We start from the raw sequence: 72,089 nt of genomic DNA, 5'->3' as shown, positions 1-72,089 counted from the left end.
CTTAGTAGAAGTATGCTCTTTAGGTGGGGATGGAGTTGAGCAACGTATGTTTGAGCAGGAGAAATTTGCCTCATTCATGTGATGGAAATAGCGGGACAAGAAACATGGCAAGCAAAGGGGTAGAAGTATGTGATCAATGAAGGTTTAGTGGGTTATTCATGAGCTCTATGATGCATTACAGAAGCATAACTAGAAAACATAAAATTACATCGTGTGTGTGACTTGTCCATAAAAAAGAAAGAGAAGAGGCATAAAATTGTTGTAGAATTATTATGACATTCAATGATGAAATGAGGAATAAATATCATGTTTTGTTTGACTTTTGTATCATGACATCCATATGTAATTACACAGGATTGTTTTAATGCTCCAATCTAAAAGCTTTGCTTTAAATTCAATAGCTACCGAAGCTGACACTGCATTTTTCTCAATGATGTGTGAACGTGAATAGTACCAAGAACTCACATCGATGATGAGTATGCCAATGCATCAGAGAAGGATCCAAAAATTTTATTAACCACATCTCGTAATCCAAGTGCTCCTCTTACTCAATTTGTCAAGGTAATTACTACTCCCTGTACTGCTGGGACAACTTCATCATGGATCAATTGAAGTACCAAAGCTTTATATTCAATTTTAATGTGGTATTATTGTTGTTTCAGGAACTAAAGTTTGTCTTTCCTAATTCAACAAGAATGAATCGTGGTGGTCAGGTACAATTGCTCTTCTTTATAATATGTATTTTAGCCTTTGTTGCTGGTTGCAAGCATCTCATGACATTTGCTTTCCAGAAAAATGATTTTTTTGCATTCCCATCTTTGAAAGTATTTTGCTGACGGGTGCATATTTAAATGGAAATAGCTTGTAATGTTCATGAGGCCATTAACTTCTCTAATATATCCAATTACTGAATTCTGCTTTATAATTTACAGTTTACTATAACACCTGAAAGACTAATATACAGGTCTAACTTGGCATATCTAAATGCTTAAGTTAATGTACCATGCAAATCATCAAGTTCTAGCTGTGCATAATATAGTAGAAACGGTTATTTTTCAAAAGGTATGGTAGATCCTGCTAGTGTTGTTAGGGGCTGCCAAGCTTGCATGGTAGATGGACTTAATTAAGCCATTATTTGGCATGAACTAGCAGGCAAGGGCGTGCAACATTGTTGAAATATTTGCAAATGCCATGCTTACTCTTATGTCCAGAAAATCTTCTATTAGAATCTCAGCTGCCATTTATTTCTTTAGTGTCAAATTTATTGATTTGAACACCCTTCTCCATGGCTTCTTATGTGTAACTTTATAGAGGATTAAACATTTTAAACAAAATTAGGCAGCTTATCAAATGCATTGAAGTGGGAATTTAATCAACTTGGTGGGTGCCACTCCGTGTTGGCACCAACTGATACAGGCTACACACACCCTTGTGTTATGTTCACAACCAAATGGCAAGATGTATCAAACAACATTGAGCAAAATGGATTGCTGCTTTGACTTGATTGCAAGTTCTTCAATACTGTGATGTCAGTGTTGCACATGTAGATGTGTGTATATTCATACGTACATATATGGACATGCGATGAGCGTGTATTGAATATTAGTTCTACCTAAATTTTGACTTGATCTGATTCTTTAGTCTCAACTTGATAACTTCTGTGTAGGTGATCTCAGAAATTATTGAATCTTGTCGTGCACGTGAATTTACTGATGTCATTTTGGTGCATGAACATCGAGGTGAACCAGATGGTTTGATTGTTTGTCATCTTCCATTTGGTCCAACAGCTTATTTTGGATTGCTTAATGTGGTATGTGGAATACCTAAGCTATTTCTTTTTTAAATGACAATATATAATTACTTGGGATGTAGCTTGTATATGGTTTATCCTTTGCAGGTCACAAGACACGATATTAAAGATAAGAAGGCTATTGGAACAATGTCTGAGGCTTATCCCCATCTAATTCTTGACAAATTTTCAACTAAGGTACTTTTCAATTTGGACTAGCTTGAACAATATGCTTATGTATATGTGTTGATATTGAGAGCTTCTTGGTGCCATTTGATTTTAGTTTCTTAATCGTAAAAGAGCACCCTTTGTTGCTAAAAGCTACTCTTGACCTCATTCCTACATATGTAACCATAACTACAACCATCCGCCTTTTTACCAATTATTTGGCATCAACTTATTAGCTACATGACTTATTAGCTACATGATAAGTTGTCACAGTCCAATATGTTGCTATTTTTTAACAAGCATTAGGTAAAGGGGAAAGAGCTTGTTGAAACTCATTGAATATTTTATGGTTTTCTGATAATGGGAACTTTTGTCAAGGCTTGCTTTATTGAAAGGCTATTACAGGGTGTTTTTATCCTAAACTGTTCATTTCTTAAAGCAAGCATTATTATTAGCATATTATGGTTTGTGACATAGGTTTTGAAAGAAGCTAGAGAAGGATGGATGAGGTTATCATTGCATTCAGTTGTACATTAGTTGTTATTGGCATATTATGGGATAAAAAGTCAGCTTGATATGGTTTGCCAAATCATTTAATGAGCTTTTGAAATAATGGAATTACCAAATGATAGTTAGAAAAATTGTTGTGCCAATTTGTACAACAAATGTGTTATGTAGACTGCAGCAATCATTGGCAGTTTACTGATGATTGAAACTGTGAAGATACAGGAGAGCGTTCATGCAAGTTGCAATAATTCATAAAGGAACTGATGTAGCTAATACATTTCTTCGTTGAGAAAGCGTGCTGTCTTGTTAAGCCCGGAATACATGGTTGACCCTTTCCCTGTTAGCTTAAGCTTTTGGTGTCAATTGGTTGGTTAACAGTCCTTTTGTCATATGCTTCATGAATATCCTGTTTTTCTCAGCTGGCCATTTCTTAGTACGAATATTCACTGGCTGGCTTTAATATGGATATCATTGTTGTGGTTGATAGTGCAGGTCTACAAAGAACTAGAAAGGGATGCTAGATGTTGCGACTGAGTCTAGTTATATATCAACAGATGTGGCATATTATGAAAGTAGATTGACATGGTTTAGTAAATTGATGAACTTTTGAAATAATGGAACAACCAAATGATATTTAGAAAATATTGTTTAGCAATATGTACAAATAAAAATGTTATGTAGATTGGCAGTGTTTAATTTACTCATGATTTAAATTGTAAAGATACAATATGGCTTTCATGGCAAGTTACAATATCAATAAAGTAACCAATCTAGCTAATACATCCTTTAGATCAAGAAAGTTTGTTGTCTTATATCATGTTCCTTAATAAACATTCAGATCACATGTTACTGGGTTTCTTGCAAATCACAGTAGTAAGATTCTTTACCTTTTTAATATTTGCTTATGACACGTGCTCTTTTCCTTCACATTCACAGTGGATATTATCATTTCACCAGGATATTATTTTCTTCTCTTTCTTGCTAAATTCATCTCAATGTGCTTGATTTGGTGACTTATTGCAGCTTGGTCAAAGGACAGCAAACATTCTAAAACATCTCTTTCCAGTACCCAAGCCAGATTCCAAACGCATAATCACTTTTGCTAATCGGACTGATTACATCTCATTCAGGTTGGTGCTTCTGTCCTTCTACAGTTATTTCATATTATATTAATCCTAAAGGAAAAGAAAAGTTACCACACCTTAAGGAAATATGCGAGCATGTTGAAGTTACCTGGCAATATATTGGAAGTGTTGGCACTTGGACTGGTGTATACTTTAGAAGTACATTCCAAGATTTTGTGCTTGCTGGTTTCTTGACTGTTGTCCCATATTATGTTGTATCCTCGTGCTTAAAGGAGTTGGTGCTTTGGAGAGTCTAAAATTTGAATTTTTGGCTAACTGTGGAAGTTAAAATATTCCCCATGTACTGGACAATTTGGTTACTCAGCCTACTTCAACTACCTCTAGAAGGTCATCACTTATGACACTGAATAGATTTACTGCCAATACGAGGTGGTAATTACTCATGCTTCCTGCTTGTAAGAAAACACATTTAGTTTCATCTATTTTAGACATTAGGTGAGATGTATGCTTTTTATGTGTTCTTTAACTCATTCTGTCTCTTTATTCTGGTTTGGTCAACTGTAACTCAGGTTAAATAAAGGTCAGTCTTGTCACTTTTTTCCTGAGTGAAAGAAAGGATGTCTAAGTTCGGATATCTAGGTTCTGTGAGTTCAGACAAATTTTACTTTATTATATATGATGTAGTTGTGCACTTCAAATGGTTTGGCTGCAAAATCTAGTGGTTACTTCCTCTTACCTCTCTCTCTCTCTCTCTCTCTCTCTCTCTCGCCCCTCCTCCTGTCCCCTCACTCATAGCGTCCCTTCTTATCTTATTGTCTTCACCTTCCTATATCTTCTTTTTTGGGACTGGACCTCATTCTTTAACTATATTTCTATCTTCATGTTGTTATCTTACTGTTGCATCCTTAAATTTTTCATCTGAAACTTATTTTAACATAGATCTTTGTCCTCATTATTTGATATAATGTTCCTTCGATAATGATTATGTATGCAACAATGCTACAATTATTTTAAAAGCGTCTGTCAAATTTAGATCTGATTAGAATACATAGCTGAGGGGCAGATCTGCCACCGGAGAGGCTATGGGTCTTTTTGATGTTCCACAAGTGCAATTTTTTAAATGATTAATTGTGGACAATTTTACAAGGAGACGCTATTTATTGTTAGATGCTGGTATAAGCCAATATCATTGAACAATATATATTTTGTGAACTTGTTCTTGATTTACTGTAATTCTAGATGTCTGCTCTTTAGTGGTTACAGCTGTTTGATGTTGAAATGATACTTTGCTTGGGCCCGGATATATTTTCTGTTCTATTTTAAGGTCTAAAAACTAATTTAAGGTGTTTTCTTTTTTTCCCCTTCTGTTTGTTGGTTTTCTTCTGCCTATTTAAGTACACATGATGTGGCATTTCTTTTGCAGTGGCCGCATGTCATGTCTAGCTTTCAACAACCTGTAGTGCACCCTCCATAGGCCACAACTCCCTTTTTTGTTCCTGCATAGGATTATTCAATTGAGGCCTTCCAAGCCCCGCTGACCCCTTCTTTTATACGTGGTCCTCATTAGGTTTGAAATTATTCGCCTTTGGCTGAGCTTTAGACCAAATAATAGAAACCCATCGAGCCTCCTAAAGATGAGCAATCAAGCTACTGCTTGTAATTTTCATGAATTCATTCTCGTTTTCATTGCAAACCTCCTCCCTTATCACATCATATAGGTTCTTTATTGATATCATTATACTAAGGCAATCATAGTTTAAGTATGTTATTTATTGAATACATGTAGTTTGCCATTTTTGACCAACAGTTCCAATTTACTTCCAGAAAAGTTGAGAAACCATCAAACTTGTATATTTTAATTGCTTTCTAGTATCAAATTTTTTCATATACAAATTCTTAGTGCCTATAATGCAGTTTGTTATTAACAGGTAGGATGATCTGTGGCAATCTTGGTGATCCAATATGTTGTTATTATGTCTTATGCTGTACTGATCTGACATTTATTATTCTCTCTTTTTTTTTCTGAACAAAAAAGGCATCATGTCTATGAAAAACATGGTGGTCCCAAATCAATTGAACTGAAGGAGGTCGGTCCTCGGTTTGAGTTGCGACTTTATCAGGTGATCACTAGCAGATCTGACCTAAACTTTAAGCTGCTTATTGATATTTTTATAGTTTTTGATTTAGATATTAGGCTCCTTATGAACAAAAGGGTTATATGTTACATTTGATAATTATCAGATCAAACTTATTTGTGCTTTTCTTCCCCCTTGCTGGCAGATCAAGCTAGGGACTGTTGATCAGAGTGAAGCCCAGAATGAGTGGGTAATGAGACCATACGTGAACACTGCTAAGAAGCGGAATGTTCTTGGAGATTGATGACCGACCATGCGAAATATTTTTGCTCTGTATGAATTTTTTATACATTTTTTAGAAAAAAATGAGGATTTGTAATAGTTCCGATGTTCATCTTGAGAAAAATTGACTACCTAAATTTGGCCTACCGTTATCTCACCATTATATTGAAAATGGCAGAAGAAGAGGTTTAAATATTGTGTTCCAAGCCTGTCAAATATTTAATCACCCATACGTCCTTTCCTGAAAAAAGCTAGGGTTTTGCTAGAGAGAGTTACCAATGGTTTCATAAGTACTGAAACACCTACTGGGGCGCTGAGGGGTCTGGATCTGTCGGTCATTCTCCATTTTTTTTTTCCTTGTAATGTTTTCTTTTTCTTGCGGCATGTAATGGGCAGTGTGTGTATGTGTGTGTGTCTATATATATATATATAATATTTAATATCCAAACCCTCTCTCTGTCTCTCACTTTTCCTCTCTTCCATTCTTCCTCTCTTCTTCTCGGTCTCCCTCTTTTTCTGTCTCTCGGTCTTCCTCTCTCCCTCAATCTCTTGGTCTCCCTCTCTCTGTCTCTTAGTCTCTCGGGCTCTCTCTCTCAATTTTCTCTCTTCTTCTCGGTCTCCCTCTCTTTCTGTCCCTCGGTCTTCCTCTCTCCCTCAATCTCTTGGTCTCCCTCTCTCTATCTCTTAGTCTCTCGGGCTGTCTCTCTCAATTTCCTCGATGGTGCCTCTCCCTCTCCTCTTCTTCTATTTTAGGCATCCGCCGTCAGGTTAAAAGTCCATCATCGAAAACTTCTCCCTTTTCCTTCGCATCGGAGACCGCTGCCTTCTTATCGGATCTAATGGAGCAGATCGATAGTGACTCTTCCTCGGTCGAATGATCAATCGATTTGTTTTAATTTTGATTGGAAATAGTGAGAGGATTTTTTTGGGTTGTGGTATTGGATCTAATCTTTGTTTTGTCTTGGATTTTAGGAAAAATGATGATACTGAAGATATTAGGGGTGAAGCACATGGTTTGGGTATTGGGATGGTCAGCCTTTCATGACACTGTTCTAAGTCTTCTTGATGGTGCCTCTCTCTCTCTCTCTTTTTTTCCTATTTTGGACGTCCTGTTTCTCTCTCTTCGTCGTGAGATCTGCTCGTCGGTGGTTAGATCTTAACACCAAGGTCAGGAATGGAGAAGATTTGCTCCAATAGGAAATTCTCTCCTTCTCTCTGTCTCTCAATCTCCCGCTCTCCCTCTCTATCGAGATCAATCCGTCGAGATTCAATCTGTCTAACGACATCGAGTCCTCCCTCTTCTTCTGCTTCCAGCTTTCTCTCTCTCATCAAGGTCCAGATCCAATCTCTTCTCTGCCTCTTCTCTTTTGCCACTGCCTTCTGTGGCTCTGTCACTTCACGTCTCACTCTTTGCCTCGCATCGTTTCTACTGTCATTCGGACCGTCTCTCCCTCTCCACCATTGTCCTCTTTCGAGAATCGGATCTGAATATTTGGGATTCACTAGGGTCTGGGATTTCAAGATCAGATCCATTGGGTATTCGGATCCGGATCCTGTATTAGTAATTAAAATCGAGTCCAGATCTAAAATCGAGTCCAGATCTGAATATTCAGGTTCCGATCCGAAGCTGATCCGTTGACTGGTCTAAAATGGACTATGTACAAATTTGGTTCATATTGGATTTACAGGTTTCAAACCTACACCGGCTTTAGCAACTATGGCATGAAGTAGCCAGTCTTACCTGCCACGGGACTGTTTTCGTTATGTTGGAAGCTGGTAATAAAATGATTTTTCCCAAGATCGGTAGGAAATGATTTTGGAGAATCGGGCGTCAGGGCAATGGACCTCTTTAGCTCTGGTTTAAAATCTTGCCGGGCTTGGAAAAGTTTTCACGTCTTTTCCAGGGGGCAACTGAAACTTTCAATTGAAACCAAATGCAACCTTCATAGATGGACTTGATGGCTAATTTAAGATAGGCTTAAAGTACAATAACTTGCAATCAAAATGTCCAATTGGATGGTTTTCAATGGAGAAAGATGTTACACCAGGGTCTACTCAAATAACTAGCTGGTGAAGATCATCCAGTTTGGTTGGCAGAAAATAACAAAGGAGAACCAGCTATCCAATAGGTTCTTTGTTCTGCTTCCCACCAAAATAAGTCATGAAGTAGACGAATCGCATGGGTGTACCTTCTGTTCGTAACCTTGAGGCTGCATTCAAATGCAGCTTCCTCGGGTTACACTGCATATGTGAAAGGTAAAAAAACAAAAAGTACATACATACACCAAAGCATTTAAGATTGTCGCATCACTCGTTAAGCCAATACTTTGATAAGACCATACAGAGATAGCAATCAAATAGTAGTAGACACATGCAAACAAAAAAAAAAAAAAAAAAAACAGCCTAGTGCATGAGTTTTCCACCGTTGCAGGATCTCGAGAGCATCAAATGTGCAAAGATAGCTATAAAAATAGTAGGCACATGCAAGAAAAAAAAAAAAAAAAAAAAATAAGGCCAAATACATAAAATTTTTGTTAGATATATATTTTAGAAATTAATATAACTGGTACATTGTAATAATTTTAGGATATAATTTTATATTTAATATATTGATATGATCAATAAAAAGATAATTTTTTTCATTCAAGTGTGATGTGTCCTTGAATCGTTCATGAAATTAATTTCGATACATATTCTCAAAGTGTTGAAAATTAGATACGTATATTTAATTCCTAAATACTTCCGATCATAGGATCATTATGAGAACGGTGATAGATTTGAATAAACTGGCGCACAAATCGCTTCCTTCGGGATAGATGAGTCTCTGGTCTACTGTATACAGACACAGGACGACGAGTGCGGATGGTTGTTAGAGAACAATTAGTACTGAGTGTGATCATATGAGAGATTACTTGGATTTCTATTCGATCGTCAGTAATTATCTCGATGCTGTAGTTATGTGACTGGTCCTTTGACTTGAGATAGTACTACTGCTCGTAGTGAGGCTGCTGAAGTTTGACTGACACATAAATATGAGTCTCAATGAGCCCTTGTAGTGGATGTTGGTGACAGTTGGTCCACTGTAAGAGTGGGATGCACATCAATATAGGATCTATCGATCTTGATAGAGAGGAGTAATCCTATGGAATTTGAAAGGCTAAGTCCAAAAATCTATGACTATAGTAGTGTGATTGATGGAAAGGAGTTTTCATAGAAGTCATAACTAGACTTGAGCTAATCGAATCTATTATATGACTGATGTTGAGGTTTGAAGATTTATCTATAATCTGTCATCTAGTCGGGACTCACGATAGAAGGACTGAATCACACGTTAATTATATCTAGAGGTTCATTTTAGTTCTATTGGGTTACCACTACATACTGTTAGGTATCATTGATGGATTGTAAGAGCTTACTAGGATTGTTCTGGATCGACCATCCTTGCTGAGTTAGAGTGAAATTGTTTCGACCCATTGAAAAGAGTTTCAATGATATAATGATAGAGATCATTGTATATCTCACTATCAGATAGAATTGAACCTATAGGGTCACACAACAAAGAAATTAGGCTTGGAATAAATAATTGAGCTTATGAAGTATCAATTGCGTTTAGAGAAATCCATTGGGTTCATGATAACCTTGCTAGCACATGATTGGACCCAATTCCTCTTTCTGTTGGGATTACTTATTTGATAAGATAATTCTAACTTAATTACTTGCTAATAACCTACATGAATAGGATTCATAAGATTTTAATTTTTGGATATCTAAAGTTATGGATCATATTAATTAAGGGTGCAAGTCCCTAATTAATTCTCTTGATAGTTATTTTTGGACGCCACTTTTATTTGATCAAGTTGGACGTGTCCATTGATTAGAGGACTTTTAATTCTCTTATGGAATGTCTTTTGGGTGTGTTTTGGGGTGTCTAATTATGGATGGAAGGGCTCCAATTGTTGGCGCCTAAAGGGTCTCCTAAAGTTAGTTGGATAACTTAAGTTAATAGAAAATCCAATGCAAGTAGGACTTGTATTATGTGATTGAATAGGATTCAATCCTTTTGCTTATTTAAAAGGACCCCCTTAAGGTCCGTAGAGCATCCAAGCCAACAACCTATTACACCCAAAGGCTCTCCCCACACCCTCTCTTCCTCTCCCTTTCTCTTCTCTTGAGCGTTCTACATGACCATCCCTTGGGATGCGAGTCCCAAAGAGTTCTATGCCCAAAGTGTTGGATGTCCCATAATTTGCTGGTTGCTGGTATTTTGTAGCAACACAAAGCAAGGAGAAACTCTAGAGAAGAGGAGAAGAAGAAGATCAAGGAGAAAGATCAAGCGTTGATCGTGATCCAGACTTCGTTCAGATTCAGCAAGCTGAATTTTGAAGAACCAAAATTCAGATTAAAAAAGGCTGCTCTAGGTTGATCTCGAGTGGATACTCATAGAGACCGAATATTTGTGCGGCTAAGAGAGAATCTCTTCTCTTTTAGATTCAGATTCGAAGAAAAAGATTGAGAAACAGGTATGTGATTTGATCACAATATAAATTTCAGTATATAAGATAGATCCATGTGGTTTTATATTTTCATACATGCATAATTCAGATTAAAAATATTTTAATCTTATTCTTCACTATGGTATTTAAAAAATAAAATTTTTGAAATACATATGCATGCACCAAACCTCGAGTTTCAACAGTGATATCAGAGCAATGGATTTTCATATGCTGAATTTTAATATACATATTTTTGAAAAAAATTTAAAATCAGATTTTTTCTTAATACATGAGATGTATAGATAGATCTTCTAATCTAAAATTTGATTTTGAGTTTAATTTTAGAACATATAGATCATATGTAATTTCATGCATAGATCTGAATTTTGATCTAGAAAGAGTTCTAGTTCATGTTTATGTGATACATAGATGTATGCATAAAATCTAAAACTTTTATATGATCTGAATTTTGATTCATATATGTGATATATGATTGCATATTTAGATCATAAATTTATTTTTAATCTGATCCATGATTAGTATATGAAATATATGATATCATGCTAAGATCTGAAATTTTGTTTAGATCTGATTTTACATGCATATATGTGATATATATTTGTATGCTAAAATCTAAAAATTATTTTTATATTTTAAAATTTATTTTCATACAATAAATTTAGATCTGAAATATGATTTTAGAATCTGAAATTTATGTTTGTGCATGAGGATTTTTGTCATGGAAAAACTATAAATTAGGTCATATAATATAATTGCATTTGAGATTTTTGATTTGAGTCATATGGGTCTAACCCGATTAAGTAATTGATCAAACCAAGTCAAGTGTTGATAAAGATCAGATCAATTAAGTTAATGATCATACAATTATTGTTGATCAAATCGATTGAATCCCATATGTAGAATCGATTAACCTAGAGACCTAATTCGGCTCGCTGGTTTGAGCTCGATTCGCTAGAGCCAACCAATTTTGATCAATCGACCTATTGATGTCTAAAGTAAGTTAATGAGATGTGGTTATTTAATTGATTTCGTTAGCCGACCTGATCAAGTTATTGGTGTCTTAGGAAGGCAACGGGGGACCCACATCGATCTCCACTTATTTGATCAATTTAAAAGATTGGATCTTGAATTAGGTTGCTTAGCGATCTGATTTAGCATATACTAATTAGATCGGTCATATGATGACTGATTAGATCAGACATAAATCTAAATCTCTCCATAAATATTAAATCCATGGGTCTTCCACCGTTGTAGATGTGTGGGCGTACTACCGGCGTTGATTATTCTCAGCTGGTTACAGTGGTTTAGTTGCATCGAAAACATACAACCTATCTATTAGCAAAAAGTTGCTCCAAGGTAAGGATGGAGTTGGACCCAATAACTATTAGATGAGGGATCCAATGACAGCCTTGCACCTGCTTATGAACGATGGATCGGGCTTAACTAAGAAGTGTAGGTGATAACTATTAGGTGAGCCCACATGACTTAGAGATCAAGTCGCTGCAACATACTTAGTGAAGCATATGGACAAAGAGTTGCCTATGCATCGGTGTGATATTACCAATAACTGTTAAGTGAGGTGCATGTCATCGATGGGACCGCGGGATCCACTAGAAATCTTTTGTCGCGTTAGGGTTTTTGTTTCTTTTCCGAGGAGTGGAGAGATCTGATAAATTAGTGAGAGCTACTGTTTGCATCTTAAAGTTTCTAGACGCAAATTAAATATTAAGTATAAAAGTCTAACTTGAATATCTACTCTCGCAGTTTAACCACAATGTCAGCCTCAAACCCTCTAGCATGCATCTTTGAAACCAATCGTTTAATTGGTACTAATTACAAAGACTGACTCAAAAATCTCAGGATTGTTCTGACCTCAGAAAAGTTAAGTCATGTTCTCAATCAGGATCCCATAGTGCTACCAAACCGTCTTATTGCTGAGCAAAGAGCTACTTTTGAGAAGTGGACAGATGAAGACAGTAGGGTCAAGTGTTATGTGTTGGCATCTATGTCAAACGAGTTGCAAAGCCAGCACGAGCATATGCCTACTGTCCAGGCCATGATCACTTATCTACAAGAGTTGTATGGTGAGCAGAACCATACTGCGTGCTTTGAAGTGTCCAAAAGACTCTTCAATCTGAAGATGCGCGAAGGGCAGTTTGTCCATGAGCACTGTATGATAGTGATCAAAGACATTGAGGAGCTTGAGAAGCTCGGGCTAGAAATGTAAAAAGAATTGCAGATAGATCTAATCCTTCAATCCCTTACCAGTTCATATAGTCAATTTATTATGAATTTTTATATGAACAAATTTGACTGCACTATTCTCGAACTCATCAACATGTTGGTCACCACGGAGGGTACCTTAAAGAGTTCAAGGGACACTATTCTCGCTGTGGAGCGGACTTCTTCTTCTAAGAGAAAGTCTACTGGAAGAAAGAAGGTTAAATCCGTGAAGAAGCAGAAGAAAGAGAGTCAGCCAAAGAAGGATGGTCCAAAGGTGGCTGAGGTAAGGGGAAAATGTTTCCACTGCTATGCTGAAAGCCATTGGAGAAAGAACTGTCCTAAATACCTGGAGAGCCTAAAGACCAAAAAGGATGATAAGCCTTCTGAAGGTATGCTCATAATTGAATCTAACCTTATGATTTTTTCTACTTTTAGTTGGATATTGGACTCTAGCTCGAGTGCTCATATATGTACCTAAAAACAGGGTCTGATAGAAAGTAGGAGGTTGAGAGAAAGTGACATGATCCTTCGAGTCGGCAATAGAGCAAAGGTTGCTGCAAAGGTCGTTGGCACTTATGCTCTTCGATTACCGTCTGGTGTTAGATTAGATTTGAAAAACTATTATTATGTTTCTGTAGCTAATCAGAATTTAATTTTCGTGTCTGTACTAGCACGGAAAGATTTTGAAATTTATTTCAATAAAGATTTTTATTCTATTTATTTATGAAATAAATTAGTTGCATGAGATCTTTTAATTGACAGTCTTTATCACTTGCATGTTGATGCAAATGTGAACCTAAACGAGCAAATAGTGAGTGCCATAGGTCAAAAGAGATCCAGAGATGAAATTAACCAGAAGTACTTATGGCACCATGGACTAGGCCATATTGGAGAGGACATGATAAATAAATTGGAGAAGAATGAGATCTTTAGCTCTCTTAATCTAGAGTGGTATCCAGCTTACGAATCTTGCTTTCGAGGAAAGATGGTCAAGTTGCCCTTTGTAGGACATAGAAAAAGGGCCATAGAGCTACTTGCCCTGGTACACACCGATGTGTGTGGATTATTTGATGTGCAGGTCAGAGATGGTTATACCTACTTTATTATCTTTATTGATGATTTGTCTAGGTACGGATATGTGCATCTGATGAAACACAAGACTGAGGCCTTTAAAAGGTTCAAAGAATTCAGGAATGAAGTAAAAAAATAAGCAGGCAAACCAATTAAGGTTCTTCGATCTGATCGAGGAGGTGAATATCTTAGTCAAAAATTTCTGAAATATCTTAAGGATAACGACATAGTCTCTCAATGGACCCCTTCTGGAACGCCTCAGCTCAACGGAATATCCGAAAGGAGAAACATGACCCTATTGAATATAGTCCGATCCATGATGAACTTCACCGATCTACCCTTATTTCTTTAGAGACATGCCTTATTAACTGCCATTCACTTGTTGAATAAGGTTCTATCAAAGTCCGTTCCTACCACACCGTATGAGATATGGTTCGGTAAGAAACCGAGTCTGGGTTATCTCAAGACTTGGGGATGTCCAGCCTATGTCAAGAGACAGATGGCGGATAAGTAGTATCCAAAAAAATTCATAGGATACTACTTTTACTTTCCACAAGATCACAATGTGATTGTGAGTCAAAATATCGTATTCTTAGAAAAATAGTTTATCCAGGATGGCGATGTTGGGAATAGTCTTCCAAAGCCAATCGTCAGCCTGTTGACGGTTGTGCTCCTTTTTGTATTAGTACATAAATTATAAATAAATAAAAGTTATTTTGATATTTTTTCATCACAAATATTTCATCTTCTAATGAACTCCTGTGTTGTGGTGAAGTCCTTAGGATAATTTAGACTCGACAAAGGAGGATTTGTCGCTTAGTCCTTAAACATGTTCGCGACCAAATGATACGTTGTTACCAAGGACGACAATGTTTATCGAGCATAGGTCGTTGTATGCCATATGGGTTGGTTGTCCTCATAACCAAAGAGTGTGGAGACACTGGTATGGCATACAGGTGAGATGTAATAGTACATCTGCACTGAACGTGACCAACTCCGGAGCTATTTCTGCTGTCAAGATTTGCTCCGATGGGATATGGGTATAAATGTCCCTCCGACCTGAGACCGCCACGGTGACTTGCAAGCAACTCACTGCACTTAGGCACTGGACTGCCTGAATTTCTAATTCAGTGACGGAAGGTTGCTGGGTGTAGTCAAGTACTTGACTTGTCGGTGCGTGTGTCAAGATGGGATTGACCACTCCAGTTTAGGAGCTGTGTACAGTCGTGTTTCAATTTAGCAAAATCTTGGCCAGGGTAGTCCTAGTGAGGAGTCACAGGACTAATTGAGTTGAGCACGATTCGGATGATATCATCAGGGTTGACAGTTTAACCCTGAGTCGTCCTAAACACAGGGGTCAAAAGAGATGAATTATATGGTAACCATATTCACGTAGGTTTTGAATGTTGCGATTGTGATTATTCGACCTATCCGATCGTCGGGTACCATTGCTAGATGGTCACTTCGATTAGTACAGAAATTGGTTCCTGTGCTACCGATTTAGGTTCGAACCTGCGGGTTCACACACATTAGAGGTTCCTTTCTGATTTGATGGCTGATTATGAGTCTTATCTATTTGGGACTCTATAATTGAGAATTAGGATTCTCTAATCATGAGTTCCACACATTTTGGGTACCGGGGTCAAAATTTTGAATTTCAAATTTTGAATTTGAAATTTGAACTCTTTGATCAGGGTTTCATATCGATGGTCTCTGATGCCTGATTGCCCATCGGATTTGGACTCAATATTTATGAGAGGTTTAATTAATAATTTAATCACTAATTAACTCAATTTGATTGAGTAATTATTTTTGGATCAAGTCTAATTGAATTGGATTCAGTTTGGATTGACCCGATTAGGTTAAATGTTAACCTAATCGCTAAGGTGGTTTAGTCCCTGATTTGATCAGGGGTTAGGTTTAGTTAATTCCTGATTTGATTAGGATTTTATTGAGCCTAATTAAGCTTAATTATGTTGGATTTAATCTGGTCTAATTGTGCTTAACCTATTTTAAACTAGGTTGGCTCAATTTGAATCAAACCACCTTGTTTTAAATTCCCTGCGACACCCAACTTCCTTGCACCCATTTGAATTCACGAGAAGAAACTTCTCGTGAAATTTTTCTCATGCAAAACCCTTCCCCACGCCCTCATTTGTGCGCCATATGGATGGATAAAATAATTAGTTAGCCATTCAAATTCAAAGCATGTTTGAATTTGAATGGATAACTTATCACTTGCCCTTTCATCCTTATCCATTTTGTGCGCCACATTACTTACACGAGAAAAGGTTTCTCGTGAAATATTTTCCACGCACAAAGATATCCCTATCCCAAAAGGATAGGGATAAGTTGGTTTTCGTTTGAATTCAAATTTGATTTGAATTCAAATGTGTAACCTCTTGTCTTTATCCTCTCACGCGGATAAGACATGTTCGACGTTGTTTTAAAAAGAGGAGAAAGGTGGGACGTGCGTAGAAATTTTAGGAGAGAAACTTTGGGGCGTGAGGAAGGCTTCTGTGCAAGGTGAAGGTCCAAAACCTTCCGAGAGAAAAAGAAAGAAAAGAGAGAAAATTGGGCGCAGGGTTTTTGGTGTGTACCCTAGGGTTTCTACCTAGGGTTCGGGAAGTGAGATTGGTGTGCCACGAGTGTCATGAGTCCACCAAATTTTAGAGAGAGATCCATCAGCCTCTCAAGCAACTGTGCAGATGATCCAGAGCATCCGAGAAGTCGGCACACATCGATCGAAGGAGTTCGATCAATATCTGCCATCAAAATGGTGAAATCACGAACTAGCATTCGTGAGGAGCTGATCAGACGGGAGCTTCGTGTGGACGATCCGCAGAGGTCAGATATTTATGTGACTGCGATGTGATGATCAGAACCCCCCGACGGTGATCAGATTGCGGTGATCGACTACCCGCAAAAGGTGATGTGTTCTGAACACAGTACTGTAAAACGTTTACTGATTCAAATTTGAATTTCAAATTTAAATGCATGCTGTTGTATCATATTTAGATCCTAGTGTAGGGTTAATTAGTATTAATTAATAAGATTAATTAATAATTCTGCTGTAAAATAGTAATTTTGAAAAAGTTTTAAAATTACCATTTTGCCCCTGCACTAAATTTTTCGCTTCAAATGGTATCAGAGCATGGTTCTAGAATATGATATACATATGCATGCATAGATTAAAGTGTAATCTATAAGTTTAAATTTAAAATTCAAAATTTAAAATTCAAAATTCAAAAAGATTTGAAATTTGAAATTTGAAATTTGTTAGAAGTTTCAAATTTGAAATTTAAAATTTGGTTGAAATCTCAAATTTGAAATTTGAAATTTGAAATTCGAAATTTAAAATTTGAAATTCAAAATTCAAAATTCAAAATTCAAAATTCAAAATTTGAAATTTAAAATTTGGTTGAAATCTCAAATTTAAAATTTGAAATTTGAAATTCAAAATTTGAAATTTGAAATTTGAAATTCAAAATTCAAAATTCAAAATTTAAAATTCAAAGATTGAAAATTCGAAATTTGAAATTTGGTTGAAATCTCAAATTTAAAATTTAAAATTTAAAATTTAAAATTTAAAATTTAAAATTTAAAATTCAAAATTTAAATTTTGAAATTGGTATATTTAGATATACTTGATCCAAGTAGCAAGTAATCTAATTGGGTTGGTTGCCATGGCCGTCCGGTCATAGGAGAAAAGTAGGGTTTAAAGGTCCTCTCTTCCCATTCGATGGGGTCTCCTATGGCGGTAGGGGTGCCGATGCAATTATATCCCATGCCGATGAAGCAGCGAAAGGACTTAATTAAGAAATTTATCATGAATGTGTTAAATTAGATTTAAAAAAAAAATTTATGATTTATTTTGAGTTATTTTCTGTTATGAAATGAGCAATAGAATTGCTGTTTATGAAATGTGCTGACCCGTTTGTGAAATGAGTTAACATATTTGGTGAACAGAAAATAAAATCTTTCAAATTTAAAAATTATTTTCAAAATGCCAAACCCTGACCCATCAGCCCAAGTACTTAATTAAAAGAATTAAGTATTGTCTAGTAGGTCTAGAATTGTGAATTAAGACCTAAGACAATTGCATAAACTTGTGGGTCAATGGGTTAGATGAATTAGGTCCATAATTGGGTTAGACCTAAGGTTAGTTTAAAAAATAGACTAAATGGAGTAATTGGTCAAATCTAATCAAAAGTTGAATTAGATTAGGTCAAGGATACTCTAGACTCAACTTCAATAGTTGTAGTTGAATGGGTCCATGTCTTTAACTAGACCAAGATGGACTTAATTCATGGCTACGCGGTGGAGCCCTATTTACTAAGTTGATCAAAATTAAAACTAATGAACCGGTTGGTGTCTAAGGTAAGTTCGGCAGTTTTGACCAGTGGTTCTTAAGCGGGAGCTACTCGCATTGATTCGATCATTGACGAGTTAATGGCAAATCCCCACCACTGATCTCACTTACCTGGCTATCTGGTAAGTTAGATTTTGATTAGATCACTTGGTGATTAGAGCTCACCCATGTCATTAGATAAATCAGTGTGACTGATTTAGGTGCTCCTAATGCCAGCTTTAATTAAATCCTTTTTAATCTGACTTGGTGAAGTCAGTGGGAGGGTTGAAATTGGCTGGATGATTTCTTCTCTACTATTCTTTAATAAAATCCTCAAAATTATTAGGTCCCTAAAATGATTAAGTTATAATGATAACTAAGTCATAGCCTCCCATTAAGTGAGTGATAATGAGTCCATTAGTTCAATGATCATTGGAGGCCCAAAGGCCTGGTGCTCATTGGCTAATGGAATTATTATTCATAATATGATAATTTGATTGAGTCTTTCTGATGGTGGTTAGGTTGGCCGGCCAAAGTCGGGCCTGATCATTTATTGGTCCGATTCACTAAATTAAGTCATGTTAATGGTTGGACCTAACCAGATCTTTTCAGTGGAGGCCAAAGCCTACTGATTAGGTTCTGGGGCAAAATCAATTACTAGAAATTGTTTAGAGAAACAACTGGTTAAGAACCTACCCATAGATGCACATGGGTTGACCAACCAAAGTTGGACTCGTGTGTAGTCTGTGTGGATTCTAGTACCCATTAAGGAATTAAAGTAATTTCTCGAATTGAAGGATGAGGCTACCAGTTCGTAAAAATATTGGGAAAAATTTTAGACTAAAATCCAAGTCTTTAGTATTAATTTATGTACTAATAGAGGTCTCGTTTTTCTTTAAGCAGCTATGGCCACTACCCTGTCGCTCCGGTCATTATTAGATAATGACAAGCTCATGGGACCCAATTTCGATAGCTGGTATCGAAAATTGAAAATCGTCCTTGAGCATGAGCGGATCCTTTATGTAGTAACGGATCCAGCACCTGAGGAGCCAGCTCCGAACGCTAGTAAGGCGATCCGAGATACTTACTTGAAGTGGCTCAATGACCGCACCACCGTTCGATGTATTATGCTGGCAGCAATGAATGACGAGTTCAGCCGAAGGTTTGAGAACGCCCAGCCACAGGAGATGCTTCAAATGTTGAACGACTCCTTTGGCACGTCTGACGACGTTGAAAGGCACAAAACTAGTTGTGCCATTTTCAATGCTCGAATAAGGGATGGGGCCTCAGTCACTGATCATGTACTGTACATGATCGAGATGATTGAGCGCCTAAGCAAATTGGGCTTTCCTCTGCACGAGCAGCTTGGTAAGGATGCGATCCTTAATTCCTTGCCCAAGTCCTTCCTCCCATTCCTTATTTTCGAATGACAAAGCCTGCAGTAAACTACCACGGATTGTTGGGATTGCTGCAGAACTTTGAGAAGGATCACCAACTCCATAAGGAGTCGGTGAATGTAGTGGGAGGATCTTCTTCTCGTCGTCAACCCATTGGGAAGGGGAAGAAGAACAAGAAGAAGAAAAATAAGAAGGTGCAATCTCATGCTGGGACAGTAGCACGGGGTCAGACCAAGAAGCGCAAGCACGACCAGAGCCAGGCGGAGTGCTTCTTTTGCAAGAAGCACGGGCATTGGAAGAGGAATTGTCCTCAATACATTGCCTCCCTGGACCCGAACAGGCCAAAGAAGAAGCAAGATAATTATATGATAACTCCTTGCAACTTTTTGATTTGTGATACTACTGCCTGGGTATTGGATACCGGAAGCCCTTATCATATTTGTAATTCGATGCAGGGTCTGCAGGTCAGTAGGAGATTTGATGAAGGCGAGAGGTTCCTGAATGTTGGAGATGGAAGCAAAGTTTCAGTTCTAGCTTTAGGAATCATGAGTCTTGTAATCAATTCTCGTAATGTAATTCTGAGTGAATGTCACTATTGTCCAAGTTTTTTATTAAATATTATTTCTGTAGGTCTTTTGGCCATGTACGGTTATGATTTTTTAATAAAAAGAAATATTTGCAATATCATTTTGCATGGTGTTACAATATTTGTTGGACAATTAAATAATAGAATTTACTTACTATCACAGCCTGTTAATGTGGTTCAAAAATTTGGTAAACGCTCTAGAATAGATAATGTGTCAGAAGTCTACCTTTGGCACTGTAGGCTAGGTCATATCAATAAGAACAGGATAAACAGGTTGGCTCAAGAAGGAATTCTTAAAGTTAGTGATTGTGAATCACTTCCAACCTGTGAGTCCTGTCTTCTTGGAAAGATGACCAAGTCACCTTTTACTAGAAAAGGTGAGCGAGCCAGTGAACTCTTAGGTCTGGTACATTCTGATGTATGTGGACCCATGAGCTCAAGTGCAAGAGGTGGATTTTTCTACTTCATAACCTTCACAGACGACCTATTAAGGTATAGGTATGTCTATTTAATGAAGCATAAGTCGGAATCATTTGAAATGTTCAAACTATTCCGAAATGAGGTAGAAAAACAAACTGGGAAGTGTATTAAAACTCTTCGATCTGATCGAGGAGGTGAATACCTTTCCAATGAGTTTCTGACGTATCTAGGGGAGAATGGGATTCTCTCTCAGTGGACTCCTCCTGGAACACCACAGCATAATGGTGTGTCTGAAAGGAGGAATCGGACCCTGTTAGACATGGTTCGATCCATGATGGGGTTTGCTGGTCTGCCGATCTTCCTCTGGGGATATGCGCTCGAATCGGCTTGTTACCTTCTAAATAGAGTTCCGAGTAAGTCTGTAGCCAAAACGCCATATGAGATATGGATAGGACGTAAGCCAGTACTCTCGCACCTTAGGATTTGGGGGTGTCCGGCTTATGTTAGACGTTTAATTACAGACAAGCTTGGACCTAGGTCTGACAAGTGTAATTTTATAGGGTACCCAAAAGAGACCAAAGGGTATTATTTCTACCTTGCTGATGAGCAAAAGGTGTTTGTCAGCCTTAAGGCAATCTTTTTAGAAAAGGAGTTCCTTAGTGAAGGAACTGTTGCCTCTAAAGTCGAACTTGACGAAGTTCGACAGGTGAAAAAACCGACACATGTTACTGAACCTGAACCGGATTTGATTAGATCAGATCCGGAGCCCATTGATTATGCACCCTTAAGGCGGTCTGGTAGAGTACCACATCAACCGGACAGATACTATGATTTCTTGGTCCGGGATGGTGATCCTGTCGAACTTAATGAAAACGATGAGGATCCGATCACCTACATGGATGCAATGCAGAGACCTGACTCTGAGAAATGGCTAGAGGCCATGAAATCCAAAATGGAGTCCATGAAGGTCAACGATGTGTGGACATTGGTTGACCCACCCGAAGGAGTAAAACCCATAGGGTGTAAGTGGGTCTTCAAAAGGAAGAGGGGCGCAGACGGAAAGGTGGAGACCTATAAAGCCAGTCTGGTTGCCAAGGGATATCGTCAACGTTATGGTATAGACTATGACGAGACGTTTTCTCCTGTGGCAATGCTCAAATTCATTCGGATTATGCTTGCGATAGCTGCCCATCTGGACTATGAAATCTGGCAGATGGATGTGAAGACAGTTTTCCTAAACAGAGAGCTGGACGAAGAAGTGTATATGATACAACCTGAAGAGTTCACATCCACAGATGAGTCTAAGGTGTGCAAGCTACAGAGGTCCATTTATGGACTTAAGCAGGCATCTCGAAGTTGGAACATACGTTTTGATAGGACGATCAAAACGTATGGCTTCGTTAAGAACGGAGAAGAGCCCTGCATTTATAAGTGGGCTAATGGTCCAGTAGTAGTATTTCTTGTATTGTATGTGGATGACATTCTCTTAATCGGGAATGATGTCCCTGCATTACAGGGAATAAAGATTTGGCTATCGTCACAGTTCTCCATGAAGGATCTGGGAGAAGCTTCCTACATCCTAGGGATGAGGATCTATAGGGATAGATCCAAAAAGTTGCTTGGCTTATCCCAGTCCACGTACATTGATACTATGCTGAAAAGGTTCAGCATGGAAAATTTCAAGAAAGGCTATCTACCGATAGGCCATGAAATTTCTCTCTCGAAGAGGGATTGTCCGACAACACCTCAAGAGAGAGAGCGTATGGGTAGGATTCCATATGCTTCGGCAGTGGGATCTATCATGTACGCCATGATATGTACACGACCAGATGTGGCATACTCACTAGGGGTAGTGAGTAGATACCAATCTGATCCAGGAGAGAATCACTGGAAGGTTGTTAAAACCATCCTGAAGTATTTAAGAAATACTAAGGACCAGTGGCTTATATATGGTGAATCGGACTTGAGACTTATAGGGTTTACAGACTCTAGTTTCCAGTCTGATCGCGATGATAGCAAGAGTGTGTCAGGATTTATTTTTACCCTTAATGGTGGGGCTGTCTGCTGGAAGAGTTCCAAGCAGCACACTGTGGCTGATTCAGTATGCGAGGCGGAGTATATTGCTGCATCAGATGCTACCAAAGAAGCGGTGTGGCTGAGAAAATTCATCACCGAGCTCGGAGTAGCACCCTCCCTTGTTGGTCCAGTTCTGCTCTACTGCGACAGCTCTGGAGCCATTGCTGAGGCGAAAGAACCAAAGGCACACCAGCGGACGAAGCATATTCTGCGTCGCTACCATCTCATCCGGAAGATCGTGGATCGAGGTGACGTCGACCTTCAGAAGATCGACGGGAAGGAGAACCTGGCCGACCCATTCACTAAAGCCATTGCGGTGAAGGAGTTCAACGACTACAAGTCGAAGATGGGTATTAGATACTGCACCGATAGGCTTTAGGCCAAGTGGGAGATTGTTGGGAATAGTGTCTCAAAGCCAATCGTCAGCCTGTTGACGGTTGTGCTCCTTTTTGTATTAGTACATAAATTATAAATAAATAAAAAGTTATTTTGATATTTTTTCATCACAAATATTTCATCTTCTAATGAACTCCTGTGTTGTGGTGAAGTCCTTAGGACTATTTAGACTCGACAAAGGAGGATTTGTCGCTTAGTCCTTAAACATGTTCGCGACCAAATGATACGTTGTTACCAAGGACGACAACGTTTATCGAGCATAGGTCGTTGTGTGCCATATGGGTTGGTTGTCCTTATAACCAAAGAGTGTGGAGACACTGGTATGGCATACAGGTGAGATGTAATAGTACATCTGCACTGAACGTGACCAACTCCGGAGCTATTTCTGCTGTCAAGATTTGCTCCGATGGGATATGGGTATAAATGTCCCTCCGACCTGAGACCGCCACGGTGACTTGCAAGCAACTCACTGCACTTAGGCACTGGACTACCTGAATTTCTAATTCAGTGACGGAAGGTTGCTGGGTGTAGTCAAGTACTTGACTTGTCGGTGCGTGTGTCAAGATGGGATTGACCACTCCAGTTTAGGAGCTGTGTACAGTCGTGTTTCAATTTAGCAAAACCTTGGCCAGGGTAGTCCTAGTGAGGAGTCACAGGACTAATTGAGTTGAGCACGATTCGGATGATATCATCAGGGTTGACAGTTTAACCCTGAGTCGTCCTAAACACAGGGGTCAAAAGGGATGAATTATACGGTAACCATATTCACGTAGGTTCTGAATGTTGCGATTGTGATTATTCGACCTATCCGATCGTCGGATACCATTGCTAGATGGTCACTTCGATTAGTACAGAAATTGGTTCCTGTGCTACCGGTTTAGGTTCGAACCTGCGGGGTCACACACATTAGAAGTTCTTTTCTGATCTGATGGCTGATTATGAGTCTTATCTATCTGGGACTCTATGATTGAGAATTAGGATTCTCTAATCATGAGTTCCACACATTTTGGGTACCGGGGTCAAAATTTTGAATTTTAAATTTTGAATTTGAAATTTGAACTCTTTGATCAGGGTTTCATATCGATGGTCTCTGATGCATGATTGCCCATCGGATTTGGACTCAATATTTATGAGAGGTTTAATTAGTGATTTAATCACTAATTAACTCAATTTGATTGAGTAATTATTTTTGGATCAAGTCCAATTGAATTGGATTCAGTTTGGATTGACCCGATTAGGTTAAATGTTGACCTAATCGCTAAGGTGGTTTAGTCCCTGATTTGATCAGGGGTTAGGTTTAGTTAATTCCTGATTTGATTAAGATTTTATTGAGCCTAATTAAGCCTAATTATGTTGGATTTAATCTGGTCTAATTGTGCTTAACCTATTTTAAACTAGGTTGGCTCAATTTGAATCAAACCACCTTGTTTTAAATTCCCTGCGACACCCAACTTCCTTGCACCCATTTGAATTCACGAGAAGAAACTTCTCGTGAAATTTTTCTCACGCAAAACCCTTCCCCACGCCCTCATTTGTGCGCCATATGGATGGATAAAATAATTAGTTAGCCATTCAAATTCAAAGCATGTTTGAATTTGAATGGATAACTTATCACTTGCCCTTTCATCCTTATCCATTTTGTGCGCCACATTACTTACACGAGAAAAGGTTTCTCGTAAAACATTTTTCACGCACAAAGAGCCACGCCCCTTCTCTTCTCACGCCCAAAAGGATAGGGATAAGTTGATTTTCGTTTGAATTCAAATTTGATTTGAATTCAAATGTGTAACCTCTTGTCTTTATCCTCTCACGCGGATAAGACACGTTCGACGTTGTTTTAAAAAGAGGAGAAAGGTGGGATGTGCGTAGAAATTTTAGGAGAGAAACTTTGGGGCGTGAGGAAGGCTTCTGCGCAAGGTGAAGGTCCAAAACCTTCCGAGAAAAAAAGAAAGAAAAGAGAGAAAATTGGGCGCAGGGTTTTTGGTGTGTACCCTAGGGTTTCTACCTAGGGTTCGGAAAGTGAGATTGGTATGCCACGAGTGTCGTGAGTCCACCAAATTTTAGGGAGAGATCCATCAGCCTCTCAAGCAACTGTGCAGACGATCCGAAGCGTCCGAGAAGTCGGCACACATCGATCGAAGGAGTTTGATCAATATCTGCCATCAAAAGGGTGAAATCACAAACTAGCATTCGTGAGGAGCTGATCAGACGGGAGCTTCGTGTGGACGATCCACAGAGGTCAGATATTTGTGTGGCTGCGACGTGACGATCAGAGCCCCCCGACGGTAATCAGATTGTGGTGATCGACTACCCGCAAAAGGTGATGTGTTCTGAACACAGTACTGTAAAATGTTTACTGATTCAAATTTAAATTTCAAATTTAAATGCATGCTGTTGTATCATATTTAGATCCTAGTGTAGGGTTAATTAGTATTAATTAATGAGATTAATTAATAATTTCGCTGTAAAATAGTAATTTTGAAAAAATTTTAAAATTATCATTTTGCCCCTGCACTAAATTTTTCGCTTCAGACGACAGTGGAAAGTTAGTGGAGCTCGAAGAGAAAGTCTCTGAAGAGCCCAGAGCTATAGATCCTTAGGAACCCATAGTCCATGAGCCAGTGGTTGATGTTTCTCTACCGCCTCGTAGATCTGGCAAGGTCTTCCGACCTTCTAAAAGGTATATGGGTATGCTTACAGAGGAAGTAAAGAAAATATTCTTTATGGGAGATAGGGGTCATAGTGATGATCCTAATACCTTTGACGAGGCGATGTCTGACATCGATTTCGAGAAATGGTTAGATGCTATGAAGTCAGAAATTGACTTGATGTACTCGAACCAAGTCTAGATTTTAGTGGATCCACCTGAGAGTATCATACCCATTGGGTGTAAATGGATCTACAAAAGAAAAATAAGTGCCGATGGTAAGGTAGAGACCCATAAAGCTAGGCTTGTGGTAAAAGGTTATAGTCAACACGAGGGCATTGACTATCAAAAAACTTTCTCGCCCATAGCCATACTGAGATCCATCCGTACTTTGCTTGCTGTTGTGGCTTACTATAATTATGAAATCTGATAGATGGATGTGAAAACTGCTTTCCTGAATGGATACCTTGAGGAAGATATCTATATGAAGCAGTTTATGGATTTCACATCCAATGATGGTGATCACAGAGTCTGCAAGCTGTAAAGATCCATATACGGATTAAAACAAGCTTCTCGGAGTTGGAACCATCGTTTTGATGAGGCAATCAAATCGTTTGATTCCATCAAAAACGAAAAGGAACCTTGTGTGTACAAGAGGGTCAGTAGGAGTACGATCACCTTCCTCATATTGTACGTGGATGATATTCTCCTTATTGGAAATGATATTCCGATGTTGACCATGGTCAAAAGATGGTTATCTGAGGAATTCTCCATGAAAGATCTAGGAGAAGCGTCCTATATTCTCAAAATAAAGATCTATAGGGATAGATCTAAATGGATGCTTGGCCTGTCACAGAAGCTGTACATAGAGAAGGTGCTGAAGAGATTCAACATGAAAAACTCCAAAAAAAATCTCTTACCTCTTAGGCATGGTATTAGTCTCTTCAAGACGATGTGTCCAATCACATCTGAGGAGGTGCAGCGCATGAGTAGGATTCCTTATGCTTCGATGATAGGAAGTCTCATGTACGTCATGCTATATACTCGACTTGATATTGCTCTTGCCGTGAGTGTCACAAGCAGGTATCAGTCAAATCCAGACGAAGAGTACTGGATAGCTGTAAAAAACATCCTTAGGTACTTAAGAAGGACTGAGGATTTGTTCTTGGTCTTTGGAGGTGATTCTGCGTTACGAGTTGAGGGATATACTGACTCAGACTTCATATCTGATCCTGATGATAGAAAGTCTACGTCATGGTACGTGTTCGTTTGCAATGATGACGCAGTTAGCTGAAAGAGTTCCAAACAACCCATCATAGCGGATTCGACCACAAAGGCTGACTATGTCGCTGCTTCGGATGCTGCAAAGGAAGATTTCTGGTTCAAAAAATTTGTTGTGGAACTTGGGGTTATGACATTGGATGTCATACCGCTGTACTGCGACAATAATAGAGCCATAGCACTTGCTAAGGAGCCGAGGTCTCATCAAAAGTCTAAGCATATCAAGCGACGTTTTCATATTATACGCGACTACCTTAAAAAGAAACATATCGAAGTGCGAAGAGTAGGCTCCGCGGACAACGTAGCAGATTCGCTAACTAAACAGTTGAGCCAACTGAAAATGAAAGTCCACCTTAAGAAGATGGGACTTAGATTTGTGGCCAATTGACTTTAGTCCAAATAAGAGATTGTTAGATGTATGTCTTAGAAGCCAATATGACTGACACATTATAATAATTTTAGGACATAATTTTGTACTTAATATATTGATATGATCAATAAAAGGATAATTTCTTTTTCATTCAAATATGATGTGTCTTTGAACCATCCATAAAATTAGTTTCGATACATATTCTCAAAATATTGAGAACTAGAGACATGTATTTAATTCTTAAATACTCCCGATCATAGGATCATCATAAGGATAGTGATAGATCCGGATAGACTAGCGCACAAATCGCTTCTTTCGGGATAGATGAGTATTTGATCTACTGTGTAGAGACATAGAGCGACGAGTACGGATGGTTGTTAGAGAATAACTAGTACTGAGAGTGACCATACGAGAGATCACTTGGATTTCTATTCGATCGTCAGGGATTATCTCGATGCTGTAGTTGTGTGACTAGTCCTTTGACTTAAGATAGTACTGCTGCTCGCAGTGAAGCTACTGAAGTTTGACTGACACATAAACATGGATCTCAATGAGCCCTTGTAGTGGATGTTGGTGATAGTTGGTCCACTATAGGAATGGGGTATGCATCAAGATAGGATCTATCGACCTTGATAGAAAAAAGTAATCCTATAGGATTTGAAAGGTCAAGTCCAAAAATCTATGGCCATAGTTGTATGATTGATGGAAAGAAGTTTTCGTAAAAATCACAACTTGACTTGAGCTAATCGAATCTATCATATGACTGATGTTGAGGTTTGACGATTTATCCATGACCTGTCATCTAGTCAGAACTCACGATAGAGGGACTGAATCATACGTTAACTACATCTAGAGATTCATTTCAGTTCTACTGGATTACCACTACATACTGATAGGTGTTACTGATGGATTATTAGAGCTCACTAGGATCATTCTGGATCGACAATCCTTGCTGAGTTAAAGTAGAATTGTTCTGACCCATTGAAAAAAGTTTCAATAATACAATGATAGAGATCATTGTATATCTCACTATCAGATAGAATTGAATCTATAGGGTCACACAACAAAAGAATTAGATCTGAAATAAGTAATTGAGCTTATGAAATGTCAATTGGGTTTAAAAAAATTCATTGGGTTCATGATAACCTTGCTAGCATATGGTTGGACATAATTCCTCTTTCTATTGGGATTACTTATTTGATAAGATAATTCTAACTTAATTACCTACTAATAACCTAAATAAATAAGATTCATAAGATTTCAATTTTTGGATGTCTAAGGTTATGGATCATATTAATTAAGGGTGCAAGTCCTTAATTAATTCTCTTGATAGTTATTTTTGGACGCCATCTTGATTTGATCAAGTTGGACGTGTCTATTGATTGGAGGGCTTTTAGTTCTCTTATGGAACGTCTCTTGGATGTGTTTTGGGGTGTCTAATTATGGATGCAAGAGCTCCAATTGTTAGCACCTAAAGGATCTTCTAAAATAAATTGGATAAATTAAATTAATAAAAAATCCAATGCAAATAGGACTTGTATTATATGATTGAATAAGACTCAATCCTTGTGCCTATTTAAAGAGACCTCCCTTAAGGTCTCTAGAGCATCCAAACCAGTAGCCCCTCACGTCCACAGGCTTTCCCCACGCCCTCTCTTCCTCTCCCTTTCTCTTCTCTTAGACGTTCTACATGCCCATCCCTTGGGACGTGAGTCCCAAAAAGTTCTACGCCCAAAGTATTGGGCGTCCCACAATTTGCTGGTTGCTGGTGTTTTGTAACAGTACAAAGCAAAGAGAAACTCTAAAGAAAAGGAGAAGAAGAAAATCAAGGAGAAAGATTAAGCGTTGATTACAATCCAAACTTCGTTCAGATTCAACAAGCTGAATTTTGAAGAACCAAAATTTAGATTAAAGAAGACTGTTCCAGACTGATCCCGAGTGGATACTCGTAGAGACCAGATGCTTGTGCGACTACGAAAGAACCTCTTTTCCTACAGATCCAGATTTGAAGAAAAGAATTGCGAAACAGATATATGATTTGATTACAATCTAAATTTCAACATATATCAATTTCAGCATATGAGATAGATATATGTAGTTTTATATTTTCATGCATACATAATTCAAATTAAAAATATTTTAATCTTATTTTTTACTGTAGTATTTAAAAAATAAAATTTTTGAAATACATATACATGTACCAAACTCTGAGTTCCAACAGTTTCTGCCATTGCAAGATCTAGGGAAAATCAAATGTGTACCACCAACCTTATCTCGTATGCAGAGAGATTATTTTGTGTTTCAAACCCACGCCAAAACTCACCCTCCGAAAGGCACATGCAAATAAGTTTAAAAAGACAACCACTTATATTGCAGAATATAAACTATAATATGTTAAAGGACTCTTATAATCCGGTGCTTCTCAAGTTGATCAGATCTGTTCAAGACTGCTAATTCTCTAGCTTTTTGTGTCTTCTTTTTCTTTACAAGGTAACCCATGCCCCAGCAGTTATTGCAGAGCTTTTAAAAATGTAAGGCTCTAGAAGATGATGGTTATCCAGGTCAGTTAACAGCCTCTTCCTTATTAGATCTCCAAAATTACCAGCATACCGTCTTTTTCTTCAGACACCAGTATTGATAAGAAGCGTATCTTCCATTTTCTGTTTTTTTTTTAACTGTGGTCTTGTGTTCCATCCTGTTTCTGCTTGACCAATGAACCTTCTAGTCTGGAACATTGAACCCACATCCTTTGATGAAAGTTCCTGATTGTCCCTTGGGTTGTATTTGTTTTTTCTCAACCTGAAAATATGACCACGTGAACATTTCAGGCTCGTGCAAAAATGATCATGAGCAAGACTAGATACAGTGCAATAACCATAACCGATAGCCTCATTAACAGACTTTGGGAATCCACACTAGTAAGAACAAGAAGCTGGGAAAGAAAAGTTGGATTAAATTTTCAAGTTATAAAGTAGCTTCAACATTGTATTAGTTAATAAATAGACCATTACTTTGCGAAGGCATGGAGCTCATCTTTATCTAATATGCCCTGATGATCATATTTCTTGACTCATATCTGCAGATTGATCTTGAGGAAATTTTGGCATTTTAATTTTGTGCAATGGAGCATAACGGTCTTTCTTGAAAGGAAGCAGCTTGCCAGAAAACAAACTGTTAACGATCCAGCTGGCTGGCTGCAAGAAGCACCCAAAATGAAACTATTAAAATAAAATACTAAAAAGTATGAGAGAAAATGCGGCAACCAACATATAATAAATATACATGCCAAGCACAAGAATAACTGCATTATCAGGTGAAGCTAATATCGGAAAAGTACTATTACAAACTGTTTTCATATACATATTTTTTGCAGCCCTTCATTCTTTCATGAAGTTCATTAAAATATCAAAAACATCAAAACAAATACCCAAGTGAACAAATTTAAAGTGGATTGAAAAATAAGAGACCGGTTCTTCCCTTCACCAAAAACAGTAGGGTTTGATAGTATTTAAGGTTTTAAATTTGACTGGGAGAAGGTGATATGTAGGGCAAGAAGAAGGTCCGGAAAAAGTTGACATCTTTATAAGAGAAACTTTTACCAAGTACATGGAGAACTCCAGTCCTTGTAATCAGCCACAAGCTCTTCAAAAAAATTCTCTAAAAAATAACTTGCAGAAGATGGAAGAGGCACCTAATATAGTAGAAGCTAGCCACAGCATATACAGGTGATGCAAAGCACGCTCTAATGTATTCCTTTTTCCTCTTTCTTTTCTCCTTATTTTAATAAAATTATCAGTTTCCTTAACTTTTAACAGATGTTACTAAAAGACCCATCTGCTTGAGATTGAAAACCCAAAGATAATATAAGTTTTCTTGTGATTTGCTCATTCAGTTATGGGGCTTCTATGATGAAAGGGAAAGCAAAGACAACCTCATTAAGGCAATGATTGTATAAAACACACGAGGAATTGTGGGACCAGGGGGCCTAACTGTGCCCTTCTGTTGCCTCCTCTTCCAAGTGGACCATCAGTAATTTGGGAGATCACATCGATAAGATAACTGTGCAAGTGTACAGGATACAGGTACTTAAGATGGCTGACAATCAAGAGTGGAGTTATAGGTTGAATCCATAAAAGTCCAATTCAGATTATGAAGAACCACATTAGCTAATAAGGATGTGTATCTGCATAAGTTTTTTGAGATGCTGTTCTACCATATGGGATCATGTCCTTTCCCCTCCACGTAATAAGTTGCATCCTGTTAACCATACATAACTAAGAAATATCTATTCCAGGCAGCCAAGGTTAAATTGTATGTATCAGGTTATCTGCCAGAATTAACGTTAAGGCCAACTTAGATATTATGAATCTTGCGACCACTGTCATGCAATAGATGATAGCTGTTTGACGTTATAAAACGCACATTATGCAACTTAGTTATTTTTATGATATTCAAGTAAATCTATGATGAGAAATGATAGTTACCACTGTCTGTAGATTGTTCTCTGAAGCACAGTGCTTCAGGTGACGTGAAACACTTGCTCCATTCTCAACAAGAATAGCCCCCAGCTTATTCTTCTCATCCTTTAGGCTCTGGACCAGTCGCTGTAGAGATTTAAACACTCGCCCACCTCCATGCTGCAATATGAGAAGATATTAAATGCATAGAAATAAAGATGAAAGAAAGGAAATGATAGGAAGACCAAGTAATATTAGAAAATAAACTAAAACATTGGAAACTAGAGCCGCATTTTGACATCTGTAAATAATGGAACAGAAAATGACCTTTTTAATTGTATAACAAAAAGCATGCTTCCTTTTGTTGTCTGTTGGTTGCTTTAAAGGGGGAGACCTGAGATTTTTGGAAGGGAAAAGAGATAGAAGTGCTTCGGAAAGCTTGATAGGGTGTTTGGGGAAAAGAAGTGGTGATCATTGGTGTGAGGGAACCTCTATGATAGGCTCTTAATATTTTTGCTTCTTTCTTTTTCTTGATGCGTTCATACGACCTTGGCACACAGTTGATCCTTCAAATGCTATAAAATAATATATAAAATATTATAAAATTACTAAAAAAAATGTCTATGGCCATATGCATACACAAGATGGGACGTGTATATTATTCCTGCATGGTGTGGGAAAACATACATTCAAAATTTATGCACAATCATGAGCAACCATGTGCATGACATAAGCAATATGGATGCTATTACTTGAAAATTTTGTTAAAACGTGCAGCTTGTTGCAATTGCTGTTCTTGAATTTTGGAATCTTGGTGAAACTGGGAATGTCATCTATCTGCTTGGGTTGCCAAAACTCTGGGTTTTGTTGTGACATGTTTTCTTACTAAGCATGGTCAAAATTCAGTAACTTCAGATAAGAGATACATGTGACATGAAATGTACAAATAAAAATAGGGTCATGGATTCAGGAAAAATGAGATGCATCAAACTAATAAGATAACAAAGAGGTAAAGCAACAAAATTCTCAAATAAAGTAATTGTTTCAGGCACTTTCAGCTACCAGTATATTTGATTGAAAGTCACCTTTATAATTTTCGAAAATTTGGTACAGAAACTGACTTTGCCGTAAAGCATGATTCCTACTCGGTCAAAGATTAAGGAATGGTCATCAAAGCAAAGTGGCTCTCCAATTCTTAAGCCTTCCCCTGCAGGGAGTTGAGCTGGTCGAGTCATGTACCTAGTGAAGGAAGAGAATGATGAGAAGCATAAGTATAAAGAAGGCAAATCATTTCTATAAAAGAGGAATAACAGGATCAAAGGCTAAATACTTAGCACTGCCTTTTTAGTGTTGAACTTAACATGTATGGAGCACAGTCAGCTGCATGAATAAATGATAAGGTCAAATAGCACAGGCAAAAGCAGGGGGGGAGATGAATTAAGAGCTCACAATTTATTTGACATTTTTCAACTATTGATTTTTAAAGAAGATCAGATGCATGAAAACTAAAGAACCAGTAAAAAATGGCTAGCATAAAATATCTTAAAATGAGGTAAAAGATAGGAAGTTTATTCCAATTATTAGGTTAGTGCATAAGTCCATATTGCACAAGTGTCAGCATTAGCTTGTTATGTGAGAAATAATCAGCACATCTGAGAGTTCCATATATCTTAGCAATTGTAACCAAGCACATGCTTTAAAACCTACAACAGATGTAGGGGGCAAAAATTTATCTTGATAATCTAAATCTTGCTAAAAACTCTGATGATTATACAAAAAGGTTGTAGTTGAGATTTTGCTAATTGATCAGCCACCTGCTAATGGTTAGTACTTGATAATTTATATAATTATCATCATCAAACATTATGGTTATCATTTTGATTAATCATTATTAGGATGATGTACTGACAAAAAAATCCATTCTCGCCCATTTCCATCGGGCTTATAATTTATAAATGATAGATCATTAGTTGCCTAGGGTCATCTCTCTATGAGCCATGATCTCAAGTTCCTTGGATCCTTAGTCACAAGTCCCATCACAGCCTACCTAGGTCTTATATTCTCCTTCTTAAACCCTGCAAAATTTGTGAGAGTACCAAAGTAATTAGTTGATTTCCTTTGCCTCTTCTTCCAAAATATGGAGACAGGGTGTTTTAAGGTTAAAAGCTCAAAGGGCTGTTAGAAAGACACAAATACAAAGTGTTACAGCAGAGAATATTCAAAACTTACTTCCCTGGTGACAAAACAGAGCCATCTTGAACTGAATCAACAAGCCAGCTAGCATTGAGTGTCCAGGTATTAATTGCACAACCATATAAGAACTTAGTTGTTTGTACCTGTGTAAGCATGCATGACAGGAATCAGCATGCAATGATAAGGGAAGATCTTTTAGATACATCAATTTGTTCTTGCGGGTCTAGATAACTGTAATTACAGCAAGATCAGGAATGATATCCAACATGAAATTGAACAAGCTCATTCCAGAACAGGAATTCCCAAGAAAGAAAAGGGGTGAATACGGTGCAATGCATGGTAGTTCTTTTTATCTGCCCATGCACAAAAGCTACCACAATTAACAGTCACCATGTTAGATCTCACATGACCTCAATGCCAACAGGGAGCATTTGAGTTGTACCATGACTTATTGTTTAATTGGTTAACATAATCTAAACTGTAGTCCATATACGTTATATTCCGTTATGAAAACAAAGAAGACAAAGGTGAAAATAAGGCTTGTTCTCATTCAATGCAAAGTGAGTACAAGATCTATATGTCTGTGATCCCTCAAAGGCATTTAAATTCATTGATGCACACACATTGCCTACCATTTTGATACCAAACTAAAGGTACTTCAAGTAACAGAGGCATGAAGATGCTTCCGTACCCAAATTTTATTTTTTAAAATATCTAACAAATAAATGTAGTACTACCATGCTATCCATCATAACAATCGGCTGCTTGCACAGATGTTCTACTCGGAAATATATGGATATTTTGAAATGAAAATCATATAAAAAATAGTGGATATTTGATTAAGGATATAGCAACCCCACAATTTAACCTCACTAAATTTTTTGCTGCTAATGCAACTTTTAAATTCCAATTACAAGGTATGTCATCTTATTTCACAGTAAGCACAATATTGTAATCAAGAGATACATCTGGCAGAAGTTTTATGGGATCTGAGTTTGGAATGAATTTCTGGGCTTTCTTAAACTTTAGCCAAGAAAAGTTAGCACAATTTTCAGCAGGATAAATCAAATGTTCTCAATTTGATGTTTCATATGTATGATATATTATTGTCATATTTTCATCAGGATCATGCAAACAGTTCAAAAATCTCAACCACGTTGGTGGTACTATTGCATCATGATCAAAGCCAGTAATTATGACAAACGGGAAAGGGTCAAACCTTCTTCGGAGATAGTATGATGGGAAGCTTCCAGCATGCAGGATCTACCTTCCATTTCCCTCTTAAATCTGGTGAACATGCTGGTATATTTGAAAGGACATAACCTCCATATTTTCTGATCAGCGCCTCAAGTTCCTTTCTCTTCTGACTTGAAAATCCAGTCAGCAAAAATTCCAGACCAAGAAAGATCATTTCTTTTCCGTCTACCTCATCACAACTTGTCCGATGATTATAACTCCTTTTAGTTCCAGACTTGTGCTGTGACGTGGAGTTTTTAGCTCTTTTACTGGTTCGACAGTGTGAGCCTACAAAAGTTTAAAGTTTCAGGATTTTGATGCAGACAAAATGGCATTTCTGTCCGCATGTTTTGTCACTGAAAGTTACATAGACAATGAATCAAATGGATAAATACAAGAAACAAATCTAGGACTTACTGTTAAGCCCATAACTAGATTGTAGCCTTGCACTGATCTTGGGTGAGTCAATATTATGTTTAGCTTCCAAAAAATGAACTTGCTTATTCTCGAGCACCTGTTTATTTGGAGGACATAAGCGCAAACTTCTTTGCAAAGGTACATGTGATGTGGAGTTGGTTTGATCCTTATGTATAACTTCGCTCATCAATACTTTGGATTTGCATTTCCTCATCTTTAATGCTGAAAATCCTCTTAGACTCCCTTCTTCACCATCACTAATTAAGGTTATATTACAAGCCTGAAGGCGATGCTTCTTATTCAGTACAAAAGGTGAGGATCCCTTCTTGTGCTCATGACACAGAATCCCAAAGGCATTGTGCTGGGCCTCCAGAAGGGGAAAAGGTTCATCAACACTATCTTGAACCTTACTTCCAAAACTATTGCTATTTTTTGGGCGATCCACATGCACATTTTTGTCTGTGCACTTCAAAGGAACACTACAATCATCTTTATTAGGCAGAAAATGATGGGTGTTTCTTTCATTATGAAATGAATCCTTAATCTTTCCACCCATGTTAAGGGATGAAACTGAATCATAGTGGAAAACCATCTTCTTTGATGTGTTCAGGATAGGCATTACCATGCTGTAAGGTTTGAGTGAGGAAACCTGCTTGCAACTTGGCATGCCAAAATCTTTAGCATGCTTCTTAGGAAGATCACATTCTTCTGCCTGAGCGAATCGCCTTGGGGATAAAGTCTCCAGAAAATTTGGTTCTGTTGGTTTTCCATTCGAAATTTGCTCCTCAACATCTGCCTTAGAACTCATGAACTTTTCATCATCCTCTTCATTCTTCTTCTGATTGGAATCATAAATAATAAAGGCATCATCTGAAGAAATACTGCATGGTACAACAGAACAAAGAGGATCTACAGATGATAAGCCAGAAGATCTCATAAGCTCTCCATAAGCACTTGCATTTTCCTGACAAGCAAATCTTGGTATGTTAGTACATGGAGTGCTTGAAGATCCAATTATCTCTGGTTCGGCTCCCATTCTCTGCTCTATCGGGTGATCGTCAATGATGTCCATGGATTCTGAGATGAAGCTAGTCTCCCCATCAAACAAATCTTTTATGTTTTTCCTGTTACTTGCATCCCCCTGTATATTAACTTTGCCGACCTTCAAAAGAATAAAGTAAAAATAACAGTAGTCATACAAAATGAAGTAAGGCAAGACATTCTTTAGATATATAACATTTTCAATCTCTCGATTCTATTTAGTGCTTAGAAAATTTTACATAACATATATAACATATTTCACTGGCACAATTTAGCTTTTTCTTTTTTTTTTTTTTGAAGAGAGCCCTTTGGCTTGCAGAAAAACATTTAGGCCTTACCTTAAGAATTATTTGATCTTCTTCCAGACCCATCTGCTTTGCAGGTAAAGCATCTGTATTCTGGACTTCTTGTACTTGAGCTATAGATTGGTTTTTCAAACATGAAGTGTTGGAATCAGAATATAGACATACAGAGGGCCTTGCTTGCTGCACAGAGAGAGGTTTCAATGGCAAATTCTTTGATGTAATAGCAATAGCACCACATGTTTGAGCAACAGTTTCAGGGGTCTCCACTTCTTGAGCCTTGAGTTTCTTGCTTTGTCTTTCTTCCTTATCACAACAAAGACTCTCAGAGACATGTGTATTTTGTTCCCATGGATAGCTGGATTGTAGAATCCTATGCTCTGAACTGCAAAAGTTGTCAGGATATTTCTTTCCACCAGGTGAATTATAAGAAGAATTAACAAAGTGGGAAATTGACAGACCAACATCTTCAAATGCATCTGCCATAAAGCTTTCATCCAAGTCACAAAGTTCATCCGTCTCATCAATTTCATCACTTGAGGTAGGACCATCCTCTATGTCCAAGCAGCATTGATTCCGCGCGTGTTTCACACGAACAGCAATTTCCAGAATAGTTTTGGCTTCCAAAAGTTCAGATTGGCAGCTACTAGACACCATTTCTGAAATGACCATTGCTTCCGAGGCAGCAACAGAAAGCTCAACTGCATCATTTACGTCTGCATTTCTGAGATTGCAAGTTTCGAGCTTTCGTTGAAATCTCTTCTGATTATTCCGCTCAGTTTTGCTGAGTGGTTCTCTGATGGGTTTGATGGACATCCTTGGTTTGCAGCCTACTGGCAACATATCATGTGTTGGGGCTCCATCCTCCATGAGATGCTGACAGATTTTTTCATTCTGGATGCCTGGTGTTTCTGGATCAGGATTACTGGATGAACCATCATTATTTTCACGCCTTTCTGTTTCAGGTATATCATTAAGTTGACTTGAGAAGGGCTGTGAAACACCAACTGAGGAAAGATGCAGATGAAAATGTAATGCCTATTGAAAGGAGAATAAAAAACAAAGAAAAAGGACAAAAAGAAATAGATGTTAGGATCAACTGATTACATTGGTCATAACAATAATAAAAAGGTTAGAGAAACACAAAAATAGGCTCAATAAGATTCATGCTATATATGCTAGTAATGCAATGATCTCAAAATGATTTTTTAATCAAAAGAAATTACAGAATTTTTGGAGAGAGTGAACCACAAGAACAAATAATCAGATGGTTAATTTGCGTGCAGATACAGGTTCTATTTATTCTAGTTCATCTTATCACAGTAAACCAGTATAAGTTTAGTTCATATAGGCATAACCAAGAACTGTTGTACAAAACAGGAATTATCCAACACTGCCAAAAAATCAAGATACACGATTAAATTTATATATATTGTATGTGCGTGAATAATACAGAAGCTGAAACATTCGGAACAAAACAGGCTAACTAAAGCATAAATCCATGGCATATCCATAACATATAATGCAAGAGTGTTAAGTGTTAAAAAACTTGTTTGAGTGCCTAGAATATAGGAAAACATGCAGAGAAATTCCTCATTACTCATAAGCATATCCCAAAAGGGAAACATATCAAACAAGCCAAAAAGGAATTCTAGAGAAAGGATTAGAAGAATAGTTTAAAACTTCTATGTTACATAAGAATCTCAAATACTTAAACAAGATATAGAGGTCATGTACAAAAAAACCTCCTGATTTCATTAGCACATATCCACTATGTCCATATTCTTGCAGTAGCATTCATTTGCAGTTCTGTACTAACGCATAATGACAGTGTTCATATTTGGTAAGTATATTTTTGACAACAAAAAGGAAATCTTACAGTAGTTAAGGAATAAAAAGTAGGAAACTTCAAACAAGGGGCTATCTGTCCTGTCCTATGGGCATGTTCCTGCAGTAGCACAATCATATGCAGTTCTGCACTGATGCATAATGATGCTATGCCTTATCATTCCTTCGAAGTATTGCTGGTTTCTTTGTGTTCTGCATGCAAATGAGTTTGTGTTTTGATAGGTAAATATGATCATTGATATAAAATAAAAAAAAGCTTATAACAGCTAAAGGCAAAGGTAGGAAATTGCAAACAAGAGGCTATCTATCATATTCTTCTTTCTTGTATATCATCCACAATCAGGTTGGCAGCTCTTAAGGTAATAACAACACCTTTTGCCATATCTCTAGATTCATTTTAATAAAAAAGTGCATGTTGCCATAATAACCCTTTTCCTTGAACAATGTCGCATGAGGGAATAAATCATCTTCCACTATTATACATTACTCTGGAAATGGGCAAATGCTTGCAAGCACACTTCAATGTTCTCCTAAGAAAACAATCATCAACTGCATTCTAGGTCTAACCAAAAAGACCCACAAAGCATCCAACTGACATGTTGTTATCATCTCAGACTACCGCACCATTACATGTAAATCCTGGATTCCCAATAAAAAGCTGTCATTACCATATAAATTTAAAATCTAGAATTCCAGATTAAGCAGAAATCACATGTTCTTGTTATACAGAATTGATGACTAATGGTGGTTTGGGATTCTCATAAAAAACGCGGTTCCATCCAAATGTTGTTAATATTCTGCAGCTTCCGCTTGAATGTGAAAGAAAACAATCACGGCTGGTTCTTCCATAAATAATTTCATTTAAAATAGGCCTTTAGTAAATATTCTCAGCATTGAACATGGGGCATCAAGTGCCCTTTCAAAATCAAGACTTCTCCTTGCTTGAATTCTAAGCTGAAATTGACTGACTGGAAAGATTTTGTTATATATTTCTTCGGTCTTGCATATAAGTCTGACTTGATGACTTTATCTTTTGAACAAATATCTCCTTTTCATCTATGATTTGCTGCACTATCGATAAATTATCGATGTTGTTTAGGTAATTTCCTTTTCTTTTTCTTCTGAGGATGGGTTAGGGACAGCAGTGCCCTAACCCATGTTCATTAAGGTAATGGAAATATAGGTCTCTGACACAGTACAAACACACAATCCAGGTAGCCTGAGAGGTTCCAGGGTGTTTTAAGGTACTTTAATTATTCTTTTTTTTTTTTTTGTAGTTTCTTTTATGATAAGTGATCTATAAATAAAAAGGAGATAACTGTAAAAGAAGTTGCATCATGGAATGTCCCAGAAAATACACTGTAGAGAGGGGGAAAGCGATGTTTTCCTAACAAGACTAATACTCAATATGAGATGTTCCTCTAGCACAATTTTTGAAACAGAAATGATGAGATTTCTCTTCTTCTTTTCAAGTGGTTTAAATAATGAATTTCAGGGCAAATTAAACTCACAGTATAATGCCATGGTATATTTATAACGGGAATAAAGCATTTTGTGATTTATTATATGTTCATTCACAACCATTGCAAAGAAATTCAGTGGTGAAAACTGAATCATTTAAGCATAAAAAAAATATGTTTGTCAAAATTGCAAACACATTACTGACAACTGGGAATGATAGTTATAGAGATTTACATTTCCAGAAGATGGTGTGCTTCCAGCAGGTGTCTCATCATCACCAGATAAATGTAAATGGCAACCACTAAATCCGACGCGGTCCCTGAAAAATTGACCACACTGTCCACTGCATATAGCTTGATCTTCAAGAGGTACCACATTCTGAATGTTATTATAATAAGCACAATAAATAAATAAGCAAGGAAACATATGCTAATAATCTTCATAACTGGTGTGAAACACATAGCGGAAACTTTGTTTCTATTCATCAGGCAACACACTATGGGATTCTATGAAGCAAACTTATCTGCAAGTGGTAATATATGCAAAGAACAGTTCAGAAAAGCTCAAGTAACATGAAAATATATATTAAAGACTAGGAGATGGTCTTATTATATCCAGTACTAGATTATTATGGTGAGTTTTTTTGAATTATAAAGGGGAAAAACTTCCTTTGGGCATTCTGTGCCGATTGTTTCATTTAAAAAAAGGCAAAAAAACTGTGACTCTTCATTAAAAGTTGATTCTTATACTAGTATTGTTTTGTTGATATGATGATAATAAAGCAATTTAATCAGGCAAAGGAAAAGGTAGCTATGACTTTCATTGACAGGATTTGTTTTGAGAATAGAAAATATGAAATGGCATAGACTCACTGTTTGTGAGCCTACCAAGGAAGTGAAGGGGGGTTGTGGTTGTTTGTAAAGAATCATAGATAAAACAACGAAAGTCTCTCTACTTTGGAGTTTGGACAGACAGTAGCAGCTTGGAGACCAAAAAAATGAACTTCATTGGCAGGCTGTTACAAGAAAAGTTATTAAGACGAAGATTTCTGTGAACTGAGTGTGAAGACTTAAAGAGGGAATTTATTCCCCATTGAGATAAAAAAAATGTCCTTTATTTTGGTCTATGGCATCAAGATTCAAACAAGTCCATGAGGCCCCATTGAACATTTCGTATGTCACGATGCGGTCCTATTAAAATCATGGATTGAAAGCAGTATGCAGAATGCGACTGACAAAATGCACTTGTGGAATACTGGTTCTCCATCTAGGCTCAGTTTCATTTACATAGAAAATACTAGCATGGTTGCTGATTAATAAAATAACTAAAAGGGTAAGCTCCTAAAAGTTATGTGGCCATCTACATGCTCAACACTGACAAACAGGGAGGAAACCATAAGTCACATTGCGCACATAAAAATTCAGATTGCATTTTGAGTTCAGCAGCTAGATTTTTCTCAAATAACACTCTTATACTATATATCACTAACTGGCATTAAATCACGCACCTTGCAGACCAGAGGACAAGCACCCTGTTCATCTTTATCGCAGTCACCAAACATAGGTAGCTGATGCGGCTGAAGCCATGGTGGGAGCCAAGCTATATCCTGAAATCATCAGATCGTAAGCTCGAATATTAGATCCAAATGCATAAACTTTCTCTTCAACAAATCTCAAATGATCATAAAAAACGTGAAAAATCTAAAAGAAGCCCATAACTTATGTAATCCCTGCGATTTGAGCATCACTCAAAGCATCAATCGCTGTGGAAATGTACAGAAATACTGCTACGGGGATTCAGTCAGAACAGGTGATGATTGAAGAAATCTTGCATGGATTCTTGGTGGAATAAGCGTGTCGTTTGGATTTTAGGAAGCAATGAGAAGGAAAGAAGCTCACCTCTGAGAACTGGGGGGAGTGATAGCCAGAGCCCGCCATCGCCATGGGATCGTTGGTGGAGGAGGAGGCGCGTCCAAAGCTTTTTGCCGCGAAAAGAGGAGCGCGGTGGCGGGAATGAGGCTTTGGCGTTTCGGCGAGTTTTCGCGGAGTGGGGTAAAGGGTTTTGAAGGTGGACCTGACTGTTCCCGAAATTGCAAGAATACCAGACTTGACCTCGGACCTGACCCAAATTCTTGGGATTGTGGATCCTGAAAATTGTCCAATGATGTATTGGGTTGGATTTGGGTCCGAGCCCAAATTATTACTTGGTCGATGTGAACTTACCCTAACATTGACAACTTGAAATAAATCCTTAAGTTCTGTTTATATATTCATGCTGAGGATCTATTTGGATGATTAGATCAAAAATCTCATAAAATTCATGAATTAAACCAATATAATTAAGAAAAATAAATTTAAATTTATTTCAATAATATTTAGAAGTCTGTTAGTCAGTTGGTTCACTAACAAAATTAGTCATGGATACTTATAGATATGATCTAATCCAATCTGTATAAGCATATTTCTAACTAATTATATTGACCTAATCAATGATCTAATAAGATTTTCATCCTACCAATCGAAATAGGTTCTGATTGGGTTAAAAATCTCATAGGAATCGGATTTGACCTATCCAACATATATCTTCTAAACTATGCATATATATTATATCCAATATTATAGAATATGATGTCTAACTTAGCTTATGCCTATTTGGCTTTTTCTAGTTCATTACCGTATGATGGGGAAAAAAAACTAGTGAGATTATTTTTTTTCTTTCCATAGAATTTAGACAGTTTCATTTTAAAAAATTTATGTGAATAACGTGAAATGGGCCTTATCTGACTTATATTCTGATAAATCCTATTGGATTGCAAAGAATTTTATTAACAAGTCCCTAAAAGATCACTTAAAATATTATTCTTTTTAAGTTAGACAAAATAACTCATGCCACTCTAATACTCTCTTTTATATAATCACTTATAGCACAACTTTCTCAAGATGATCAGTTTATGGAATGAATACCTTTTATGCCACCTATTATCTAGGAACCTCTTCAAAGCACAAAAATAGAGCTTGTTTTGCCCAAGGAATGGTTTTTGCTATAAAAGATGGAACACGTGCTGAATTAGCCATTGTAATTATTGTTGTTGTTGGTATCATGAATCACATATAAAAAGTTTATTCTCACAAATCTTGATCGCCTCCAGGTAATAGTATCTATATTTTGATAACTTTGTTCTCTCACTTGATAAAAATCTTTTTACCAGTAGCAGAGAATAGCAAACATTTTATTTTATTTTTTTTCTTGCAAGGGTATATTCTCTGCGATGATGCAGCTCCGAACTGATCGTTTGACGATAGAGGATGACTCAACTACCGTTGTCAACTAATTATGGAGACGGAGCGGGAGTTCAGCCTTCAATCCGTTCATACATAATATCTGGCGCGTGTTTACAGATTGCATTTCCGTCGATGTGAGACATATGTACAGAAAGGTAAATAACACCGTAAATTGGATGACCATCTATATTGCCAATCATTCTAGAGTGAATATTTGATCTAATGTATCTATTTTTTCTGATTCTTTGGACTGTATTCATACTCATTTTGTATAAATATTTTATTTTATCAAAAAAAATATTTTTAAGAAATAAAATTTTTTTCTTAAACATAAATTAAAATAAAAATTATATTTATAAAAAATAAATTGAAAAAATAAAGAGATAACAATATCCCGACTGAAGATTCAATTCATTGTATTTCTCATTTTGCCGCTTGCTATGTTCCATGTACTCGGGCTTACGGTGACAATAATATCAAAATAATGGAATACGGATAATGTTGGGCTGGATCAAGGTACAGCATGCGCAATGTGTTGAAGAGTCTAGGCCCTCCCACCAGAAAAGGTCTTGGTCCAATGACTGTGATTGTTAAAGAATTGGGATGTGGACAAGCCCATTAACACGCCTTAAATCAACCAAACGACCAAAGAATGGGTGCGGAAATTCTTTATACACTGCATACAGTGCAGAAAAAATACATTATTTTACTTAATTAAATAATATAATTATTATTTTTTAATATATATTTAATATTTATAATTTTATTTTTTTATTTAAAATTTTAAATGATAAAAATATTTTTTTTTCTGAAAAAATTATGACATCCTGTGTTAATATTATGATATCTTGTATTAAAATTATGATTTTGTAGACATAATATAATAATTTTTTCATAAGATATCATAATTTTGGTTGAGATATTTTCATTATTTAAAAATTTTATAAATTTTTCAATGATAAAAATACTCTTCCGTCTTTATGACATCCTGTTAAAAAATTATGACATCCTATGCAAAAAATCATAATTTTGATACTGGATGTCATAATTTTTTCAGAATGAGAGAGATATTTTCATCATTTAAAATTTTAAATAAAAAAATAAAACTACGAGTATTAAATATATATTAAAAAATAATAACTACGTGGTCCAATCAAGTGGGATAGTGTATTTTTTCTGCACCGCATGCGGTGTATAAAGAATTTTTCATGCTACAAATGCTTAGAGCCCGGGTGCGTGTTCAAAGCTCTTCATTGTTCGTCATGGATCCGTGGCCCATCAAATGGTTAGATTTTTTTTTTTTTTTTTTTGAAAAAGCATCCAACATGATCAAAATATGGAGTGAATGTAAGATCACATGAGAACAAGTCCAAACAACAATATCGATATACTTAGTCACATAAGATATCATCCAGTTAGTTGCACTATTCTTTTAAAAATGCATCTGATCATACTACAGGAGTAACAATAAGTCTCCGAGCATCAATCAGCAAGGGATGATGGTTCTGAGAGCTCGGACCTAGAAGACAATCAAAAGATCACCGTCTTAGAATCCCTTTCCGAAATCAGTCTATTCGCATGTAAGATAGAGATAACATACATTAGTCTCCGGCTTAGCCTGGGGAACCAATGAGTCAAAGAGTAAGAAACCACCAGCTATGATAAAGGAGTGACCTTATATCTGACAAATCCAGCTCCACCATGTTGTTAGAAAATCAAATTTAGAAGCTGGCATGGATCCGGATCCAATGCCCCACATGTTAGCATCCAATGACTAAGATGATGCTTGCTAGATCACATCTGATCTGGCAACCATCCGATACGCGTTAAATTCTTAGCTATTTTTCTACTCATTTTGATTTCATTTATTAATTTATATTTGTGAAGTCTCGAACGAGTACTAAGCTACTGAGCACACCGCAAAACTCGCTGTTCTCGCAAGCATGCGTGGATACCAAAGTGGGGGCAAAAGCTAGGGTCTCGAGTTAGGGTGAGATCATCCACAGCAAAAGTATTGTAACTCAAAAACGACAATCCTAACTTCCCAGCCCTACAGCCATAACCAATCAAAGATATAAAGGCCATAAGAAAGAAGCCAATTGGGATGATCTCCGAAAAAAAAAAAGAAGGAAGCCAATTGGGATATCTTTCACTGTCTTAGCTAATTTTAGTTGCCCCATCAATCATTTAACAAACATCACGAGCATATAGTATCAAAAAGAGCTCACTCATGATTATGTCGGATAACCAATTTATTCCAAAAGTTTAAGTTGATGAGGAATGAGTTGACAACATATGCTAGGTTTAATCAATTAATCTCAAAAGCTTAAGCTAAAATGGTTACTCAATATGATGTTAGAGATTAGATTTGTAGAACATCACAAGTTCAAATACCTACTACGCTAGTTGTCTAATTAATGATCTCGATTATTGTTTTAACTTATTTTAGTCATTATTGTTCCTCCATGTGCATGATTTTTGAAGTTGATAATTGCCTACCAGCTTAAATTTCTGGGGTCTAGCTAATAGTTATTAAATAGGACTATTTCATGATTATGTTCCACATATGTCTTATTATGATGTAGAAGGGAGGGCATCATTAGTTGCATATTCGTTGTGAGTCAGTGAGATTCTGACTTGTATAAAAAAAAATCATCTTTTTCATATGAGGCATCTTTTGAAGAAAAAAATGGTAAGACCCATAGATCAGAACAGATGATACTTCATAAACCAAGCCATGAACTCCTACAGTAAGAGTGGTGTGTAGTATGCCTTATAACCAATTAGCCACAACCTAAATCATGTTATCGACCTTCTCAATTCCCAAGAAATTAAAATTCATCTATATATAATCCGCTCTTTTTTTTTTGAAAAAAAAAAGGGACCAAATCCATGATATAATCCCAGTCACCCTCTCTGGCCAAAGATCATAATAAGTGTCTTGTCTTTGAGCTATGCTACTAATTAAACTAGTCATGAGCCATGATAGAGCTGTCTTCCCCCGTATAGAATAGAGAGGGGCCCATCACCAGAATCCGCCGTTTGAGTATCGTAGAAGTCTTAACATATAGCAAAGATTGCCTCGGATCCATGCATATTATCAATTCTTATTCTTCTCTTACGATCGCAAGCATGGCTGCCCGGGCCAACAATCAGCTCAAGGGTACGAGGCCACAGCTAATCCTATCTGCACACCGTTGCACTTCTTTGAGACTCTTCAATTGACCCAAGGATTTAAACTAATATTGCTGAACTCGGGCATCATGTATCAAAAATAACAAAGAGATTTGACATAAGCCGTAAAATATTTTCAACTTTTGAGTGCAATTTGTCAAGGGCTATTTGCTTCCGAAGCCATCACCGAATCTCTTAGGTTGCGTTCGGTTCGTAATTAAAATTGAAATGAATTAAAATAACAATCAGAATGATCATATTTTTTGATATATTTAGTTTATAACTAAAATTAAAATAAAAATTAAAATAATATTTAAATACTGAGAAAGAATCAGGATCAAGTTTTGAAAGATTAAGATATTCATACTCTCTCTCGAAAATTAAAATAAGAATACATTTTTTTTTCAACCAAATAGTTAAAGTGTGAATTACTTATTCCTATTCTAATTCCGCAGCCCAACTCCTCCCGACTAAACATGTTCTTGAAGTAATCTTTTTTCTCCCACATCCATCGTTATCTTTCAGTTGCGGCTAACATGAGGATACGTACCTCAGCAATGCATCAAAAGTCAGTTCTCCATTCAACCTGCAAACCAAAATTCATACTCTTTCAGCCTTGTGATCCCACCATGTCATTGTCTATTACTCAATAAAGAGGAAATGCGGTGATTCAGTGGAAAAGAAGATTGACCATGGCAAGCTCCTTAGGCTATACATGCAAAGGCAGCTGGTAACATGGGCTTGAATGGAGACAATGAAACAAACCTAACCAGGTCTAGAATTCCCATACATTTTTGCTAATATTTAAAGATAGATATTTGCTCAAATGTGAGGTGGGATGATTCTAGATCCTTTTTGGTGTATTTCTGCACTGCGAAGAGCTATGTATGCTCGGATCGCCGCTATATCGCCCATCTCAAAAACAGAATTCTCGGTCTTTCTATGCTACGTGTTTGGCATCCGTGTAAGACACTCTCCATTTTAAGATGTGTGAACTCTCCGTTTTCGAACCAAGTGACACATTGATGATCCGGGTATTCATAGCTCTCTGCTGTACAAAAGATGGACCGCAGAGGTGCTGCCAGAAGTGAGATAATAATGACCAGCCAAATGGCTAATGATTTTTGAAAAATCCATTCAAAAAAAACTAGGTGAAGGAAGGATTTGAATGTATAACTTGTATCAAAAGCCTCCTCTTTTGCTTAGTGGAATCAAAGATTTCAAGGCAAGGATAGACGTATGCTTGAAAAATTAAAGATGCGTTCGGTTATATTTTTTAATTTTTAATTTTTAAAAAATATTTTTATTTTTTTAATTTTTATTATTAAATAAAAATAAAAAATAAAAAATATATTTGATAATTACGTTGTTATAAAGCAAAAAGCAACATTTTAGGATGACAGGTGAAGAGCTCAACAAAAGAGAAAGATTCGAGAAGAGAGAGAGAAAGAGGTGGGGAGGTGAAGAGCTCGACAAGGAGAAGAGTTTGGGCTTTTTACTTTTTTATTTAACGTTTTAGACGTGGGGAAGCAAAAAAAACAGAAAAGTAAGTTTTGGAAAGCAAAAAAAAATTTACTTTGTATATAAAATAATTATTTTGATTATTTTGATTTTGATTTTTTGCTTTTTATGGTGTTACCAAACATTGCTTTTTGATTTTTATTTTTTAAAAATTAAAAAGTAAAAAAAATATTTTTTTAATGACTAATCAAATGTACTCTAAGTTGCATGCCAAATAGACCATGTGGCTTGACCATTGATGGGCACTATTGCAACACTGCTTGAGCTTCCTTCGATGATCTAATTGGAAAGAAAGAAGTTTTTTCTTAATCCGTTTATGTCGAATCTGGTAGAAGAAAATTAGATGAAGATGAAGAATTACAAAAATAGGATGTAAGTCCAATTTTTTATCGTTGATTGATTTAAAATCGAGGCACGCAATCTTTAGTTATAATGGTGAGGTTCGTCCTTGCACAATTTAGATCGGATTTTTTTTTTTAATTCTAATATATTTTTTTATCTAAAATAGATATAATTAGTGAAAATAAATTTAAAAAAATTAAAATTTTTTATAAAGTAGATCTTGACTTTTACATCAATTCTATCTCTTTTATTTCATCAAATTCTTCAAGCATTGGGAGATAAGTCCGGTTAGAGTTTTATTCAAAAAAAAAATTTTTGATTTAATTTATCCGTTTTGGCCTGTAAACGATGGAACTCGAGCTTAATTGCCGGAGGTGCCATTTTTTAAAGGACGTGCTCTCATATTTTAGATTTAAATATATATATATATTTTTTTTTTAAAAAATTATCTAAATTAGATATCATGGTCAAATTATAGCTTCAGAAGTTTGACATGCGACTCAGTTTTTTAATATGATGGATCCTATTCTTGGATCCTGTCTAGCTCTGTTTACGATAGCCAAAATATTTTATATCAAATCTAGAGATCCTCTTAATTTACTGGGGCCTCTCTGGTAGTGGTTGCGAGACAAACCAAACACATGGCTCAGCTCCATCTCTATCTCTATGGCTGACGAGCATACAAAATTATCCTCAACCAGCTGAGTTCAATGTAGCTTGGGATTGGCTACTTCCTCTATTCCAAGCATCAGTTTGCAATTGGGGGAAAAAAAACTTCCATTGCCACTTTTATGTGCTTTTTTTATCTTTTTTTTTTTTTAAATGATGCAACGCTTTTATGTGCAAGAAACATTCATAGGCAATTCTCTCCTTGCATGAATTCAGGTCACACCATGCCTCGTTTCATTCTCACATTGAAATGTGGAGCAAATTCTTTCTCCATTTGCTCGAAAAAAACAGAACTCATCTCACACCAAACTTGGTCGTTGGATGACGGTTCATCAAAATAAAGGCTTGATTAGGTGTTATATAATAATATTTTATATGCTTAATTGGGTGTTCGGATGAATGATCATGTAAACAGTTGTACATGATCGTTTTTGGGACCTAGCTTTTTCATAATCAGATATGCGGTGGATTCCTTGACTGTTTGCTCCACAGATAACTTATATCACACCAAGCATGGTGGTTACTTGTTGGATGAAACGTTCATCAAGATGCGTGATCGTTAGGTGTTTCGGTCATGATACTCACCAATACATGTTCTTAATTAAGCATTTACATGAACGATCATACAAATACTGGGACATGCACAGTTTTTTTGGCACCACAGCAAGTGCTATGATTCAGTTGTTACTTGTTTCATGGAACCAATGGGTAGGCTGTCGGTTGGTGGATTTGGAGCACCTTTGGAATAAAAATTTTTGCTGGACTTTCAAAACATCTGGTCTCCAACCGGCGGACGGTGGTGCTTATGTCAAGCTTGGCCAAGTTATGTTTGTTGCCTTGCCGGGCTTTAGAAAATGAGAAGCCGACACGTTGATAATGCCATATGCAAGTTTCAAAACCATTCAGTCCTGATTACATTACACACTTACTTTACCTTAATGCCCTTCTAATCCTGGTATCAGGTGATGCATTTAAATTCTCATTTGTGTGAAACAATCCGCTTTAATGAATAGTGACTAATATAAATCACATTTTATTAGGGCTGCAAACAAAGAACCTGGCACCGAGTCAAACTCGGTGATGAATGAGTTAGGTAGCCAAAGTAAAACCAGTTGAATCTTTGGGTTGGATCAGTGTTCTAGATTTTTATACTCACCCAACCCAAATCTATATAAACTGCTTGATTTATTGTGCATATATATATATATATATATACACACGCACGTGCTTGCATGCACTCACCAACCCAAATCTATATAAATTGCTTGTTGGTTTATTATGCATATATATATATATATATATATATATAGAGAGAGAGAGAGAGAGAGAGAGAAATCGGATCGGATACTATATCATATATCAATATATTTATATTCATATTTATTTGGTTTGACGAATATAGATATATATACGAATATTAATCGAATACAAAAATATATATGCATATAGATTTAAATTGGATACTAAAAATATAGATATAAATATAAATATAAATAGGATAACTAAATTTTATGAGCATAGAATCAAAGATATTATTAAGTAGATTTAAGTAAAATTAATAGCATATTAATATAGTTATGTATATATTATTTAAAATTTTTAAATGATATATAAAATTAAATAAGATAATAAATAAAATCAGTTATTTCGATATGGATCGGATAATTACCCATCTATATTCATATTTATTTTTTCTTTTGTGGATATGGATTTAGATATGGATTTTAGTTGGATGTTTAAATCTTTATCCATATCTGATAGATTCGAATATGGACGGATATTATTTGGTTAACTTTCACCCTTTTATATATATATATATATATATATATATGTGTGTGTGTGTGTGTAAGTTTTATTTGTACATCTTTTATTTGTAAAAATAAAAAATAATAATATATTAAAATATATTTGGGAATTTATATTTAAGTGTATATTTTTAATTTTTAATCTATTATATGATCAACCATCAAGTTTATTTATGATTTAATATTTTTAGCATGGATTTAATATTTCATTAATAAACTTCTCAAAGTATAGATTGTTTAGCATGATTAACTGTCATATTTGATATTTGAGGGATACCCAGATCCAACTCTCATCTGACTTGTTTCAGGTACATCTTTAACTATCCAAACCAAGACTATGTCTGTACCAAAAAAAAAACAAGAGTATGTCACATCATCCAACCGGTAGCTCATGGATCAAATACTAGACTCGAATCTCGACCACCCTGGGTCTGGGTTAGTAAAACCCAAACCCCCGGATCGCATGGCACCCCCATAATTTTGTGATCCGTATTTAAAACAATCCGCTTGGATTATTCCAAGTCTTCTTAAGGAGGACGTAAGTACTTATCAAATAATACTTCTACTTGGGTGAAGTTCCACATGTTGCATGCGTGGGATCAGCCATTGGCGTCGTAGTCCTTCCCGGGTACATTGCTTACATTTATTGCACGTCATTAATGCATACTGACAAAAAAGCATCCACACAAGAAGCATCTAATCAAATAAAGCAACAATCTGTGACAAATTTAAATCATTCATTAAATATTTTTAAATAGCAATATTTTTTTTAAAAAAATAAAGATCAAGAACATCGTAAATTCATCAATACATAAATTATAATTTCTATATATTATACAGCTAAATGCCTTAGTTATTTGAAACTCAACTTAAATTTGAACGGGGGAGATTTAGTTTCTTTCTGATACATAGTTTTTGATTTGTGCTGTCATGCATGGAAGCCTAACACCCCTCACCTAAATATTATACTAACTCATCACAAATATAATTTGATAAATTAAAATTTAAATACATTGTGTAACTAGATACTTCAGTTACTTGAAAGCCAACTTGTTGGGATATACCGACTGATCTCTTTTATGCCGACTCATCTTCGAGCTTACCTGACCGACGTTCGACTCTACCGAACGCACCGATCGATCACTGCCGGCACTGTCCGACCGAAAGTATGTCGGTCGGGCAGATCCATTCTGTTCCTGACTAGCCGAACGGTGAAGTCCGACTCTACCGACCGCACCGACCGACGACTGCCGGTATTGTCCGATCGAAGGTATGTCGGTCGGGCAGATCCATTCTGTTCCCGACTAGCCGAACGGTGGAGCCTGACTCTACCGACTCATTATCAGGCGGGGGGGTGACCGATGTCCGACTCCCGCAATGCGTCAGACCAGCCAACGGTGTCCCCGGGTCTTCACCCGACGTCTCGCAACCAAATACCGACGTATGGTCGGTCGGCTCTCCCAAACGTCGTACGACTGCTGTGGGTCGTTGTCCTGATAAGGACGTGCGGCATAGCCGCCCTGGGGCATTGTCCTGCCAAGGACATAGATTAATCCTAGTGATTTGACAGCCCACGGTGACTTGATAGTCCGCGGTGACTCTGACAGCCTCCGAAGATTTGACAACTCCCCCAATTATCTGCGCCATTAATGGCGGCACCACGCCGCGCTCTACTATAAAACGGAGAAGGCAACAGTACTGCGAGGAGGTTCTTTTGAAGCCCCTGGACTCTCTCTCTCTCCTGTTGAATCCTCCTGATTCTTTTCTATTGTTGCCTAGTCTTCCCTCTAACTTGATCGTCGGAGGGTCCCTGTCGGAGATATCTCCGATCAGTGTGGATCTCTTTTGCAGGTGCTCGTTCCCGACGATCAGGCGACAAGGAGATTGGCCACAACACAACTTAAATTTGAACGAGAGAGGTTAGGTTTCTTCTTGGTACATTATTTGTACTACCATATAGAAAAACCTAACATCCTTCACTCAAATATTATGCTAACTCATCATAAATATAATTTGATAAATTATAAATTATATATATTATGTAGCTAGATGCCTTAATTACTTGAAAGCCAACTTAAATTTGAGTGAGGGAGATTAGGTTTCTTTCCAGCACATGGTTTATACTACCATACAAAGAAACCTAACATCTCTCACTCAAACATTGTGCCAATTCATCACAAGTATAATTTGTATATTTTTTTCTCATTATTTATGGGTCTCGGATATCATAATGGTATAATAACCATATTGATAATTTTAAAAGTTTTTATTTTTATCAATTTTATTATTATTATTATTATTTTTCTACAGTAGTAATTTATCCGAGTGCACGGATTTTTTGCATGATCTTAAAAGAAGTACAAAGAGAAAAAATATTTTTTTCATTATATACATGCAATAGAAATTAAAAAATCAAATAAGTTTAACCATCCCATCATAATGTCTATCATATAGTAAAAGCAGTTATTATGCAGTACTTCCACTGTCCACCTGATCTTACTTCAAAAGGGATACTATATTTCCCAAATAGCAACACAACCAATTAACACTGTTATCTTATCATCATATTCTGTTACAATAACCAATAATGCCATCACAACCATCATTAGTTAGTTTGCTATTTATGAACTTTGTCTGATGCTGATATGGAAAATAACTGGCCATATTTTTTTATTAAAACGACAGTTGATAATATATCCAATGTAAGGGTATAAATAGTATGAAGAGCAATGGATCTGAGCTGAGAAAGAATACAAATAACTTGACCTCTAAATAATAAATCCAAAAATGTACCATGCGGCAGCCAACCTGATCTGGTTATCCCTAATCGGAACAGCATATTCCGCCAACCATTCAAACTTCACCCGTCCGATCAAGATCGGACAGCCCCGATAACGACCAACCGAACTCGTTCTAACATTGGGGGGAGCCCTAATGGCAACCCCCGCAATTCACGGCTACGAGGAGGGCATTCGATTTCAGTTTGACGCCAACGAATCAAAGCGTGTTTTGTCAGGTGGGCCCCGCCCAAAAGAAGCAAAAAGAATTAAACGAAGCTTCGCTTCTTTCCTTTCATTTAAAGGTGCTGTTGTTCGCCCGATCGAACTCGCCCAAGGAAAGAAAGAAAAATTCTTCCCTTTTTCGTTGTTGGAATTCCCTCTCAACTCTTCGATCCATCCTTTGATTCAAAGCAGTAGGGAAGAAGGCGGAATCAGGGAGAAAAAGGTGAAAATCTTGAAAAAAAGATCGAAGTTTCCGAGGTGTCGTGGCTTCTCAAACTTTATGGTTGTGTTTTCTTTTTTCTTCTCTCTTTCTTTTTTTTTTGAAGGTTTTGAGCTAGGGTTTAACTTTTTATTCCAATCCTTTTCTACTCTTCCGGATTTTTAAATTGGTAAGTTTATGCTGGCGATCGAACTTAGTTGCTGTACTCTGTACTTTTAATGATCTCCTTACGAGTTATTTTTTTTTTCTGAGCTTTTAGGAGGAGTTGACGCGTCGTAGTTTGAAACCTAACGAGTTTTGGTTGAAATTTATGTTTGGCGAGATTTAGTTTGTTAGATGACCGATTGGTCTTGACGTGTAGGAAATGAAACTTTTGACGCAGCTAGTCAAGTCTGCGTATTTATTCATGTATATTTTTGTGTTGCAAATCTCTCTTTCTTTCTCTCTCTGGGGGTTCTTTTAGTAGTTGCCACTGCCGAAACAGAAGAATTGCTATTGTATTAATTAAGTGGAAAAGTTTGATTTTATTTGATGTTTTATGGATTGACTAAGTGGTTTTTTTTTTTGTTGATGTTTGTTGGTATCTTAGTTTTAATACAGAAAGATAGAATTAGGAATTTCACAAGATCATATTTAATTACTTACCAAAAAACCATTTTTTTTTTTTTTTTTGCCCATTGTAGGAGTTTGAGGCAGATGACGAGGGTGACGCGTGATTTTGGAGACTCAATGCAGAAGGAGGCAATTCATTTGGTATCATCTGATGTGAATTTTGTATCAGGACGGTTTCCGGATTATCAGATAGGAGCCAACAACATAATTATTGAGCCAGAGGAGAATCCTCAGATGCCCTCTCTAAAAGAGCTTGTTGCAAAGGAGACAGCTCAGCTGCTGGAGCAGCAGAAGCGTCTCTCTGTCCGTGACCTTGCGGATAAATTCGAGAAGGGTCTGTCTGCTGCTGCAAAATTGTCAGATGAGGTGTCATTCCCATTCTTAATTTGTATTTATAAATGACAGCCATTTGCAATACACATCTATCTGCAAGAAGATATCTTACATTGGCCTGTCAATTATTTAGACATGCTGCGATAACTGCCATATTTGTCTTGCTAGCATGTAGAGTCATTGTCTTAATTTTTGTTCTTCTTCTTCTTACAAATTAGAGTTATTGATTGGTAGTTGGACTATGCTCTAGGAATTTAAGCCAAGAAGTTGCTAATCTGGATGCGACTTATAAAACAATGTGAAAGTGTCCTAGTTATCTGATGATTTCCTCTCATATTTCTCTTGTTATCTGTTTGATATATGCTTTATATTGAAGAAAATTGTTTATATCTAGCAAACTTTGCTTAAGATCTTGCTTGGGATTTCAGTCAAAGTGGAGAGAAGTGGCTTCATTGGATAGACATGTCCTCCTGAAGAAACTCAGGGATATACTGGATCAACTCAGAGGCCGAGTGGCAGGTCGAAATAAGGATGATGCTGAGGAGGCCATTTCTATGGTTGGTCCACTTTCTTCTCATTTGTTTTTCTTATGCATGCAATGATCAACATCTATATGTATCAGATTTTTAGATCAGATTGCTGCACTGTGGCCTTAGACCTCAAGTGTTTAACAGCTTAGAATCACAAAAACATGCAATTTTGGAACTCTTTTGTTCAAGGAGTTGGTTATGCAGTGTGTGTCATGTGAAGCTGCATATCTTCTTCTACTCATGTATAATAGGAAAGGCTTTGAGACTGGTCGCATACGGTTGGCCCCAAAACCTAAAAATCATGCCTCTTGTTACAGAAAAAGTGCTGTAAAATCTCCCATTGCTCTGTATCCAGTGACCTGATCCCAGGCCCCACCACATAACCACCTCCTTATCTCATCATCCCAGTTCAATTGTCCATAATTTTTTTCTTAGAAAAATCCAGTATGTGGACTTTAGTTATATAGAAAGAGAACTGCTAATGTCAGGCATGCAACTCTGGACTCCATAACTATGAAACCTCCACGTGCTTTATTTGAAAAAAAAAAAAAAAATCTGCAACAGAGTGCACATGCCCTTTTTTCTCCTTCCATGTCCTTCAGCCCCTCCACTTGCTTAAAAGGCATGTTCATGACTGATGTAAAATATTAGTAAGGAAGAAATGTCGAATTTGATGCAGCAGTGCAGTAATATCAAGTCCAAATTCACATGTAATATTTGGAAGCCAACACACAGACCAAACTGTCTTAGAGAAAGTATTGATAAGGAGCTATGTGGAAGAACGAGGTTCACAATCTCACTACCCGACCCCGTATCAATACCAAGTTGGTATTGGTATGCTAATCCAATGCCGTAGTGCAGCATCCATTCCAAATTCACATGTAATGTTTGGAAGCCAACACACAGAGCCAAACTGTACTGAAGAAAGTATTGATAAGAAACTATGTAGGCTTTTGAACGAAGTATTGAAACCAAGGTTCACAATCTTAGAATTGGACCCTGTACTGTCACTATGCTGGGACAATGGTGGTATGCTAGGTTTGGTGTATGGACATTTGATACGCTTCCTGTACTGAGTGACGATTCGGTACCAGTATAGTACAGTATATCTGTTATGGGGCAATACACACCGATACAGTGAACCTTGATTGAGAAATTATTCAGAAAAACCTTAAGAGGCATAGTACTTGAACTAATTTCATTTGTGCATCAAATAGCCCATGAGGCTTCTTTATGTCAATGGATTGGTTTAGGAAACAGTATCTGTGAACCTTGATCGAGAAATTATTGAGAAAAATCTTAGAGTCATAGTACTTAAACTAATTTCATTTGCACATCAAATAGCCCATAAGGCTTCTTTATGTCAATGGATTGGTTTAAGAAACACTATCTGTGGTTATTATATCTAGTGATTTTTTATCAGTCATCCCGATTTTATGCAGTTAGCTCACTGCTGTTCATGCTAACTTTGACTATATTGAAGTCAAATGTGACAAGATGCTGCACTTTCTTGCAGGTGGAAGCTTTAGCAGTTCAATTGACTCAAAGAGAAGGAGAGTTGCTTCATGAGAAAGCAGAAGTGAAAAAGTTAGCAACTTTTCTCAAACAGGTAGTGTCAAAGCACTTAAAAATACATAGTGAAATATAACTTGCATTAATTGAATTAACAATTTCCATTGTTTTAATTGCTTGCTATATTTGCTTTCTTGACTTCATGGCCAACTAAACTGCAGATAGTTATATGAGCTTTCTCTTCTTTCCTCCTTTTTGTTCGGCCTGATCAATAGATCTGATCTCTGAGACCTGCTTCATATCTCCAAAACATGCATTCTCTCACCTTTCTGCCAGCCAAAATTTTAACAATCACCAGTAAAAAAAATGAAGAAAATGAAATCTCTATGCAACGAATTTCGGTCTATTCAAACATTAAAAAATTTGAATTGACAGGAAATCAAAAAATATTGCAAAGAAATGTTCCCATAAGGGGGGATGCTACTTTCAACTCATTAGTCGCCAATGGGGTATAAGAATCATAAGCACTTCAGAGTAGACAGAAAACCAATAAGCAGAAATCTTTTATATTTGTATTCACATAGTGCTTTGATCACTGGTAAAAATATTTTCTTTGTTTAAATTATGCTTAATATCTGTCTCTCTTGTTGCTTCCAGGCTATTGAGGATGCAAAAAAGGTAATTGAAGAGGAAAGGTCTATTGCTCGTGCAGAAATTGAAAGTGCTAGAGCAGCAGTGCAGAGAGTTGAAGAGGCCCTTCAAGAACAAGAACGGATGTCCAGAAGTGCTGAGAAACAGGTTGGTGTCAGAAGTTCCTAATAAGGTTAATTGGTCTTTTAGCTTGCTATAGACCAACATCTAATTAACGAGACAAAATTTAGGAAGTGGATGGACATGTACTGGCTACTTGATTATTTTTATAAGAGGCCTTTTAAGCTTTGAGTTTTGGATCTGATCATGCTCGCTATACTCTTTTATCAGACTTTATTTTTTGTTTTTATAGCATTATTACTATTTGTCCTGTTCATTTAAGAAGTTGCATTTTATTTTCTGTAGGATTTGGAAGAATTAAAGAAAGAGGTTCAAGAGGCCAGGAGAATCAAAATGCTGCATCAGCCAAGCAGGGTACTTTTTCATTTTTATTTTTTATTCATCTGTTCTGCAAACGTTCAGCCTAGAATACAAATGGCATGCTACCCTTTGTTAGTTTGGGTTCTGCTTTGTTTCAAAAAAATACTATTTGAGCTGCTTTTTATTAGCTGCAGAGGCATTATGTCTTTCAGTGCTGGATATATTTGTATTCCCTATTCCTATATATTGCTAAATAAGATAACTTTACGCTCAATAGGTAATGGATATGGAACATGAACTTCAAGCACTGCGAGTTCAGATTGCAGAGAAGTCCATGCATTGCATTCAGCTAAACAAAGAGGTATGCTGTTGATTATATCGATTTTTGTTATAGCAGAATAAAAATAATCACTGATTTTGTTATATTTGACTCTATTTGTTATTTCATTGCCTGCATCAGTTATCCACCATTTCTGCTGCCTGTTTGTTGACTTTTGTTATGCTTTGTTGCTTGTAACATGATTCTTCAACTCCTCCACCCTTGTTTACGCATGTTTGATGTTTTGGAGATTATAATGTCACTGACTTCTTGTAAAGTAATCATGACCAAGTTATGTTGGTTTTCATATACTGTGTCTGTCTTTCAACTTTGATTTGTCTTTCAACTTTGATATTTTCTTCTTTCCCATGCTTCTGCTCTCTGTCGCAAGTGAATGCTAACTGTCACTGAGATTGAGATTTTTATTAAGTTAATGTGATTGTAATTGCATTACCTGAATCATGTCGGTGATTCACAAGTTTTCAGTGAAAAATTTCTCAAGCATTGTTAATTTTATTCCATTACTGGGAATAAAGATCCATCTCTGCATACATGCTACCACCAGAGAGAAATAATTTGACAGTGGCTGACTGTTGGTTAAATCTTAAAACTTTACCAGCTTGCAATGATGAAAAAGCTTGAGGAGAACCAGTCAAATTTGTATGATCTTGAGGGTTCTGAAAGTCTAGGGTCATGTTTACGTATTGTTCCTCGAATTGATCCTGCACCAGACATCGCTAATTGCTCTATTCGGTGGTACCGTACTGAAGGAAGCAAGAAAGAATTAATTTCAGGTATACGAATTTAATATTTTTTTCTCTTACCTTATTTTTCTACAAGTTAAGTTTTACACCACCAATTGTTACAAGTGGACCAGTTCTTACCTTGTTCAGCTATTTTCTCAATCAGCATCTCTTTCGTTACGGCTTTTTAACAGATAATGCATCTTTTGTCACCTAGCATACTAGAGATGTATCGTTGTGTTGACAGGCTGTGAGACTAAAGTAAAATTGAGGAAGATGACAAGTCAAAGAGATTGGAAGATGCAAAGGCTGTTGTTAAAGGATCCTTGATACCAAACAACAAGAAGCAAGTGGAAGATGCTTAATAGCCTTAGTAATATATCAAAGTGGCACCATAGCGATGGAAAGAACAAGGAAGATTGTTCAAATGCATTAAGATAGTTAGCTGCTATATAATAAAAGATGTAGAAGTAAAATTATCATGGTCTTTATTTATAGGGCAAAATCAGTGACTGATAAAACCCCATAACTGAAAGAAGGGTAAATAATTAAGACCAGACTGGAGAAGATTACACACTACTCCCATAAGGCCTGACATCTCAAACTCTTGATGACAGGCTTCCTGTGCCAAGTGTCTTGGTGTCCGAAAGTGTCTGACACTTCAATCACCAAAGATCCTAATGTGAGGACAGTTCCGCACAATGCAATATATATATAGAATAATAAATACAGCTGTTTCCAAATATATTGATAAGGTAAGTTAACTAGCTGATAGACTTTTTTTATTTAGAAAGAAACTTGTATTTTTTCCATAATGACATTAAAGAAAGAAAAAAAATCGGTATGATTCTTCAATAGAAGAGTTTGGATATTGCATGCTAATACTGTTTGTTGGTGAATAGTTTAGAGTTCAGGTGTCATCAATTGCAATGAGGTGACTTTGACTGACACTCCACAAAGCCATGCCAAATTCTGCCATTAATAGCTGATGTATGCAGAGCACTCCATTTTTAGAGTGTTATGGAGCATCATGCCACATCCAAGTGTGCAAAAGTGTCAATACTCCAAAATTCTAAAAAAAATTGAAATGTGTGAGTAAGATTAATGCTTCCATGCCTTGATGGATGCTTGAGTAGGTAGAACTAAGAGAGGATCTCGTTGCTGATCAGAACTTTATTAAGGACATCAAAGAAGCATAGGATAAGGAGAAGAAAAAAGAAAGAAGGCTGCTAGAGGGATTCTACCTGCAAAACGTTTTTTCAGAGCTTTCTGTGGTCTGATTTACTGATGTCATTTGCATGAGGTACAGGCATATGAGGCTAATAACTGACCCAAGGGCAAAAAAAGGTCTGCTTTGTGTTTATGTTGCAAAAATAAGATCATATCTGTTTTTATTCTTTACTTTTAACTAGAAAGGTTGATTTAATAGCAGCACAGAATGGGAAGGATCAGAGGTTTGAGAGAGAGGAAAATGGCATAGAACGGGAATGAGAGAAGTTTAAGAGAGAGGGAGACTGGAAGTGTGGGCACCTTTTTTGGTTCATGCAAACTGAAAGAACTGTAGGTCGGGATTCCTGGTTCACATTTATCTGTTGTCCTCTTAGGCAGGCACTCTTCCCTAAATAGTCTCTTTAGGGGCCTCAAACAAACTGCTATCAGGAAATATCTGTGAATAGGGAACAAGTCTCAAGAAATCCATTAGTAAAAGGCACATCCGGTTGAAACTATACCTATGCTATATGAAAAGATCTTAGATTGAATTTTTGGGTCCATCAATTTAGTTCCTAAGTTACCATCAGTGTTTGTTGGATATGTCTTATTAAGAAATCTATTGCACAGTTGTTGTTACAAATATGATAAAATACCCATTATGATTTTCCTAATAGCTGTCCTTTTGTCTCCAAACCCCCCAACCTGCCAGTCCTCTCTCTCTGTATGTGTATGTGTGTGGTCCTAATCCTCGACCTCCTTCTCCCTCTTGTATCTAATCTTGCTCCTTCTGTGTTTATCTCCCTTCCATCATGCTTATCTAGGTGGACCCTCTTCTCTTTCCTTCTCTCCCCTCATATTTGTTTTTAAAAATCAGGGCATGTGTTATCTCCATCTTTATCTTTAAGCAACCATCCTCTGTTGTTTAGGAAATCTTATCAGGCAAGAGAAATTCTAGATTTCATTACCTAACATATATTGCTATTGTATTTCTTAAATGCATAAATGAAAGTAACTAGAAGATCAAGGATAAAGAATAAACCAGTTATTTCTTATAGACTTTGTTAGGATTTAAATTTTACTTTTTGTTGTTGCTGTACATTTCCAAAGTTATATTATAATTTTTTGCTTATTAGTCTTTGCAGTTCACTTTTATTTTATCTATATGGTTTTCTTTATTTATTTGACATACAACAAAGTACAAATATTCCTACATAGTAGATGAACTAAAAGAGGATTAAACAAAAGCACTTGGGCAGGGCTTTTCTTTGATCTGCAAGTCCTGGCCAAAGACTTCAATTATGCTGATCCTCGGCTGATTTCTAGTTGCATAAGTTTAGGTGTTTCAACCATGGAGAAGGACAAAGGAAGAAAAGCACAAAGAAAGGAAAAGAAGCAAAGAAATGAGGGGAGACCGAGAGACCTGAGAGAGATTTCTTCTTTAAAGAAGCTTCTATCATTGATTGTCACTTAAGTATCTGTAAATTTGTGTTTTCCATTTTCCCTACCATAGGAAAACTAAGGGCCAATTTATGTAGATTCTTATTTGGACTGGGCGATGGATCGATGTCTCAAATGTCTTGGTTTTGAACTTTCTAATCACTACCTAAAATCTATGTAAGGTTAACTTCAAAAGCACAAATAAATAATAAAACTTTAAACGATCAGTTTGTTTTTTATTGTGTTGAAGAAGTTCTGATTGTTTTTGTAAAATGATAAGTATTCATTAATCTACAACTGACACTTTCTAATTTTCTTCTAATTCTTATATACTCAATTCTACTAACAAGTATATTACCTCTTTGTATCATTCTTTATATATAATTCTTTAAAGCACATGCTGAAAACATCTGTTTATTCCCCTTCAACTATGATTATATCAACTTTTTTATCACTTGCAGGGGCATCAAAGACGGTGTATGCTCCAGAACCTTTTGATGTTGGGCGATTTTTGCAAGCCGAGATTGTTTTAAATGATGAAAGGTTCACAGTGACAACAGCTAGTCCGATAGATCCTGGTTTGGCGCCTTAACTTTGTGACAATATATTGTCCACAACAATATATCATTTGTAAAGTAATTGTCTTTTCATGCAAGTTTTGCCATAGCTCCATCGAAATTGCATGAAAGCAATAGTCAGATAGCAAGCCTAGATGCTATGTGTATTCAGTTAGGTGCAAACCTAGATATCTGAATATATATGCCATGGATTGGAAGTTCTGGTTCTTTGAGCATTTAGCTTTATGATTTCTTTTGTCAAAGCAAATCTCTGGAAATGAAATTAGTGATGACCTTTAATTTTAGAATGTGGATTCTAGATCAACTATATTGTTCAGTAAAAGGTAGAAAGGTTAGATTTGGGTGGTGAGAGATACATTTCAAGATAGTGCAATGTCAGATTATATGGAATTGATTCTTGATACTCATACACAAAAATACACATGCATGCATGTAGGCATATAACCATTTATTTTTTCATGGGCATTGGCTAACGTTATTCTAACTTAGTTATCCTGTACAGCTGCAGGATTGGGAAGCTATGTGGAGGCCCTTGTGAGAAGGCCAGAAACTGAGTTTAATGTAAGGCTTTATACTGGTTTTAGCATCTTGGTACTGCTATGCTTGTAGACTGTTACTTGCCCGATGACAAAATGTGGGCTCTTGACAAGTTTGATTAGAGGAGTTAACATTCTAATGCACATCAGTCCTATCAAACATAAATCTGTTAGCTCTTTTTGATTTTTGATCTTATTATTCTTTGTCCTCTCTAATTTTATTGTCTTCCTCATGCTATGCTTCCAAAATTAAAGTTTGCTTCAACAGATATGTATTTAATTACTTAATTAATTGGACGGTTGCTTTATGTTTACCTAGCCTTTACTTACCATAAAGAACTCAGTCATAGTTGGATTTTAATGCAGCAGGCTTCCCTTGCTGTATCTTGTTTGATATGCCTTGTTTCTACCCAAGGTTGTATCTCCATTGCAGAAAGTAATTTTAATCCAACTCTGAGCACTTATATCCTGGTTACTTTTAGATTTCTCTATCCTCTTTTCATTCTCTTCAACTCAGATTAGTATCCTACTGTTCCTGTCTTTTGATGCCTATGGTGACACCATCTTTACTGTTTAATTGCTTTCTTTTGGTACTCCTAGGTTTACCTGAATCTTTGCATTCAAGAAAATGCACCCTATTTAGAGCAGATTTGCAAATCAATGCGCTATTGCCCTTATCTCACCATCAAGTGCTTATGTATTTATACCCTTCATGTTTCTGTAGTCTAAGACTGAATTTGGAAGTGGAATAAGTTAACTCGGAAACTTAGTCCCACTCCTCTTTACTCTGGAATAAATTATTCTACCCTTTATGATGTAATTTATTCCTTGGTTAAGTGGGATAATGTTTTGGAAGGCAAAGACTTGGGTACCAACCTTTCAGAAATACCTGTTTTGCACTTCAAAAATATGGTTTAATCCAAGTGCTCCAATAAGTGTTTGACTTGGAAAAGGGTTGAAGAACTGGGTTAAATGACTTTTACTCCTTGTTCCACTTCCAAATGCAGCCAAATGAAATATTTGAGGTAATAGTTTATCTTGGCAGTCATCCAGGTTTTCTCCTCTTCTATCCCTTTGGTTCCTAAGTCATAGATGGAAGTAAGGAGAGGCATTTCCCTTTTAAAGAATATGGCCTTGGATGAGAATGAAAGGGAAAGTAGGATTTGGCTGCAGAATCTAAGTAGTTGGACCACCTTAGAGAGCTCCTTAATTTAATCTCATCATGAAGTTGAATTTCTTTAAGATTTTATAACAAATATTGAGCAATATCATTGGTATTTCTAAAGAAAATCAAGCATCTGGATCTTTCCTTGGAATGGATCAAGTATTTAAGCAAAATCTATGCCCATCTTTCACAATGAATAAATTCACAAATCCATGGGCTTATCTGAGGTCCTTGCTTGGTCCCTCTTTCTCTCTAGATTTTTCCCTCCCTCCCTCCTCCTCTCTGTGTGCGTGCGTGCGTGCGTGTTAGCAGGTGCGTAGCTGGATGCGTGTGTGCATGCCATTGGGGGGGTGAGGAGAATGGAGTTGAATCATCTGCTAATGATTTGACATATTAGCACGTCAATGCTGCATTTTCTGACCAATTCTGATGCATCGTCATGTTGCTTTGGTGATGATTGCATTCAAGTTTTGCATGTTCTCAAGTTTGTTGTCAAGAGCGAGATTATTAAACAAATAGTCAGATAGTCAAGATGTGATTGAGCAGCATGTTTTGGAGATCTATTTGTAGCCTGTAAATACTTTTCCAATGGTCAAGTTCTTGAGCTACTGAGGATGATAACTAATGATGATTATTTTGGCAGTATTGGTCTTAATGTGCTCCTACTTAAGAATACTCCAGCCTTTATAGTTGTTGCACTATGTCGTTTCAATTATACTTCTCTTTTGACTATTTTCTGAAAATGCCATGCAAACCAATGTTTTTAATAGCAAGATAGTCATCATCCTTATATATGCATCTTCTCTCTCTCTCTGTGTCTGTGTGTGTGTGTGTGTGAGTATGCATGTGTATGTACGTATGCCAATTGATCCAAGTGATGATCTAGCCAGTAACAATTTCACGTTCAAAGCAACATAGCACTGCTTGTTTCAGCACACTCAACAGTCTTCAAATGTTACATTTGTTAGCTGCTTTCATCATGTTAAAGGCTGCTTTAGAAAAGATTAATATGTTCTGTTTATCATATGCTAGCAATATATGATCATTTATGATGCTTGTGTTCTGTTGGTTTCTGGGGTTGGTTTGATATTTATAACTGCTTTGTTAGAAAGGGAAGCATGAATATACAAATGCGTTTTTTATCTGCCACTTGATAAATTACATTCTTTTTTTAAAAACTGATTCTTACCCTCAAATGTTTATTTCGTTGCCTTTCAGGTGGTTGTCACCCAAATGAATGGTCGTAATTATTCCTCGCAGTCTATTCATGTGTTTCATGTGGGGAAGATGAGAATTAAACTTTGTAAGGGGAGGAGTACAAAAGCGAAAGAATCATATTCTGCTTCAATGCAGGTAGCAACCTAACCTGGAGTATGGATCTTTGTTTGGGAAGATAAATGATGCACTTTTTTAAAATATTGAATATTTTCTTCTAATCCAACTAACATGGGACATATATCCAATGGTTGTGGAGAAACATTTCTTTCAATTGGTACTCAGAGTCGGATGGAACTTGCAAAGATGCATCTGATACCACTTCACAAGTTTGTATGTGGATACAGTTACATTTTCCCTCTCTACCACAATTCATGATGCTGATAGGCCCTAAATGTGCATTTTTTAGGGCCTATATATATGCACTCATTGATGTGTCCATGTGATCATTCCCAAACAGCTGGGAATGGCTTGGAGTTGTGGAGAAAGCAAGTAGAAAGGGCCAGGTTGGTTGTTGGTCCGGTAATTCCTAAATTTCTAGGATATTGAAAGTTGCTTTAAGAGGATCATGCAAAACTGAAATATGACTGCAACCATTTCTGAGCTATACTACAGTTCAGGGCATCATACTCTCCCTATGGATTGGTGGCTTATGATGCTTTACTGATTCTCCTTTCATGAGATTCATGTTCCCCTTGTATAATGCAATTGTGTTTCAACATATACGTGAACTGGTCTTTATGTACATAACTGAACTATGTTGATAAAATTGTAATATTTATGTAAAAATTAAAAGTCAGTGTGTTGATAATAGTGACCTGGGTTTGAATCCTAGCCTCACCTGATTTCAGCTGGGCTTCCTTCTGTCCTAGTTCTCCCAAAAACAGAAAAAAGAAAAAAAAAGAATGAAAGGTGGCATGGATTGATGTGCAAGCTAGTCTTGTAAGAACATGTCGTTAGACCATTGGCAAAGCTGCAATAATCTAAGTTGGTTTCAGTTCACTCTCTCTTTTTCTCAGCTAAATTCTTGAACGTATCTAATTTTGTTACTTTCCCTGGTCACTCTCCAGCTTTGTGGGGTTAGAGGTGGTGGAAATGCAGCAGCTCAGTCAATCTTTTGGCAAGCTAAGAAAGGTCTTTTCTTCATATTAGCTTTTGAATCAGAGAGAGAAAGGAATGCAGCAATCATGCTTGCCCGAAGATTTGCTTTTGACTGTAATGTAAGTATCCCTTCACAATAATTCATTGGTTATCTGTTTTTGCTTGCATGGGGCATATTAGATTCATGTTGGAAATCCATGGGATCTCTGTCAGCCTGCTTTCAGCTTGTTCTACTGTATATTCATTTAAAACCTATATGCTCCCATTTTCATAGCTTGTTGCATCTGCTGGCAATTGTCAAACGTTAAAACTAAATTTCCTTTATTTATGTGGTGCATACCAGGTCATTCTTGCTGGACCTGATGATCGAGCTCCCACGGGGACCTCATAAAGGTGATGACTTCCGTATGACTGTAAGTATGTTGAGGCTGTGCAGATGTGTATTTGTATGATTGTTATAGGTGAAAGCTGATGGAGTGACTGTAACTGAGGCTTCTATTATTCTAATTATGTTCAGCACCTGGGCATCCTTTTATTTGCCTTCACACCAATTTGTAACCATTCATTTACAGCTATTGTATAAGTGGCTTCTGTTATTCTGATTGTGTTCATCGTTAAGGCATCTTTCATTTTCCTTTTACCAAGACGTCATTCTAGATTGCGTATACGCATATTCTTGTCTTAAATGTTCAAATAGAACCCGGTCCCCCCCCCCCCCCCGCCCTCCTTGGTTATAGGATGCTCATCATTCAAAGAAATTTAATCGTCCTGTCAAAATGGCTCTAGGTGAGGGAAGCACAACAAAGCCTTCGTATTCTTTTACCGTCCCCATCTATATATCAAGTGGAGGTGGACAATATTTGTGTCTTGGACAATGGGCTGGTGGCCAAAAAATTAACGAAAATTCTTTGTGCACCGTGTATGGTGATCCACTCTCGTGCGGGATTCATAGAAAAAAATATTTGTTTTTCCGCCGACATCTCCTGCTTGGTTCCAAGTCAAAGCAATAGATCCAAGGGACAGAACTAAGACAACGGATTAGGATGGGAGTTTTTATAGGCTTCTACAGTGATTTTTTGGCAGTGAGCAGACTAGATGTCTCATTTTATCACTCAGGATTTTTTTTTTGGTACAACAAGAATAAATGAGAGAGAATATGGGCAATGACAGGATGTTGCCGGATCAGCGTATCACCGGTAAGTCGGTTTGTACGAAAATAATTGTCTTTATATAAATAAATAAATAAATAAATAAATAAATATATATATATATATATATGGCCAGTATCAAAAAATAACTGCCTCTATACCCACGCATGTGTACGTACGTACATATGGATGATTATATAATTTTAATATGAGTACAATCTAAAAGATCAGAATATAAAATATTATGTAATGTCTTCGGACATATGTCTCCATGGGATCAGGTTCAGTCACCAGTGTGCTCAATAACAAAAAAAACAATCCAATCTGCAGTGTTAAATGCATGCCCTAAAAATCAGATTGACTAATATTTGTAAACTTTCATTTGACATATTTTATAATATTAATTTATAAATTAATAAAATTAAATTTATTTCTATTCATATATGTGTTTTTAAGTATTTATGAATCATCTATTGAGTTAATGGGTATAATGGCACATATTTTTAATAGTTGAGAATTTGAGATGTGTGTCATTAATAATTAATTCATAAATTACTCCTGATCGTAGGATCATCATGGGGACGGTACTTGATCCGAAGAGATTGGTACATGATCGCTTCCTTAGGATAGATGGGTCTTAAATGTATGGTGTGAAAATATCGGAGCGAGAGTGCAAGTACTTATTAAGAATAAGGGTACTGAGCATGACCAAACATGAGTAGTCACTAGGATATCTACCTACTCATCAGTGATGTAACTGGATACTGCAGTAGTATGAGTAGTTCTTAGACCTGCGGTGTCTCGACTGTTCACAGTGAGTGTTGTAGTTTGACTACATCATAACTCAGTCTCCTAATCATACAGAGTCTTGAGGTGTATGTTAGCTACATTAGACTCATTATAGGAATAGGATGCGCATTAAGATGGGATCTATTGATCTCGATAAATGAGTAGTCATCCTATGTAGATCATAAAATTGAGTCTTAAGCCCATGGGCATGGCAGTATGAATGATGGAAAGATATTTCTATAAAGTTTCACAAGTGGACTCGAGTCGATTGAATCTAACATATGACAAGAATGAGGTTTGATGAGTTATCCTTAACTTCCATCTTGTCAAGATTCACGATAGAAGAATCGAATCATACGGTAACCGCACCTAGAGGTTTAACCATTCGATTCTGATGGATTACCGCTACATACTGCTAGGTGTTACTGGTGGATTGTGGGATCAATTAGAATTATCTCAATGATTAATAATTCTAAATAGGTTGAATTGGAAAGAGTTCCAATCTATCGAAAAGAATTTCGATGATATTAATGATGGAGATCACAATATATCCCATTATCAAACAGAATTGAACCTATGGGATCACACAAATAAAGATTTTGATCTAGGATTGCACAATTGGGCTCGCATCGTCTAATTGGGTTAGGATTAATTAAATCCTAATTTTGAATTTAAAAAAATTATGCTAGCACATGATTAAACCTAGTTTCTCTATGATTTGTGTTCCCTATTGGATAGGGCTTAACCAAATCGAAGCTAGTTCTTTAGGACACTAAGAGTTGGAGTCTTTGAAGCCTTCCGTATAAGAATTGAATGGGGGGGAGGGGAGGTGGCAATAGTTGGCGTCCTACATTTTTGTTCGTGAGATATTAGGAGAGAAGGGCGCATGCCCCCTGGATCTATTATCACCCCACATTTTTGTTCATGAGATATCAGGAGAGAAGGGCGCACGGCCTCCCTGGATAAGATTCAGGGGGTGTGTACCTCCTGTGGATAAGGGAGAGAGGATAGGGGCTTTACTCCATCTGAATTTGAGTTCAAATTGAGATGAAGGGATAAAAGCTCTATTTAAATTTATAGATGATAAACATGAGAATTAATATATTAAAGATCCTAAATATATTATGAATTAAATTAATTAGTTGAGAATTAATGTTATTTAATTTATTTTATAGAAAATTAATGAAGATCCAAATATGTCCAAATAGTCAAAACTCAAGTACCAAAGCTCCACCAAAGCTAACATGGGTGCATACCGTTCAAGGCTTGAAGCTAGCCTTCAGTGAAAACCATAACATTAAATGAGAAAGCCCATGATATATTTAATGCTCAAGGAGGAGTAAAGTGAGTGCTGTGAGCTGGTTCCAAACAAAGCATTTAATTGGCTTCTAGTTTTCCTCCACGCATCATCAGGGTTTTACCTTACTTAGGCGAAGGGGCCTCTTCCTCACTTTTTAAAAAAAATATCAACCGTGCCAAGATCTCCGGCAATGGCGCCAAAATTTGATGCGCGTAGGCACCAAAAATAAACCTAATTCTAACTTACTACGTAGCTAGGGTGAATCAGGATCGTTTTACAGGGATCTCAGATAATTATTTATAATTAATAAAAGAAAGAGAGGATTGATTTTAATTAATTACTAAGAAAATAATAATTTAAGTTTAATTTACGAAAGAAAATTGAATAGGAAAGAAACCTCAAAAATTTAGAATCCACAATGTAAAATAAATTCTATTTTCTTTTACTTTTATGTCGCAATGATGAAATTTGTAATTAAGAAGCAGCATAATTTATCTCGGATAGGTACGAACCATATCCTTGGATTATGGCTCGTCCGTCCAGAGTATAGATTACCTTAACTCAACTATCAGTTAGAAACTCGAACTTGTAATGTAACGATCTATCTTTCCTAGCGCGTACCATATCTATAGATCACGGCATGTCTGTGAAAAGTATAAGTCGTACACGTCGAATCCAAACCTCTAAAGAAATAAAAAAAAATATTAAATGAGCATGAAGCATAAAATAATTCTTTATTTCATTGTATAGAAAATAAATATAAGATAAAAAAATAAATCTGTGTTGCAGGCTTCATCGTCTTTCCGAGTTGGAGAAGTCTAGCCTTCCATGAAACTCTTGCGTGCTGACATCTGGGGTTGAGCAGATGGATTGTTTGGAAGGTTGGAGATGGAAGAAGGGGGGGCTGGTATGTGATGGATGGTGGAAGCTTTTTGGATGTTTGGAGGGTCAGGCTAGATAAAATATGAAATGAGAATGATGGGAGAAGAGACGAAGAATGGCGGTGTCCAACATGTCCCCCCCTTTGTTCCTATGGTTTCTCTTTAAATAAAAATCCAAGCCGTGTCCGTATCGCGTCAAAACTTCCACATTGCATTCTCGCATCTATTCCGCAGTTCGCGCATTGGTTCCGCATTTCAGGTGTATCCATTTTGCATTCCGCGTGAGTTTATGCATTGCGCGGCTCCCTTTCTCCCATATTTATTTGAATGCTTGCAGCGTTTGGTCAGCATCCAAGTATTTTCGTGTGAAGAAGCCATATAGCTTTTGTTGGTACAGCATGGACCACATGGAGAAAAATTAGAAGCCAATTAAATGCTTTGTTTGGAACCAGCTCATAGCACTCACTTTACTCCTCTTTGAGCATTAAATATACCATGGGCTTTCTCATTTAATGTTATGGTTTTCACTGAAGGCTAGCTTCAAGCCTTGAACAGCATGCACCCATGTTAGCTTTGGTGGAGCTTTGGTACTTGAGTTTTGACTATTTGGACATATTTGGGTCTTCATTAATTTTCTATAAAATAAATTAAATAACATCAATTCTCAACTAATTAATTTAATTCATGATATATTTAGGGTCTCTAATATATTAATTCTCATATTTATCACACCTCCCAGTTTAGCTTTTGCTCATCCTCGAGTAAAATAGTAATGGATACCGACTTGTTTTTGAATTAAAAGTTATATTAGGTAGTTTTAAAGTTAGTTGATACCCGACTAGACAATCAAAGAAGTATTTCATTGGATTATTAATTTTACCCATTCAGTGGTTGAGTGAAGTCCATAAAAATTCTTAGAGATCTTCTTTTACTGACTCTCAACTTTACTCTTTAAATCCTCTAACTTGATGTGAGTTGAGTCTATTGTCTTCTTACAATTTAGTCCCCTTTATTATCTTTTATCTTCCTTTCTTGCTGACTCTTGTAGCAAGTTTTCAGTCAATGACTCCCAAACCAGTTGGCTTTAGGACATTAGGTGTAGAACACCCCTCGGGCTTACTGACTTGAGTCCAAGAAAAGATATAATTTTATACTCGATTTCTTGCATCCTCACCTTTTGACGCGAACCACAACGCTTACTTAGGCGAAGGGGCCCGGTTACTTAATGAGACAATGCTAAAACCCTGACGACGCGCATCCTCACCTTTTGACGCGAACCACAATACTTACTTAGGCGAAGGAGCCCGGTTACTCAACGAGACAATGCTAAAATTGATTATGGTTATACTTGAAGACTTGATTAATTTAATTATTCTCCCCCCCCAACTTTATTTTCATTG

General features: G+C 36.7%; 3 protein-coding genes across 9 annotated transcripts in view; 2 read left to right on the top strand and 1 right to left on the bottom strand.

Moving 5' to 3' along the window:
- The window catches only part of LOC105045455 (uncharacterized), a 6,762-nt gene extending 661 nt beyond the window's left edge, over positions 1 to 6,101 (top strand). The window contains exons 3-9 of the mRNA XM_010923734.4: positions 452 to 561; positions 663 to 713; positions 1,667 to 1,810; positions 1,898 to 1,987; positions 3,488 to 3,594; positions 5,585 to 5,669; positions 5,830 to 6,101. Of these exons, the coding sequence (XP_010922036.1) occupies positions 452 to 561; positions 663 to 713; positions 1,667 to 1,810; positions 1,898 to 1,987; positions 3,488 to 3,594; positions 5,585 to 5,669; positions 5,830 to 5,928 (686 nt within the window). The 3' untranslated portion in view covers positions 5,929 to 6,101. The remainder of the gene's footprint in view (positions 1 to 451; positions 562 to 662; positions 714 to 1,666; positions 1,811 to 1,897; positions 1,988 to 3,487; positions 3,595 to 5,584; positions 5,670 to 5,829) is intronic.
- Positions 6,102 to 29,456: 23,355 nt separating this feature from the next.
- Positions 29,457 to 42,213, bottom strand: LOC105045522 (uncharacterized). Of its 5 annotated transcripts, XM_019850476.3 has the most exons (12): positions 42,092 to 42,107; positions 41,701 to 41,799; positions 40,428 to 40,552; positions 38,764 to 38,924; positions 36,921 to 37,922; positions 35,542 to 36,703; positions 35,108 to 35,412; positions 33,925 to 34,031; positions 32,781 to 32,934; positions 31,723 to 31,875; positions 30,250 to 30,432; positions 29,457 to 30,037 (listed from the first exon to the last, which is right to left on the bottom strand). In XM_019850476.3, the coding sequence occupies exons 4-11, from the start codon at positions 38,848 to 38,850 to the stop codon at positions 30,295 to 30,297; spliced, it is 3,108 nt and encodes a 1,035-aa protein (XP_019706035.1). In that variant the 5' UTR covers positions 38,851 to 38,924; positions 40,428 to 40,552; positions 41,701 to 41,799; positions 42,092 to 42,107; the 3' UTR covers positions 29,457 to 30,037; positions 30,250 to 30,294. The 5 variants fall into 5 exon arrangements, 4 of the variants coding, with proteins under 4 accessions (XP_019706035.1, XP_010922134.2, XP_019706037.1 ...); XM_010923832.4 differs by lacking the exon at positions 38,764 to 38,924 and having other exon boundaries at positions 40,428 to 40,571; positions 42,092 to 42,213; XM_019850478.3 differs by lacking the exons at positions 38,764 to 38,924; positions 42,092 to 42,107 and having other exon boundaries at positions 29,458 to 30,037; positions 36,921 to 37,891.
- Positions 42,214 to 54,071: 11,858 nt separating this feature from the next.
- On the top strand, positions 54,072 to 67,167 carry LOC105045454 (stomatal closure-related actin-binding protein 1). Of its 3 annotated transcripts, none has more exons than XM_010923731.3 (13): positions 54,072 to 54,210; positions 54,891 to 55,185; positions 55,581 to 55,709; positions 57,199 to 57,291; positions 57,852 to 57,992; positions 58,251 to 58,319; positions 58,543 to 58,626; positions 59,204 to 59,378; positions 62,438 to 62,554; positions 63,057 to 63,115; positions 65,474 to 65,608; positions 66,541 to 66,690; positions 66,915 to 67,167. In XM_010923731.3, the coding sequence occupies exons 2-13, from the start codon at positions 54,904 to 54,906 to the stop codon at positions 66,960 to 66,962; spliced, it is 1,482 nt and encodes a 493-aa protein (XP_010922033.1). In that variant the 5' UTR covers positions 54,072 to 54,210; positions 54,891 to 54,903; the 3' UTR covers positions 66,963 to 67,167. The 3 variants fall into 3 exon arrangements, with proteins under 3 accessions (XP_010922033.1, XP_010922035.1, XP_010922034.1); XM_010923733.4 differs by having other exon boundaries at positions 54,100 to 54,245; XM_010923732.4 differs by having other exon boundaries at positions 54,132 to 54,270.
- The last annotated feature ends 4,922 nt before the right edge of the window (positions 67,168 to 72,089 follow it).

This window comes from Elaeis guineensis, chromosome 5 (assembly GCF_000442705.2).
Source record: "Elaeis guineensis isolate ETL-2024a chromosome 5, EG11, whole genome shotgun sequence".
In the NCBI taxonomy this organism is placed as follows: domain Eukaryota; kingdom Viridiplantae; phylum Streptophyta; class Magnoliopsida; order Arecales; family Arecaceae; genus Elaeis; species Elaeis guineensis.
This window is presented reverse-complemented; position numbering and strand designations above follow the sequence as displayed.

Coding starts and splice junctions, on each gene's coding strand:
- LOC105045522 (XM_010923832.4), bottom strand. CDS start 42,136: ATGGCGATGGCGGGCTCTGGCTATCACTCCCCCCAGTTCTCAGAG. Junction 36,704..36,920: donor AAGATCAAATAATTCTTAAG/GTAAGGCCTAAA, acceptor ATTCTTTTGAAG/GTCGGCAAAGTTAATATACA. Junction 31,876..32,780: donor AATTTTCGAAAATTATAAAG/GTGACTTTCAAT, acceptor CTCATATTGCAG/CATGGAGGTGGGCGAGTGTT.
- LOC105045454 (XM_010923731.3), top strand. CDS start 54,904: ATGACGAGGGTGACGCGTGATTTTGGAGACTCAATGCAGAAGGAGGCA. Junction 55,186..55,580: donor CTGCAAAATTGTCAGATGAG/GTGTCATTCCCA, acceptor TTGGGATTTCAG/TCAAAGTGGAGAGAAGTGGC. Junction 55,710..57,198: donor CTGAGGAGGCCATTTCTATG/GTTGGTCCACTT, acceptor ACTTTCTTGCAG/GTGGAAGCTTTAGCAGTTCA.